Genomic DNA, 72,089 nt, shown 5'->3' with positions numbered 1-72,089 from the left:
CACTCGCACGTACTGAAAACAGAAGGAAACCATAGTTCGCTGAAAAATGAAATATGTACTAATTTTCATTGTCTGCTGAAATCGGCGCCACAAAATGCGCGTCAAAAAATGCGGGAAGTTGTTAACTTCGATGTGTGAGCAATTGGCCTACTTGGGGATGCCAGGAAACGCGGCATTTTCAAGCTCGTTTCCGCTCCTAGAAAGGACCACTACACAGGGGATTTTAACCGCTTGCAGGTTCTTTTTTTTGGGTTTATGAGAGATATATGGCCGCGGTGTGTGCCGGTGAGTCAATTGCACACGAAAGCGGACATTACGTACGTGCGTAGTGGACAGAGTGCAATGGTTCTACAATTAACTAAAATGAACTCATTACTATTTGTCTTTCACTTTAATCGACAATCATTATGTCAAGGAATCGAAAGCCATTAACATCAAAGGTGAGTACCCCCTTTATGTTTTTTTTTTATTCGGCATTGTGGCTGGATATATTGAAAATTTAAAATACACTTTTGAAAGCTCGCCGAGTTTGCTTTCACGCACTGTATGTTTATAAAATGCCATCGCTTACAATTTGTACGCTTTAAATACGCATGCTGTTTGTGTAGTTTGCATATTGGATGATATAGATGATGTTAACATGGTTTTAACATGATTACGCGACACAAAAGGGACATAGGGTCTACGCCACTCCTAGGTGCCCTGTCGGTCTTTTTTGTTTGAAATTTTACTGGAGGGTGTGAGAGGCTGGCTGCAATATATCTCTCAAGTCCAATGCGTGGGAAGAATGAAAGGAGGCGCTTGGCCGTCAGATCGTGCCTTCGAGCTGGAGGAGAAGCGCCTAGCCGTCCTGCGCGCAAAGCACACAGCAGCGCGAGCGCTTTCTCCCTTTTTTTTTCCCTATAGCAGTAAGGTATGGTACTCAATATATTTGCGGCCTCGCATACGGTCAGTACCCTTTCACGTTTTATTACAATTAGGAAAGCAAACACAAAATCCCTGCAGAGCGCTACGAAGAATCAGACCCACAACTTCAATCCCTGAGTCGCTAAAAATAGCAGCCCCCCCCCCCCCCCCCCACCACACGATCAGAAGAAAAAGAATGAAATCAAAAGATTGCTAACGCACACAATCGGCGCTCACTCTAGGTTCTTGAGCAGCGCGCCTCTCTCAAAGGGAAAAAACACTCCACGAGATACGTGTGCGTGACGCCACCCAAGTGTCATGTGACTGCGCACCGTGGACTTGCAAAATATTCTCCCAAATAAAACGCGCGACGACAACATTTTCTAGAGATGCAATGTATCAAAGCCAACTGAATGGGTTTTCAGAAGCATGCATTTGACGTTCAGTATTTCGAGCAGCGTTGCTGATTGAGGAAGTTTTAAAAGCGTGGAGATCATTTTCGATCCTGACGGCCTTCAGTTTCACAATATCGGCCCTAAAGATAAAAAAGTAAGATTTTGAATAAGTGATTTTAGTTAACTAACGGTATAATCATTATGCTGTGTAATATACTTGATGTCGACTTTTCTGTACAACCGACAGCCTTTAAAATCAGAATCTGTAAAGATTTAAAAAAATCACCCTGTGTATCTGTACCATAAGTTTGAATTTACGGGCTGTTTATTCTTGAACGTGCTAAAAAAATGCATATGGTTATCTTCAGGATCTACCATTGCAGATTTCACCTTGGTTGTACACAGGAGGCAGTTTTCTTACTGCAAAGAGCTTCACCATTTGCATCGACACCTTGTCAGTAATTCATACAACCAACCTCTGCCAGACTTTAAAGCTCATGTTTAGGGCGCACTTTGCTTTCAATATTTTGTACCACAAGGACACATGCCTCATATTGGAGTTCGCACAGCGGGGAGTACCATTTCCACTTGTTAGTTGAGTTGAGATGATCTTTTGGGATAGTTCTGCAGCTTCTTTCTTTTCATAGGACTTTTGATAAGTAAATCAATCTGATAATCAAAGCTGATAACTAAAACAATCTTAGAAACAGGAAGGATCGCTCTCCGCAAATAACTAATAACTTATAGAATGTAATGTGGCTGATGCTGCTACGTTGCTTGGTTACCGCCATGGGCATCTGCAGTGGGGTGCAAAAAAGGCACTTGCCACCCCCGTCCCCCTTTCCCACCAAATTACAATGTGCAATGGAGGGTTGCCCATATGCACATCATATATGTGGCCATATTTAAAGACACACTTGTAGAAGCTTAGGGGTGTTATTGCCTCTATAAAAATGTAGCAAAAATGAAATGACCAAAACAAGCTGGCAGGCTAAAATGCCATTAGAAATCTGCTTCGTAAAATCAGGTTATATCACATGGTTGAGAAAATGAGAGGAGCATCATAATGTTTACTGGCAGTATCCATAGATCTTGGACAGGAGCATCCAGCCTTCATAAATGTAGAGCTTTTATTGAAACTGCATTGTAAAAATATAGTTCAGTGTACATTTATGAGTATTTTTTGTTCAAACTGAAAAAGTAGAACTGCTAACTGTAGCAACATTTTCCTTTATTGTTTTCTTCGTATGAAGGAGGATGAGCATTGTATTCATTCCTGCCTTCTCTTTATTGAATAGTGTGTTGTGACGCAGGCAATGGGTCATTATGCTACATTAGAATAAAAACAGGACAATTGTTTGTAAAGTCTCTGTAAATTATGCAACGCGAGAAAAAAAAAAAAGGTATCTGGACTGAGCACAGTCAAACCTTTTTATTGCTACAAAGCGCTTAAGAAAAAAAAAACACATAGTGATCTCAACTACCTAGTTGCAAATGGGGCTAGTAAGGAAAACCATACAGGTATAAGCTATCAGGAACTTTCACTTCTCAATCAGTGATTACAGTGAAGAGCCAACTGACATACGTTCCACCTGGTTTTCAGCTATGACATGTGTATACCACTTGCACACTCATTTCTTGTCTTAAGAGTTACTGTGGTTTAATAAAAAATAGGAGAATGTTTGCAAGAGCGGCCATGATTGAAGAGGTGGGAACGTTTTACTGTCAAAATAATTTTCTTCTTGAAAAGCTTCATGCTCAAGCATCTGTCCCTTTGGCTAGCGTATATCAAGACATAGATTCCTATGTATTACTGCATGAGTATTACTTTCCCCCTGTTCTATGCACCGTGAAATATATTCTGGACTGGCAGTCTACTGAAGGTCAGCTGCTTCATTCTGAATGGTTCCATGCCTAGCCTTTATGCGGTATTTGAGGACCGCACAAGTGAACGCAAGTGTCATCAGAAGTTTTGAATGGAAAAGGTTAGCCGACTAGACAAGTGAATTCTTTTAGGCACAGTGCCCCCCTTTCTGTGCACAAAGAAAAATAGACCTCCGACGCGAGGGAAAATCATTATCGCCTTTGATGCATGTATGTCATCATATGTCTGTTGGTTGTTTCTGCCTCAAGGTGTCTGCTCAGTTGCGGATCAGCTCATTGTCAAGCTTGGGTTAGCTACATCCCGTTTGATGTTAGCCCTGTCCAGGTCATCTCCTCACACAGTAGGAGAAAGCGTTAGTGAACAAGTCAGTAAGCCTCTGGTTTCTCAATTCACATACTGTGTATTTCTGAAAATAAAAATTCCGAGAGCATTGTGAAATCTACACTGCAAAAATGCGAAAGCCCGAGCGTTGCTGGTGCACACGGTGCATCACGTTTGCTCTCATTACCATTAACAACCAAAAGCACTGTCATTATCATTGCTAATGTTATCATTGTCATTATCACTAATTGCCGCGTCATTGTTATCGCAAGTATTATCCTCACGGTAGAAGAGGAGAAGTATGATGTGTTTCTCCATCCAGGGCTTGGCGTAGTTAGTTGAATTGCTCAGCAAGGGATCCGGGGGGTAGAGGTTCGATTCCAGGTGAAGACTGAATTTTTATTTCTTTGATGACGTTTGAGAGCTGTAGTGTGACTAGACGCACGAACGGCGTCTGTCTCAGCCAGTAAAGGCTTTCGGCTTAAAATTGTTCGAGTGGGCCAAGCTCCTATATTAGGTTGAAACGTTTAACTGAGAAAAAAAAAAAAAAGCTGCCGTGATACCATACAATATCAGACTCTTAAAAACATAGCGCAATAAAGTTAGCATCCTTCTAGCTCCAAATAGTTTGGTAGCTGTCAGCAGCCTTATGGTACAAAAAGCGGAAGGAAAGCTAAATTCATGTAGCTGCTGGATAAACCACAAGGAGCACTTTATATATCTCTGGTATTTCGGAAATTAGTGCAGCTTAATTTATAGTTCGCAGATGTTTACATATCAGGCATCCTTAGCACAAATATTGTTACGTGGTGGCGTGACAAACGTTGGAACACGGCGACACAACAGAAACAGAACGACGTGATGACATGACGATGAAATATGCTTTGGGCCTAGCACGAGCGCTCCGCCCCGTGCCACTGCCTGCTTCGTCATCTTCGTAGCAATATGTTTCAACAGATTGCGAATGTATAGTGAGTGGAACAGCGCGAAGATACGAAACACACAAGAAGAGAAGCACAACAGACGAGCGCTGAATGTTCCGAGCTGTTCCCAGACGAATTGTTCCCAGCTCACAGATCATTGCCGTTATGCAGTTGTTCTGCTAGTTGCCTCATTTACCTGTTTCTGATAAGAGTGCAGTAATTCTCATACATAAACAGCAATGGTTTGCAAAATAGAAAGAACCTCCAATAGCTAAGCAGCAAAATAAAAAAAAAAGCGAGCCATCTTTCCATCACACGCGCCGATTCTAAAGTGCAATTTTTGAGAGCTAACTACTTTTTTATTACTGGGCTTAACGGTAATTACATTGTTTGAATCGTTATGTTTTTGCTAGTTGATTTAAAGCAACCACCTTTTTTGAGTGCGCTTCATTTTGTATACAGATGTTTCCTATAGCCTTGCAATGTTTTGTCGCGCATCCATAACTGTGCCTCAATGCATTCTTGTGTCGGTGTGGCCAAGGCATGCTGACTGGAGTGTATTACACAAAACAATACTTAAATCAGTAGCCTTTGGTTACATGTTAGCCCCGAAACCTATGGTCACCATAAAATGTTTTGATTGATCAATACAGTGATGAGGTCATAGATCATGTCATAGTCCACTGCAACGTGCATTCTAAGAATAGTCCCGTGGATCGAAAAATGTAGTCAAGCTGGAATAGAACTTTTTTCCTTTGGTTCCAGGGCTAGTTGTGTTTCCTTTATACTACAGGAGTATTTTTTTAAACATGGTATTTATTACACTGAAATCGTGTGTATTTACATGAAATATTTAGAAAGGCTTCATGAAATGCCACAAAAGCAACCTCAAAATACAAAACTGGGGAAAACTAACTCACGGAGGTTATTTGTGAGAATAATTCTCAAAGTACTCATGATTATCGAAGCAGAAAGGCAAACGTTTTGTAGACTTTGGAGCAAATGCTATTAGAGTTGATTGTTTAGAGGCAAGCATACCTAGGCTGTAATCAGCCATGGCAGCATGCCCCTTTATGATAGTCTGCAATTTTGAGTGTGTTTAGGAGCATTATCAGCTGACAAAGGGAAACCTAAAATATCCAAAGACGCTTGGGCTAATGCTGGCCAGACACGTGCATGCAGTCTCCAAAACAAAGGAGGCTCGTATATGCATGGTAACCGTGGAACTCTTACTTGAGCTCTTTCGTCTGGCACTTGATTCGTACTATATTGTTACGGACTTCGTTTCAAGAAGAGTACAGAGGAGGGAAGAAGGAAGAGGAAGAAGTATGCGTGCCCGTTCGACCTTTGTCTTGTGGTGCCTGTGTTGCTTCCCGCTGGCCGTGTGTACCTGGCGAACTGAATCGGCTAGAACGTCTCGGTCGCGACGCTAAGGGCATAACATTGTGATGGAGGAGCTGGGTAACGATCCTTGGCGCTACACTCAGCACAGATACAACTGGAACCTCGCCGGAGTCGTCGCCTTGCGGGCCTCGAATCGCAATTTAGCGCCATGCATTCGGCCAATGACCCGCAAGCAGCCCGTGATGACGCGGTGATCCAGGCTGAAGACCGGCCTGCGGGCGCAGCGAATGGTTCCTCGCATCACTATCGGGAACCTCGGACTTTCGTGGGAGCGGCAGGCGAGGACGTCGACGAGTTGTTGACCCACTACCAACGAGTGAGCCGCTACAACCGATGGGTCGCCGCCGCTCAGCTTGCAAACGTGGTTTTCTTCATCACATGCACCGCTCTTGTTTGGTTCGAAAGCCACTAGGACTCTCTTACCACCTGGGACCGTTTCGTTACCGAATGGCGCCAGTGCTTTGGCGACTGCCTTGCGTGAAGGAAGCGGACTGAACACGCGCTCGCGCACAGAGCTCAGCTACCGGGGGAAACATGAAGCTATGCAAAACATCAAGCACTGCTATGACCGAGGAAGATAAAGTAGGACATCTCCTGAAGGGCATCGAAGATGATGTTTATAATTTTCTAATTGCCAAAGATGACCTGAAAGCCGTCTGTGATGTAATTCGGCACGTTCGCACATTCGAGACATTGAAGACTCGTCGCATAACTCCAAAATTTGGGCGGCTCGCCAACGTTCCATCGGTGGCGAGCATTGAAGACAGCTTCATGAACTTGTCGTCGACGATCCGGCAAATAGTTCGCGAGGAACTGCAGCGGTTCGAGCCCCCTGCAGGGTGTCTACCATCCTTGCCGTCTGACGTTGTGGGCTCTCGAAGGGCTCCCCCCTTGCTCCCCTCGATGCCCGTTCTGAATTCTATCAATACGGCCCACGCCGACGCTTGCTCCAACAGCCCGACGCCAAGGTTCGATAGCCCTGGTCATCCGCCTCACGACTCACGCCAGGCTAACTTCTCGTCGCACTACGATCCGCCCTATGAGTACCGTCCACCTGCTCTCTATTTCCGGCTTCCAGCCTAAAGGCCTGAAGATGAGTTTCGCTACCCAATGCACCTTGCCTCCTCGGAACCCTCCAGGGAACAAGGTTTTCGTTGCACAACTCCCGTGTGTTACCTCACAGGCGCATATAACTCGATGCTGCCGCAGCCACCCGCTCACCCGTTATGATCGGCCTGTCCAACATGCTCCGCCACGTAACCGTTTCTACGACTCTCCTTGGCAATTGGCAATGACCTCCATCTTCGTATGAATATCCCCAGACCGATGGACCGCGCGGCCACTCTCCTGCTTCCGACCGAAGTTTCTCACCACCACCTGCTTCTTCTGCGCTCCGCTCTCCGCAACCACGGCCATGACGGCGGTCTCCATCGCCTTCCGGAAAACTAGTCAGCGCGGCCCCTGGAGGTCAGGCCGCTAGAGACTGTGCGCTGCCTGCAGAAATTCCTCCATCTGTTGTTATGTTAAAGAACACAGTCTATGTGCTTGTGGATGGTGGGGCGACAATGGCTTTAGTGGATACCTAGGCAACCATTTCAATAATGAGTTTATCGTTTAATAAGTGGTAAGGACGCGACGTTATGTTTGTTTGGGAGAGAAATGGGAATTTTCATGGCGCGGGTGGTGAGGTGTTGTGTCCCCTGGGAATGTGTGTGTAGTGCTTCGGTGTCCCTGGGTGGAACGGTATTCGCAGCGGAGGTTGCAGTGGTTCCGCGATACCCGCATGGCATAATTCTAAATATTGACTTTCTGAGAATGTGTGGCGCTACAGTCGACTGCCATTCTGGGGAACTCTGCGTTGATGGTCCCCTTCCTTCTGGACTTTTAAGGGAGCCACACGTGCGTGAGGATGTGTTGTGCGTAACAGAGGATACCAATGTGCCAGCCCTGTCTATGATGTGCGTCCCAGTTTTGTGCCCCAGCCGTGTCTCCGACACCTTCGACGCTACGGTGGCTCCGCTTCCTTCTAACTGTGCAAAGAAATATATTCTGCTTCCTCATTGCCTACTGTCGGTGGTCAAGGGCTGCTCACGGCTGTGGGCCATCAATTGTTCTTCGCAACCTGTAGTTTTGCCTGTCAATATGAAGATTGCGACGTGCAGCCAAGACGACGCTCCGTCGGTGGCTTTGGTTACTGATGCACCTGGCGAAGTTGCTTCCGCCACTCACAACTGCTGACTCACAACTGCATCGGATTATCAGCCGCTCTCTAACCAGTGAACAGCGTGACGCTTTGGAGGCCTTACTGGAAAAGTATTCCTCCATCTTTGATTTTTCGGAGCCCGGCAGCTCACGGTGCATTTCCGTAACACGTACCCGGCATCGCATTGACACAGGCTACTCACACCCAATTCGATAGAAGCCGCACAGAGTGTCGCCAACAGAACGCCAGGTTATCAGTGAGCATGTTCGGGATATGCTGGAAAAGGGTGTAATTGAAGACTCATGTAGTCCTGGGGCCGCCCCTGTAATTCTGGTCAAGAAGAAAGATGGTTTGGTTTGGTTTTGGGGTTTAACATCCCAAAGCGACTCTGGCTATGAGAGACGCCGTAGTGGAGGACTTCGGAAATTTCGACAACCTGGGGTTCTTTAACGTGCACTGACATCGCACAGCACACGGGCGCCTAGCTTTTCGCCTCCATCGAAAAGCAGCCGCCGAGGTACATGGCGCTGTGCGTCGACTATCGCCGCCTGAATGCTGCAACGAAGAAAGACGTGTATCCCCTTCCCCGGATCGATAATGCCATAGATTGTCTGTTCTCCGCATCATACTTTTCATCTGCCGATCTGCAATCGGGATATTGGCAGATCCCTATACACCCTGACGACAAGGAGAAAACGGCTTTTATCACACTCGATGGCCTGTTTGAATTTAATGTAATGCCTTTCGGGCTCTGCAATGCTCCTGCAACTTTCAAGAGATTTATGGACGCGATCCTACGTGGGGTAAAATGGCAAAAATGTATGTGCTACCTCAATGATGTCGTCATTTTTGGCCAGACATTCAATGAGCATAATGAACGCCTCGCTCTCGTGCTGGACTGCTTCAAAAACGCCTGTCTGGACCACCCCTTCATGGATCACTGCCTTGTTGTGGCGGAGGGGCTTGCGAAACTCGAAGAAGTCGTGAGCTCTGCTGTGTAGGGCCACCCAAGATATGCAGGTCACGGCAGAGAGTTCTGAAAAAATGTGATTCACTGGAGAAGGTAATGGCAACCCATTCCAGTATTTCCTGCCAAGAAAACCCTATGACCAGTCACAATAGCATTAATGATATGGCGCCAGAAGATGAGCCCCCCAGGTTGAAAGGCGCTCAACATGTTACTGAGGATGAACAAAGGGCGATTCCTAGTAGCTCCAGGACGAACGAAGCGGCTGGGCTAAAGTCAAAAGGACGCTCAGTTGTGGATGTGTCGGGAAGCGACCGGAAAGTCCGATGTTGCAAGGAGATATATCACATAGCAACATGTAAACTGGATGTCGTCAAGCGAGAAATGGACAGATTGAACATTGATATCTTGGGTATCAGCGAGCTCAAGTGGACCGGAATGGGAGAATTTAATTCCGACGACCATTATGTCTTTTATTGTGGGCACGAATCCAGGAGAAGGAATAGGGTCACTCTCATAGTAAATAGAAGAATGGGCAAAGCAGTGCTAGGGTACAATCCCAAAAATGGCCGAATGATTTCACTTCGGATCCAAGGTCACCTTTTCAACATAACAGTTATCCAAGTATATGCACCAACCACTACTGCTAAAGAAGCTGACGTAGAGAGATTTTATGCTGACCTGCAATGCCTTTTAGACTGCACTCCATCATCAGACGTCCTTTTTCTCATAGGAGACTGGAATGGTAAGGTGGGGAGTGAAGAAATATCCGGAATTACAGGCAAATTCAGTCTTGGGGAGCCAAATGAAGCTGGGCAGAGGCTAGTAGAGTTTTGTCAAGAAAAAACCTGACCATAGCGAATACTCATTTTGAACAGCACAAGAGGCGCCTGTACAGATGGACTTCACCGGACGGTATGTACAGGAATCTGATTATATTCTTTGTCGGCAGAGATGGAGAAGCGCTTTACAAGCAGTAAAAACAAGGCCTGGGGCCGATTGTGGCACCGATCATCAGCTTCTTGTTGCCAAATGTAAGCTTCGATTGAGGAAAACACAGAAAATTAGAAGGCCTTTCAGGTATGATCTGGATCAAATTCCATTAGAATATGCTGTGAAGTCAGGAATTGATTTCACGAATTAGATCTCGAAGACAGAGAGCCTGAAGAGATGTGGACTGATGTTCGTGATATAATACAAGAAGTTGCTACTAAGGTAGTCCAAAACAAAAGAAATGCAAGAAAGCAAACTGGTTACCCGAAGAGGCTTTGCAAATAGCTGAGGAAAGGAGTGTGGCAAAAGTTATGGGGGAAAGAGAAAGATACAAGGTTCTGAATGCGGATTTTCAGAAAATAGCAAGAAGAGATAAAAATGCCTTCCTGAACATACAGTGCCAAACAGTTGAGGACAACAGCCAATTGAGGAACACAAGAGCTCTGTATAAGGCAATGAAAGATATTAAAGGAAGCTTCTGTGCTAAGCTGGGTGTGATAATAGACAAACGAGGCAGAGACCTCACTGAAGCCTCAGAGGTAAACAAGAGGCGGCAGGAATACACAGAATAACTGTACAAGAGGGACCCGGATGTGCAAACCCAACATAAGACGATTGGGATTACTGATCTCGAGCCGGGCATCCTAAACAGTAAAGTTGAATGGGCCTTAGCTAGCCTTGCTAAGAACAAAGCTAGCAGAATTGATGGCATTCCAGCTGAGTTGCTTCAAACCCTTAACCATGACGACGCTGTTAACATTCTGTATACATTATGGCAGCAAATTTGGACAACCCTGGAGTGGCCACAGGATTGGAGGAGGTCAGTTTACATCCCCATTCCAAAGAAAGGAAGTGGTAAAGATTGTTCCAACTACCGCACGATTGCGCTTATTTCGCATGCTAGCAAAGTGATGTTGAAAATCCTCCAAGGTAGGCTGCAGCAGAATGTGGATCGGGAGCTTCCGGACGTGCAAGCTGGGTTTCGCAAGGGCAGAGGAACTAGAGACGAGATTGCCAACCTTCGCTGGATCATGGAAAAAGCAAGAGAGTTCCAGAAACCCCTCTACTTCTCCTTTATTGATTATGCGAAAGCATTTGACTGCGTAGATCACAGGAGATTGTGGCAAGCTGTCCAAGAGATGGGAGTTCCAATTCACCTCATCAGTCTCCTCAGGAACCTGTATAAAGGGCAAGGGGCCGCAGTCAGAACTGGGCATGGTCTTACTGATTGGTTTCCGATTGAGAAAGGAGTGAGACAAGGCTGCATACTGTCGCCCTGCCTATTTAACCTATATGCTGAGTGCATCATTAGGAAGGCCGGTCTGGACGAGTCTTCAGCTGGAGTGACGATTGCTGGGATACGTATCAACAACCTTAGATATGCGGATGATACCACTTTAATGGCAAAAAGTGAAGTGGAACTCAAGAGACTTCTGATGCGCGTACAAGAAGGGAGTGAGAATTTTGGGCTTAAACTGAACATTAAAAAGACAAAATCATGGTGTCTTGCCCTATCAAGTCCAGGAGCATCAAGGGACAAGAAGTGGAAGCTGTGACATATTTTCTCTTCTTGGGCTCCATGATTACCTCGGAAGGAGACTGCAGCCATGAAATTAGGAGACGCCTGCTTCTGGGAAAGAGAGCCATGGTTAGCCGTGACCGTCTAGTAAAGAGCAGAGACATTAGTCTGTGAACCAAGATCCATATAACTCATGCTATGGTCTTTCCAGTTGCGATGTATGGATGCGAGAGTTAGACTGTGAAGAAGGCTGACCGCCGAAGAATTGACGCTTTTGAATTGTGGTGCTGGCGGAGACTCTTGAGAGTTCCTTGGATGGCCAGAAGATCAAATCAGTCGATATTGTCGACCATAAACCCTGACTGCTCATTGGAGGGTAAAATTATTAAGGTAAAGCTCAGCTACTTTGGTCATTTGATGAGAAGAGAGGAGTCGCTGGAGAAAGATTTGATGTTGGGAAAGGTTGAGGGTCACCGGAGAAGGGGCAGGCAGCGAACGCGATGGTTAGAGGGCATCCTCGATGCACTGCAGATGAAGTTATGTGATATTAGGAGGATAGTGAGAGACCGGAAAGCGTGGCGTGATATGGTCCATAGGGTCACGAAGAGTCGGACACGATTGAACGACTGAACTGAACTGAGTACTTAATTCGAAGAAGTGTCGCTTCGGTGAGCGTCCGATTTTGGTACTAGGACACCTCGTCGATCGTGAAGGCGTCAGACCTGACCCTCATACTACCGCGGCCGTTACATCGTTTCCAACACCTGAGAATGTGAAGGAACTTCGAAGTTTCCTAGGACTGTGCTCATGTTTTCGCCGCTTCATTCCCCGATTTGCTGACATCGCTAACCTGCTCACGTGCCTTCTGCACAAAGACGCTCCCTCCGAATGGAAATCAGAGTGTGACTCTTCTTTTCGTCAGCTCAAGTTTTTACTAACATCACATCTGATTCTCCGGCATTTCAACCCTTCTGCTCCAACGGAACTGTACACGAACGTCAGTGGTGGTGGCATTGGTGCTGTGCTGATTCATCGTTACGGCGACAAGGAACATGTTAATGCTTACGCCAGTCGTTCGTTAAGCAAACCTGAATGCAATTACACAATCGCTGAGCAGAAATGCCTCGCTGTAGATTTCGCCGTTCAGCGATTTCGCTGTTATCTATACGGGCGAGCCTTCACAGTGGTTACTGATCATCATTCCTTGTGCTGGCTAATAAACCTCTGTGACACATCTGGCCGTCTTGCACGGTGCGCAATCCGTTTACAAGATTTTGATTACAGTTTCGTACAGGAGTGGACACCGGTACACTGTCGAGGACTGTCTCTCACGTTTACCTCTTGCTACGATGGAATTGGGCGCCGACAATTTTGATCATTACATCGCTGCGGCTTTACCTCCTATCCCCGATACTCATACGCTCCGCACTGAGAAGAGGACGGACGAGAACCTCCAGCCATTCTTTACCGCTGTAGGAGACCGCTTTACCGCTTCCAGTCCTTATTGTATACGAGGTGGTCTTTTGTACAAAAAGGACTATTCTGCCACCGGTCTCCGCTACCTTCTGGTGGTGCCCGTCAGCCTACACTCCTCTGTTTTGTGCGTTATGCACGACGACCACACTTCGGGACACCTGGGATCTGCGCGGACGTTCCATCGCATCCAAGACCGTTTCTACTGACCACGGATGCGTGAAACCACTGAGAAGTATGTGGCTGGCTGTGCTCAGTGTGCGAGTCACAAACGCCCCACCGGCACTCTTCCTGGCCTCCTTCATCCTGGAACGCCTCCAAGATCCCCTTTTGAGAAGGTCGGGGTAGACCCCTTGGGACCCTTTCCCAAGTCTAATTTTTGCAACTGCTGGATTGTCATCTGCACTGATTACCACACTCGTTACTGTGAGACGGCAGCTCTTCTATCAGCTACTGCACACCAAGTCTCCCTCTTCCTGCTACACTCTGTTATACTGCACCATGGGTCTTCCCGAGTGTTGATCAGCGACAGAGGTCGTTAATTTACCACTCATATTGTCGAAGAACTCCTTTGTGCCAAACGAATTTCCGACACTCTACCCCTTATCATCCTTAAACAAATGGGTTGACCGAGCGAACCAACCGGACACTCACTAACATGCTTTCAATGTACGTCGCCGCCGACCACAAGGACTGGGAATCTGTGCTACCATTTATAGCATACGCATACAATACCGCCAAACAGGAAACAAGTTACAGTCCATTCTTTCGCCTCCATGCCCGGTCTCCTCGACAACCCCTCGACACTATCCGTCCGTTCTCCACAGACGACGATCCTGGGGTTGCTGAGGTCCTCTGCCGGGCTGAATAAGCCTGCCGGATAGCCCGCCTGAGAACTCTCGCCTCACAAAAGCGCTTGAAATCCCGCTACGAAGACCACCATCGCCACGTCACCTACCTCCCTGGAGAGATGATCTGGCTTTGGCGTTCATTAAGAAAGCGTGGCTTAAGTCAGAAACCGCTCGCGCACTATATCGGTCCCTATGTTATCCTCGAGAAAATTAGTAACCTCACCTATCGAATTGCTAGCGGCATTAAAAGGGGCTGAGGTTCTTCACGTACTGAGCTTGCTCACGTCACGCGTCTGAAACCCTGTCATCCTCGTGCTGACGGTTGACTCGCCCGGAGGGCTTCGCCTGCGACGGGGGAAGTGTTACGGACTTGGTCTCAAGCTGAGCACGGAGGAGGGAAGAAGGAAGAGGAAGAAGTGTGCGCGCCTGTTCGAACTTTGTCTTGTGGCACCTGTGTTGCTTCCCGCTGGCCGTGTGTACCTGGCGTACAGATCCGGCTAGAACGACTCGGTCGCGACTCTAAGGGCGTAACAATATATACGAGTTTGTAGAGTGTTCATATTCAGCGAACTCATTCTGCAGCTCTCCTAGCTGGTCTCTTATTGCTACTTCCACAAATGATGGAGGGTATCATCTGGAAAGAAATCCTTTCGGTTGGAACATAAACCTTGGAACACCTTCGTCTGGAACACAAACAAGCAAGTACGCTTAGCGTGGCCCACATTGCATGCAGACCCATGACTTACTAGTCACGTTGGGGCCGCAGCGATGGCTTTGACAGAGGAACCGGCCACAAACGCGAGAATGGTGTAACATCTGACATCAATCCTTAACTATCACGCATACGGCAGCACCTGCCGCTTGAAAAATCACTCTGAGTGGCGGTTATCACCCACGTGGAGTTACCACTGCCTCTCTTAAATGTTGCGCTCACTGTGCGACCCACGTATGCGAAGACAACATAAGAAGCGCTGACTTTGGACGCCACTGTGCCTGCTGCATACGTGTCTCTCTGATGGGCTTATGAGCAAGGTTGTGCAGAAAGCGTGGCTCGCTTTTCAAAAAATTACCTCCGAGCAAACTTTCCGTCTTCCTTAATGGTTCTCCGGTTATCGTGGGATGTGTCGATTGCCCATTCGCTGGAATAAAGGCTCCTTTAGAATCACAGCTGCGGTTAAAGAAACAATAAGATTACGTTATGTCAACCTGCAAAAATACAAAAACATTACCAGGTACGCTAAATCTAATAATTATTTGAAATGTGCGCAAACAACGAACTAAAACAGATCATTCATTGCCGTAATTAAGCTCTTGGTAATTGAGAACGTACACGATTTACCACTTACTACAGTTTCAGACAGTTCATTTTAGCATGTTAAATATTTGAATTGTTAAGGTTGGGACTGCCATAAAGGAAACATTTATTTCGTTGACGCAGCTTACCTTGCTTGCTTTAAGTGGGGATGTTGTTCATTTAGTGATTAAAGTGCATGAAAATACTTCACCATAGTTATTCTGTGAAATTAATGATCAGTCTAAAAAAAAAAAAGGTTACATCAAGACATGAATCTTAATAACAGCTAAGACCCGACTTTCAGATGATTTGATGAGTTACTGAACCATCCTGTCATTCTGCGTGTCGTTTTGCGCAAATACATGTAAAGTGTTTGAAAGAGATATATCCTTCAGCCATAACTGCTGTCAATCCTGCAATACAATCCGGTATCTATTAAGGCCGCAATTATTCAGTAACCGCGTTTCATATGCAGCGCCTAGGCGCATCCGATTTTATGCCAGGAACTGTACGGACCTTGCACTTGAAGTGGCAAAGAAAGGGCGGAAGATAGTATATGATTATATGCTAATATATGATTATATGATTATAGTTAGCATATCGAAGAGAAGTGATGAAGATAATAAGTGCATGCCCCCTTTTCGGCGCTCGGTCGCAGATTTTTCGCTATATCTATTTTGAAGCGATGCAAGGTGTAAAAGTGGCGGTTGTTGTTAAACTACCAAGTTAGAGTTTAGCTACACTGTAAGAAATGTTTGTCGAAAAAGCTGCCAGAAATTTTCTGTTATGCTATGTTTTATGTTCTTAAATTTTTATCATTTGAGAGATTTTTTTTTTCTGTTTGCAATTGGCAGAACTTTTTTGTGAAATTGACAAAAAGTTTTTTCTGCCATGTTTTTATTTTTAATTTTCCTGTAATTTTACAGTTCTTGTGCCTGGTATTAACAGAAAATGTCTGTGATGTTTAGTTCTCTGTTTTCACTCTGTTATTTAACACGTTTTTCTTCCTGTAGGAAACAAAAATTACAGAATGTTCCATTTCCTGTCAGCATGTTTTCTGTAATTTAGCAGCATTTTTTATGTTCCCGACTACCATGAATTTTCTGTGAAGCTCCAATGTCGGTCATTTCACACATATTATTCCTTCGGGACCATCTTTAATGACTGCAGTAAAAACATAAAAAGAACATCAGCAATGCTGCCAGCAACATTTGAACATAATGAAACATAGAAATACATCTTTTCGATGATTATCAATAGATGATCCCCTGTTATAATTCAAAATAAGATATGCATTACTAAATGATGGTATTATGACTGATGTTCTACATACGTTACTGTCTTTTAGCATCCAATAAGTAAGGCTCACGTTAGGTGGGTGACTGCCACACTGGCTATGGCACAACAGGTTCAATAGATAAAAATAAATGGGTGCACTGTGTACACAATGGCTTTTCTGCTGTACATGACTGCATGCGGCTCAATCAGCTTAGCACTTCAGTGTTGCAACAATAATTGTAAAATTGGTAAACAGTAAAATGAATACTAATGCAGAGACAACGAGCCACTAAAATGCAATGGCAAGCAGATACATAAGTACAGTGTACAGGGCAATTAGGTTCCTCGCAAGATCAGCTAGCGCTGATTGTGCAAGCTGAAGAGGCAGAAAGAACCAATGGGATCCTGTCTCTAGGAACACCACCTGCAGCTCAAGACCCCAACCCCTGAACCCATTCCCATTTTGCGGAATAAACTTTTATACTACTACTACTACTACTAGCACAGCAGTAGCACTGCGGCAAAAAGTGAGATACAAACAGTATTTCGTTTGTACTGTAACAGTATAAAATTAGAATATCAATTAAGATAAAACCAACATGATACATGACACATGCCAAAGCTGTTTGCAATATCACAATGTAACTATGAACACTGACTTAACCGTTTCACATCCAAAGTCTGTCTACATACAACATGTACCATTTTTGCCAAACGTACCAGGCTGCATGTTTTGCTTTTCGCTTGTGTATTATTAAGCCAACAAGGATTCCCAGATGACCTCAATTAGTTAAGTGAGGATAGGACCTCGCCTTAACTTTGCACATATTTGCAGCTTCAGAAATGCTAGGAAGTATATATCACCCTACTGAGAATCGAAACACGCAGCTTGGTTACGTTTGGCAAAGACGGTACGTAATTTACATTTCGAAAGCTGTCGCCGCCCTACGAAAGGTGAGTGTGACCTGAACAAACCAGGTTGACACACACAATATGATTTGCCATATTCTTGCAGCACAGTCAAATGGTGTGTTGGGAGAGAATGATGTAGTGCACACCATACTGACCGGCCCTAAAGACCCTTATCTTTCATTGTGCTACAAAACCTTTATGAAATGAAATACAAATGCACCATTACCTGTTTAGTCCCCTTTGAGGCTAATGGGAGAAATAAAAAAAGAGCTCAGATTGCAAAAATTATAAAGGCTAAAAGTCAGTCTCGAAGTGAACAGATCTGGGAAGAAACTCTTAGAGAAAGGCAGTGCTGTTTTTTAGCGCTCCACCTTTGTTCCTTGGCAAAGGTTCACACCTTCAATCGCCCTGAAGCAAGGACAAAATATTCTCACACATGATACAGTGAAAATATGAAGACTGTGTTTAAGGAAATAATAAAACACTGCTTCCCTCCGCCAACATCACTTCTTAAATTCTTTTTTTTTTATTTGCAACCTAATTTTCGGACTCACCGTATATATAGTATACAGCAGCGAACATAATGAATATTCTATTCAGTACAAACCAATATTAACATCATCATCAGCTTGACTATACACCCTGCAGGGCGATGGCCTCTCCCATATTTCTCCAATTAACCCGGTTCTGTGCTAGCTGCATCTACTTGACCCCTGCGAACTTCTTAACCTCATCCGCCCACCTAACTTTCTGCCGCCCCCTGCTACGCTTTCCTTCTATTGGAATCCAGTTTGTTACAGTAAGCGATCATCGGTTATCCTCTCTTCGCACTACATGTCCTGCCCATGTCCATTTCTTCTTCTTGATTTCCACTAGAATGTCAGTAACTTGAGTTATTTCTCTGACCCACTCTGCACGCTTCCTATCCCTTAATGTTACCCCTACCATTTTTCGTTTCATAGCCCTCTGTTTTGTCCTCTACTTAAGAAGAACCCTCTTGGATAGCCTCCACGTTTCAGCCCCATAGGTGAGTACAGGTAAGATGCAACTGTTGTATACCTTCCTCTTGAGTGATACCGGTAAGCTGCTAGTCATAATCTGTGAGTGCTTGCTAAATGCGCTCCATCCCAATCTTATTCTTCTTGTTATTTCTTTTTCATGGTTCGGATCTCCTGTTACCACTTGTCCTAAGTAGACATTTTCGCCTACTACCTCCAGTGCTTCGCTTCGCTACCTAACGCAAACTACCGTTCCTTCCCTAGGCTGTCGAACATTACCTTAGTCTTCTGCATATTAAGCCTACCTTTTTACTTTTCCTGTCTAGGTCATCAATCATTACTTGCAGTTCATCCCCCGAGGCAATGTCATCAGCAAATCAGCAAGGCAATGTCATCAGCAAATCGCAGATTACTGAGGTATTCTCCATCTACCCTTACCCATAACTGCTCCCATTCCAAGCCTCTGAATACTTCCTCTAAGCAAGCTGTGAATAGTACTGGGGAGATCGTGTCTCCTTGCCTAACACCTTTCTTTATGGGAATTTTTTTACTTTCTTTATGCAGAACTATGGTTGCTGTGCAGGCACTATATATATCTTCCAGCACTTTCACGTACGGCTCGTCTACCCCTGATTTCGCAATGCCTGCATCACCCCCGAGGTTTCTACGTAGTCAAATACTTTCGTAATCAATTAATGCTATATATAAGGGCTGAATATATTCCGAACATTTTTCTATCACCTGGTTGATGGTATGGATATGATCGATAGTAGAGTACCGTTTCCGAAAACCTGCTTGATCCTTTGCTTGATTGCGGTCTAAGGTTGTCCTGATTCCATTAGCGATTACCTTAGTAGATACCTTATACAAACCAATAACATCAAGCCAAATCGAACTTTCCTAAATTATGATTTTAAAAGATGTTAACTAGCCTAACTTTGTTAATGACGTAAGAATATTTCCTGGATACCTTCACTAGGTGCTAAGGGATCCCTGGGAGGACGTCTCTGCGTTGTTTGTTCTCAGAAAACTTCATTTTGTGGCCCTTTTTTAATATGCTTACCCTAGTGTGGCAGTAAAAGATGTCTTTACTGTTTAGCAAACTGAATTTAAAAGTTTCCTGTTGCTTGAAATCAAGCTCAGATGGACAAAAAGAGAGGCAAGGACTTCTTACAAACACTGATGATTACAGCCAGGCTATGGCAGTAACTGTTGCGGTCTTTTCTAACTAGGCCTATTTTGCTGTAGCCACAGATATTGTGAACCAACTATCTCAACAAGTGTTTTCTTGTTTTACAAAAACAATTATAAGTAGGACAATTGGTTAAACAAAAAGGCAGCAGAAATACTAAATTTATTTTTGCATGGTAAATATCTTCAGGGAGAAAAACAGATCAAAAAAGACCATTTTAGAGTAGAGAAGAGATAATTTTCGTAGTAAAGCTAAACTAACCAGATCTATCCCAGCTTTTCATGTTTGTAGGGTTATACGCTTAACCCCTCTTCTTCCCTTTCACACCCTTTATCTCTTTTTCGCAGTGCAGGGAAGCCACAAGAACACCCTACTGGTTAACATCACTTCCTTCCTTCTTCTTCTTTATCTCCTAGCCAAATGTGCACAAAGAACAGCGGAATGCTGTGCTGATTTCCTTCACACCAGTTTGCAATTGAGGCATGGTTATTTGGCACAGAATGAATTTGTAATTCAATATACAGTACTGCTGCCTTCAATATGCAGAGCCCACATTTCTCGGTCTGCTTGCTCAACTCAGTGGAAGAAAGTAAGCTTGACAAATAAAATGTTGTGCTCACTTTAAATTTCATTTAACATTCAGGGTTCCACCACGAAGCTTCTCTCACTTGCGTATAACAAAAGTTTCCTAATGCAAACACAGGTCAATGGGTAAAAGTTAATGCATAAATTGGAGATAATTGCGAACTTAGGCCAAAATACCAGGATATGTTATGATTATGCACTGCCTCAGTAACACCGGATATTATGTTGCTCAATAAAAGGAAGATTAAATTTCTCCCTGAACTAATATCCTCTTCCTTCCTAACAAATGACAAATATTTTCTGAAATGACCACCGAAAATGCTTTCCTAAAATTTTAGAAAATAAAATCACAGTACTATAACTGTATTGCAGCTCTAAAAAAGCATGTGGGGCAAAAATGAACATATTTTGCAATAACATTTTATAAAACTGTTGTCTGACAAATTTTGGTGCTAGGAGCATATTTCATTACTATTGTAGGTACTACTTGTGCCCTATACTTTGATCTTTGTTTTGCTCACACACTAAACTGAGTTAGTAACAAATGCTTTCAGATGTGTTGCATAGGGTTGCATGTATGAGTGCACTTTAGAAAATACATATTACTTTCAGCTCTTACAACTCTGATGTCATCTGCGTAAAATTTGATATTAAAAATAATTTCTTCTCTTCTTTCATCCTTCCCAAGAGCAATGTATCCAATATAACAAAAACCTAGCTAACCTCATTCCCTTTCCTCGCCTTCCTTGTCTCTCCCACTCAGTATAAAAGTAAACTATACAAAAATTTATATTGCTCTGCTTTATGACTAAATTATGGATATGTCTTAGGCTTTCTAGTTTAAACCGGAAAGGTATGCCATCAATACCGTTTCTTGGGCTAGTTGGTTCATATTTGTACTGTGAAAAACTGCGCCGAACTTCACACACCACAAGAAAGAAGACGGGACAAAGGCGCTTTTTTACAACTGAATTTATTGAAACCCACAAGTGATCTTATATAGGCGAAGATTTCCAAAGGGAAAGAAGGATGGGGAGAAAGATAGGGGAAATCATCAAACCCCAAGGTTTGCGTTCCAACCGAAAGGATTTGTTCCCAGATGATGCTCTCCATTAGTGCAGCGGTGGCGTAGCGGTAGAACATCCGCCTCGCATGCAAGAGGACCGGGGCTCAAATCCCGGTGCCGCGCAATTCTCCACCGGATTAAAAAAAAACACAAAGAAATCCGCGTGTCGATAGAATTTCGTAAACAGGTTTGGGGTGTGACCTAATGCCGGTGAACACCTCCGGCAACGCACTCCCTCACCAGAACAGGAGTTGGCCACCCTGGTGCAGTAACTGGCCGCAACCTTTCAAGATAAGCTCCATAAAAACCCGTCCCTCATTCACCAGCGGCTGCGAAACAACTCACCACGGCGGCGGTCAGACCTGTGACGCAACAGGGGGTGCTAAGAATTCCTGGCTCCGCTGGACAGGCCGCCATTGGAAACTGACCCTGGCAACATTTAACGCTATAACCCTAGCTAGTGAAGCTAGTTTAGCAGTGCTGTTAGAGGAACTAGAGGGTATGAAATGGGATGTCATAGGGCTCAGTAAGGTTGGGAGGCCGAATGGGGCATATACTGCACTGAAGGATGGGCGTGCACTGTGTTATCGAGGTTTACCAGAGAGGCGACAACTAGGAGTAGGTTTCCTTGTCAATACGTATATAGCGAGTAATATAGATTAATTCTATAGTATTAGTGAGAGGGTGGGATTCATCGCAATTAGGCCTAATAAGTGGTATAAAGTTATAAACTGAAGGTTGTACAGGCCTATGCACCTACATGTAGCTATGATGACCAGGCAGTTGAAAACTTCTACGAAGATGTAGAATCGGCAATGCGAAAAGTGGGCGACATCAATGCCAAGGTAGGAAAAAAGCAGGCAGGAGACCAGGCAGTAGGTGACTATGGAATTGGTTCTAGGAATAGCCGGGGGGAGTTACTAGTTGAGTTTGCAGAGTGCAATAACTTAAAAATCATGAATACCTTCTTCAGCAAACGGAAGAACCGGAAATGGACATGGAAAAGTCCCAACGGGGAGACTAAAAATGAATTTGACTTCATAATGTGTTCAACCCCCGCCATTATGCAAGATGTAGAGGCAATCGGGAAAGTGCGATGCAGGGACCGCAGGATGGTGAGGTCCCGAATTAGCCCAAATCTGAAGAAGGAACGCAACATATTAGTAAGAAAGAAACCCATCAACGAATTAGCGGTGAGGGGGAGGACAGAAGAGTGCAGGATCTCGCTACAGAATAGATATTCAGCTCTAACCGAGGATGCCGACATTACCCTAGAAGCAACGAACAATAATTTCAGAGATATCCTTACTGAGTGAGCGGTAGAAGTAGGAGGTAGGATAGTTAGAGAGGATACCGGTAAGCTGTCTAAGGAGACGAAAGATTTGATTAAGAAATGCCAGAGTATGAAAGCTTCCAATCCGACAGACCAGATCGAATTGGCCGAGATATCAAAGCTAATCAATAAGTGCAAGGTGGCCGATATAAGGAAGTATAACATGGAGAAAATTGAGCGTGCTGTAAAGAACGTAAAGTAAAGAACGGGGGAAGCCTTAAAGCGGTAAAGAAGAAATTGGGCATAGGCAAAAACCAGACGTATGCGATAAGGGACAAGGCGGGCAACGTCATCACGAATGTGAACAAGATAGTCAAAGTAGCCGAGGAGTTCTATACAGATCTCTATAGTAGCCAAAGCACTCAGGACCGTAATGAGATTGGCGGTAGGTAAAAACAGTCAGACGTTCCACCAGTGACGAAGGACGAGGTCAAGAAAGCATTAGAAACTATGAAAAGGGGGACATCAGCTGGAGAGGATAACTACAAATTTGTTGAAGGACAGGGGGGGGGGATATCGTGGTAGAAAAACTGGGCACCCTGTATACGCAGTGCCTGGTGTCATCGACAGTACCGGAACCACGGAAGAATGCAAACATTATTCTCATTCATAAAAAAGGGGACTCTAAGGACCTTAAAAATTACAGACCAATCAGCTTACTGTCTATTACTTATAAGGTATTCAGATATGTGGCGCAACAAACACAAACACAAGAGAAGATACACAACACACGCGCACACTACCAACTGTAATAAGATGTTGGCAAGTTAAAGTTTCTCAATACATAGGGACTACACAAGTTATGTGGTGTGGATGGACATGTCCTACTGTATAAGTGTGGCGGTGGTTTTTAGTGTATGACTATGTGACTATGTGGTGATATTTGCTTGTCCAGCGTGGTATGAGTTACTGGGCAAAGCAGAGGTCTCGAGTAACAAGACAGGTTAGAATTTGTGACTGTCATGTTTGGACGATGTTTATGGTCTGAGAGGAAGAAAGTGCCACTATCCCCTTGGTAAAGAAGAGGAAGAAGAGAAGAAGAGGAAGATGAGATTGGTCACTGCCATGTTTGGACGATGTTATGGTCTGCGAGGAAGAGAGTGCCATTATCCCCTTGGCAAAGAAGAGGAAGATGAGAAGAAGAGGAAGATGAGACGTGCCTGAGTGTAGAAGAGGAGGAGTGGTGAAGAGGAAGTGTTTTCAGATTCTTATTACAGTTGGTAGTGTGCGCGTGTGTTGTGTATCTTCTCTTGTGTTTGTGTTTGTTGCGCCACATATCTGAATACGATGCAGCACCAACTAGCCCCTCAAGCCGTTATTTTGAGATTCCTTACTTATAAGGTATTTGCCAAGGTAATCGCTAATAGAATCAGGACAACCTTAGACTGCAATCAAGCAAAGGATCAAGCAGGTTTCCGGGAAACGGTACTCTACTATCGATCATATCCATACTATCAATCAGGTGATAGAAAAATGCTCGGAATATAACCAGCTCTTATACATAGCATTCACTGATTACGAAAAAGCATTTGACTCAGTTGAAACCTCGGCGGTGATTCAGGCATTGCGAAATCAGGGGGTAGACGAGCCGTACGTGAAAGTGCTGGAAGATATATATAAATAGTGGCTGCACAGCAACCATAGTTCTGCATAAAGAAAGTAATAAAATTCCCATAAAGAAAGGTGTTAGGCAAGGAGACACAATCTCCCCAGTACTATTCTCAGATTGCTTAGAGGAAGCATTCAGAGACTTGGAATGTGAGCAGTTAGGGATAAGGGTAGATGGAAAATACCTTAGTAATCTGCGATTTGCTGATGACATTTCCTTGCTAAGCAACTCGGGGGATGAACTGCAAATAATTATTGATGAGCTAGACAGGAAAAGTAGAAAGGTAGGCTTGAAAATCAATATGCAGAAGACTAAGGTACTGTTCAATAGCCTCGGGAAGGAACAGCAGTTTACATCAGGTAGCGAAGTACTGGAAGTAGTAGGCGAATATGTCTACTTAGGACAGGTACTAACCGCAGATACGGACCATGAAAAGGAAATTAGAAGAAGAATGAGATTGGGATGGAGTGCATTTGGCAAGCACTCGCAGATTATGACTAGCAGCTTACCGGTATCGCCCAAGAGGAAAGTATACAACAGTTGCATCTTACCTGTAATCACCTATGGGGCTGAAACGGGGAGGCTAACCAAGAGAGTTCTACGGGAGTTGAGGACAACCCGGAGGGCTATGGAACGAAAAATGGTAGGGTAACATTAAGAGATAGGAAGCGTGCAGAGTGGGTCAGAGAAATAACTCAAGTTACCGACATTCTAGTAGAAATTAAGAAGAAATGGGCATGGGCAGGACATGTAGTGCGAAGAGAGGATAACCGATGGTCGCTTTGGGTAATAAACTAGATTCCAAGGGAAGGAAAGCGTAGCAGAGGGCGGCAGAAAGTTAGGTGGGCGGATGAGGTTAAGAAGTTCGCAGGGGTCAAGTGGACGCAGCTAGCACAGAACCGGGTTAAGTGGAGAAATATGGGAGAGGCCTTCACCCTGCAGTGGGTATAGTCAGGCCTTTGACGATGATGATGATGATGCACTCCATTATTTGTGGAAATAGCAATAAGAGACCAGCTAGTAGGGCTGCCGAATGAGCTCGCTCAATATGAATAGTCTACAGACTCGTATATATAGTACGAATTAAGTGAAAGATGAGGGAGCTCGAGCCAGATGTTCTACAGTTATTATGCATACACGAACCTCGCTTGTTTTGGAAACTGCACGCACGTGACCGGCCAGTATTAGGTCAAGTATCTTTGGACATTTTAGGCTTCCCTTTGTCAGGTGATAATACTCCTAAACACTCTCAAAATTGCAGACTATTACAAAGGGGCATGCTGCCATGGCTGATGGCAGGCTAGGTATGCTTACATCTAATACAATCAACTCTAATAGCATTTTCTCTAAGGTCTATACAATTTTTGGCTTTGTGCTTCGATAATCTGGCGTACTTTGATAAGTTTTCTCGAAAATAACCTCCGTGTGTTAGTTTACCCCAATTTTCTATTTTGAGGTTGCTTTTGAGTCATTTTATAAAGTCATTCTAAATATTTCATGTAAATACGCACGATTTCAGTGTAATAATTACCATGTTTAAAAAAGACGCTCCTCTAGTATAAAGGTACTACAACTAGCTCCGGAACCAAAGGGCAAAATTTCTATTCCAGCTTGACAACATTTTTCTTTCCACGGGACTTTTCTTAGAATGCACTTCGCAGTGGGCTATGACATGACCTATGATATCATCACTGTGTTGATCAATCAAACATTTTTATGGTGACCTTAAGTTTTGGGACAAACGTGTGACCTAAGGCTTCTGCTTTAAATATTGTTTTGTGTAATAAACTCCAGTCAGCATGCCTTGTGTATACCGACATAAGAATGCATTGAGACACAGGTATGCATGCGTGAAAAAATAATGCAAGACTATAGGGAACATCTGTATACAAAATGAAGCACAGTCACAAAAGGTGGTTACTTTAAATCAACTAGCATAAACATAACAATCCAAACAATGCAATTGCAGTTAGGCCCAGTAATACAAATTTAGTTAGCTCTCAAAAACTTCACTTTAGAATTGGCAAGTGTGATGGAAAGAGGGTTCGCTTTTTTATTTTGCTGTTTGGCTACAGGATGGTTTCCTCTTTTGCAAACCATTGTTGTTTATGTATAAGCATTACTGCGCTTTTTTCATAAACATATAAATGAGGCAATTAGCAGAACAGCTGCATGAATAGCAATGATCTGAGTGCTGAGAACATTCGCAATCTGTTGAAACATACTGCTACGAAGATGACGAAGCAGGCAGTGGTACAGGGCGGAGCGCTCGCGCTAGGCCCAAAGCATATTTCATCGTCATGTCATCACGTCGTTTTGTTTCTGTTGTGTGTCACGCCACCACGTAACAATATTTGTACTAAGGATGCCTGATATGTAAACATTTGCCAACTATAAATTAAGCCGCACTAATTTAGGAAATACAAGAGAACTGCAAAAGTATATAAAGGGCTCATTGTAGTTTATCCAGCAGCTACATGAATTTAGCTTTCCTTCTGCTTTTTTTTTACCATAAGGGTGCTGACAGCTACCAAACTATTTGGGGCTAGAAAGATGCTAACTTTATTGCGCTATGATTTTAAGAGTCTGATATTGTATAGTATCACGGCAGCTTTTTTTTTTCTCTCAGTTAAACGTTTCAACCTCACATAGGAGCTTTGCCCACTCGAACAATTTTAAGGTAAAAGCCTTTAATGGCTGAGACAGACGCTGTTCGTGCGTCTAGTCGCGCTGTAGCTGTCAATCAAATGACACCTTCACCTGACACCGAAACAAACGTCATCAAAGAAATAAAAATTCAGTCTTCACCTGGAATCGAACCTCTACCCCCCGGATCCCCAGCTGAGCAATTTCACTAACTATGCCAAGCCCTGGATCGAGAAACAAATCATGATCCTCCTCTTCTACCGTGAGGATGATAGTAGCGGTGACAATGACGCGGCAATCGGTGATAATGACAATGATAAGATTAGTAAAAATAATGAGGGTGCTTTTGGTTAATAATGAAAATGAGAGCAAACGTGATGCAACGTATGCATCAGCAACGCTCGGGCTTTCGCATTTCTGCGGGGTAGATTTCACAGTGTTCTCTGAATTTTTTTTTTCAGAAATAGACAGTATGTGAATTGAGAAACCAGCGGCATTCAGCTTACTGAGTTGTTGATTAATGCTTTCTGCTACTGTGTGAGGAGATGACCTGGACAGGGCTAACGTCAAACGGGATGTAGCTAACCTAAGCTTGACAATGAGCTGATCCGCAACTGAGTAGAAACAGTGAGGCAGAAAGAACCAACAGACGTGTGATGGCATGCACGCATCACAGGCGCTAATGATTTTCCCTCGCGTGGGAGGTCTCTTTTTCTTTGTGCACAGATATCGGGGCACTGTGTCTAAAATAATTCCCTTGTCTAGTCGGCTAACCTTTTCCATTCAGACCTTCTGATGACACTTGCGTTCACTTGTGCGGACCTCAAATACCGCATAAAAGTTAGGCGTGGAACCATTCAGAATGAAGCAGCTGACCTTCAGTAGACTGCCAGTCCAGAATATATTTCACGGTGCATAGAACAGGTGGAAAGTAATACTCATGCAGTAATACATAGGAATCTGTGTGTCTTGATATACGTTAGCCAAAGGGACACATACTTGAGTACGAAGCTTTTCAAGAACAAAATTATTTTCACAGTCAAACATTCTCACCGGTTCTTCAATCACTGCCGTTCTTGCAAACATTCTCCTGTTTTTGATGAAACCACTGTAACTCTTAAGACAAAAAATGAGTGTGAAAGTGGTATAAACATGTTATATAGCTGAAAGGCAGGAGGAACGTAAGTGAGTTGGCCCTTCACTGTAATCAATGATTGAGAAATGAAAGTCCCTGATAGCTTGTACCTTTACGGTTTTCCTTACTAGCCCCATTTGCAACTGGGTAGTTGAGATCACGATGCTTTTTTTTTTTTTTTTTAAGCGCTTTTGTAGCAATAAAAAGGTCTGACTGAGCTCGGTCCATGACACCTTTTTTTATTGCGTCGCATAATTTACAGAGACTTTACAAACAATTGTCCTGTTTTAATAGTAATGTAGCATAGTGACCCATTGCCTACGTCACAACACACGATTCAATAAAGAGAAGACAGGAATGGATATAATTCTCATCCTTCTTCATACGAAGAAAACAATAAAGGAAAATGTTTACTGATGCCGCAGTTGGTAATTATACTTTTTTCTGTTTGAACAAGAAATACTGATAAATGAACAATAAACTATATTTTTACAATGCAGTTTCATTTAAAGCACCACATTTATGAAGGCAGGATGCTCCAGTCCAAGGTCTATGGATACTGCCAGTAAACATCATGATGCTCCTCTCATTTTCTCAACCATGTGATACAACCTGATTTTACGAAGCAGATTTCTAATCGCATTTTAGCCTGCCAGCTTGTTTTTGTCATTTCATTTCTGCTAAATTTTTATGGAGCCAATAGCACCCCTAAACTTCTACAAGTGCACCTTTAAATATGGGCACATAAATTATGTGCATATGGGCAACACTTTATTGCACATTGTAATTTGTTGAGAAGGGGGGAGGGAGGGTGGCAAGTGCCTTTTTTGCACTCCACTGCAGATGCCCATGGCAGCAACCAAGCAGCATAGCAGCATCAGCCAGATTACAATTTATAAGTTATTCCTTATTTGGTGGGAGCGAATGTTTCCTGTTTCTAAGATTGCTTTATTTATCAGCCTTGATTATCAGATTGATTAACTTATCAGCCTTGATTATCAGATTACTTTACTTATCAAAAATCCTACCCAGTCGAAAAAAACTACAGAACTGTGTCACAAATACGACAAAATATCCTGTAGTTTTGTCGTAACCATCAGATTTTTCTGTAGTTCTGTAGTAGTTTTCTGTAGTATATTTCTGTTGTATGTAGTCCTGTAGCACTTTTCTGTTGTAACTACAGAAATTTATGATGTTACTACAGAATGTTCTGTTGTAACAACAGGTTCCCTGTCAAAAACCGCACAGAAATTCTGTCGTAACATCAGAAAATTTTCTGTACTTCTTTTCCGACTGGGTATGAAAAGAAAGTAACTACGAAATTATCCCAAAAGATTATCCCAACTCAACTAACAAATGGAAATGGTACTCAACGCTGTGTGAACTCCAACCAGAGGCCTGTGTCCTTGTGGTACACAACATTGAAAGCAAAGTGCGCCAAAAACATTAGCTTGAAAGCCTGGCAGAGGTTGGCGGCATGAATTACTGGTAGGTTGTCGATGCAAACGGGGAAGTTCTTCGTAGTAAGAAAACTGCCTCCTGCGCTCAACAAAGGTAAAATCTGCAATGGTAGATCCTGCAGATAACCACATACCTTTCTTTAGGACGTTCAAAAATAAACAAATAGTAAATTCAAAACCACGTTACATATTGTCACGTGGTGGTGACAAGCTCGATCACACAAATGAAGAGTCTGTGAGTGCACTGAAGGAACTCATTATTGGGCTGACTTGCGCCCGCAAAAGAACTAAGGGATTCGGCGGCGGCGATAGCAACAATCGTGCTCAGCAGTCGTCGAACAAAGAATGCCTGTCGCACACGTCAACGCTCAATTTAAAGGCGGTTCAGAACCATGTAGATAACGTCGCAAATTGTTACTTGGAAAATCTGGAACATTGTAGAAACATACACGAGTGGCCGGTATCTTCGAGACAGACCTTGCGCATCTTGCGCGACAAAGAAACTTATAAAGATGCGTCTCGCGACCATCGAGCATTAGGAAACAAAAAATATAGAATTGATATGCTTTCCAGAATGAGTGATAAGGCCGGATGCCGACGGGAGCAGAAAAACAAAAACACAACTATTACAGTTTTGATGGTTTCGCGGCAATTATATACACTGGGCGATTTATTTTTTTAAACCATTAGAGATTTTCATTTTAAAGACTATGAGATAACTCAGCGCCGTCTTCTCATGTTGGTTGTACAGCAAAGCAGACATTAAGTATTATAAAGAGCTTAATTATTATACCATTATTAATTAAAATCACTTATTCAACGTTTTATTTTTTGTCTTAAGGGCTAATATCGTGAAAGTGAAGGCCTTCAACATCGAAAATGATCTGCTCTCTTTTAAAACCTTCTCAATGAGCAACGTTGGTCGAAATACTGAGCGTCAAAAGTATACATCTGAAAACCCATAGAGTTGGCTTTGACGCATTGCATATTTAGAAGATGTCGTCGCCGCTTTTATATTTGGGAGAATTATTTTTCCAGATCCTCGGTGCGCAGTCACATGACACTTGGGTGCCGTCCGCACACGTATCTCGTGGAGTGTTTTTTTTTCCCTTGAGAAAGGCGCGCTCTGCTCAAGAACCTAGAGTGAGCGCCGATTGTGTGCGTTAGCAATCTTTTGATTTCATTCTTTTTCTTCTGATCGTGTGGTGGGGGGGGGGGGGGGTGGCTGGTATTTGAAGCGACTCAGGGATTTGAGTAGTGGGTCTGATTCTTCGCAGCGCTCTGCTGGGATTGTGCGTTTGCTTTCCTGATTGTAATGAAAACGTGAAAGAGTACTGACCGTATACGAGGCCGCAGATATATTGAGTACCTGCTTACGAGTTATGGGCACCCACGCGCGACCACACACATACAGTTTTGTAGCAGCGGAAAAGAAATAACTGTGATGACGGAGAGCATCTTCTAAGGGCGCGTAAACGTTGATGCTTAGAATTAGGCTGTCAAGTTATACAAGATGTTGCTTAGCTTATGGACAGATAGTTTTTCGTTATTGTAGTTGTTTCGCATAAGAGGCGTAATTTAAGATGCAAAAGCGGCTGATTGAGCCAGGTGCGCCCACAGAAGCAGTCCAATTTATAGCGGTACTTCTGCTGCCGCTTCGGCCAAAGCAGCTCATACTTCACTTCTAGGAAAAAATAAAATAAAACGAGAAAGCGCTCGCGCTGCTGTGTGCTTTTCCTGCAGGACGGCTAGGCGCTTCCCCTCCTCCAGCTCGAAGCTACTCTCCGACGGCCAAGCGCCTCCTTTCATTTTTCCTGCGCATTGGACTTGAGAGATATATTGCAGCCAGCATCTCACGCTCTTCAGTAAAATAAAAAAATAAAAACACCGTCAGGGCACTCAGGTGTGACGTAGACTCTATGTCCCCTTTGTGTCGCGTAATCATTTTAAAATTATGTTAACATCATCTATATCATCCAATATGCAAACTACACAAACAGCACATGTATTTATAGCGTACACATGTAAGCGATGGCATTTTATATTCATGCAAGGCGTGAAAGCGAACTCGGCGAGCTTTCAAAAGTGTATTTTTAATTTCAAATATTTCGATCCACAATGCCGAGTTAAAAAAGAAAGGGGGTACTCATCTTGATGTTAACGGCTTTCAATTCCTTGACATAAAATTGTCGATTAAAGTGGAAGAGAAATAGTTAATGAGTTCATTTTAGTTAATTGTACAACCATAACAATTGGCCCACTACACACGTACATAATGTCCGCTTTTGTGTACAATTTACTCACTGTCACCCATTGCGCCCATGTATCTCTCACAAACCCCAAAAAAAGAACCTGCAAGCGGTTAATCCCCTGTATAGTGATTCTTTCTAGGAGCGGAAACGAACTTGAAAACGCCGCGCTTCCTGGCACCTCCAAGTAGGCCAATAGACCGGCCGTGATGCCACCGGCCAGTTGCACGATGCCACCGCTGTCGCGGTGCATGCTGGTACATGTAGTCAACCGGCTGCTCTAGACACCCGGAGAGCCTGCGCGCCGTGTTTGAGAACAATTTTCAGCTCGTGTGTATGCCGGAGTACATTGGGAAAATTCACCTGTCTCGTTCTTGGGCGCTGTAACAGCACATGACACATATATTATTCTAGTTGTATGTATTTAGGCAATAGCTTATAAAGCTCGTTCAGCCGAAAAGCTGTCGGAATTGTTGTAGTAGTAGAAGTAATAGCTGGCACCGCATGTCGGAAATAAGGAGGGCTGCATAGAAAACCGTATCACGGTAATTTGTTCTTCTATTGATTGGTAATTGATTGGTGTCTGATAGGCGACGACGAGCTAATAAAATCGGGACGATAAATCGATTAAATAAGGAAATAAAAAAAAAACGGAAAAATGGAAGGGCACAGCGCAAAAAGACACGGGACAAGGAATGCTGTGCCCTTCCATTATGAATCGATACCAACTCGCCCAATTGTCTATCCTTCTGAAATATGGATGGTTCAATAGTCTCAAAACGCTCAGAATAAAAAGTCAATTTTATGACGCAAACTTAGAAAATTTATTGTAATTTGCCACCTAATTGCTTGAAGTAAATGAAAAATTAAAACTCGTGTGTCCTTTTATCTGAATGAAAAGTCAATGCTAGATGATGCTGTCTATGAAAACTTAGACTGTGTAATTAAATTTAAAAAATATCGAAAATTAAAAAAAATGGGGCCTCAAAGGTGTCAAAATTAATTGTCACAATAATAAGCCAATGCTTGATCATGCGAATTAAAGCATTTAGAATCTAATTAATGAAATAATTTTTAACAATTGAAGATGTAAAAAGTTGAAAAAAAAACTGAGGTTCAAAGGTGCTAAAATCCTGAGATCAAAAAGCCAATGCTTGATGATTGTAAGGAAGAAAATTTAATGTGTAATTGATTAAATAATTGATTGAAATGATTGAAATTTTGTGTTATTAAACACAAAATTTCAATCAACTTTGAACCGCCTTTTCATTAGAAAAGGCGGTTCAAAGTTGTCAACATTAGTTTGACATCGTTAAATGCACTTTTGTATTTCATGCAACCATTCAAGTTTTTTGTTGCTCACTTATACATATTAATTTCTTCATTATCATCATCAAACATTTACCTTTCGATATGTGTATTCACTTCTCTTCATAATTTTTAGGTTTTTCCTTTATTTCGAATAAATAATTGGTCAGTATCACCCTCTATATTTTCTTGATTAGTATATCAAGCATTGACTTTTCGTTCTAACAATTTAGCACATTTGAATGATTGATGATTGGTTCACATGAAGGCAGATGCGCAGTATCTGTCACACTTGTTTCTGTGGACACCTGAACCACGCGGTAAGGCAAGGGAGGAAGGGATAGCGAGAAAGAGGGACCGTAGTGGAGGGCTGCGCAGTAATTTCAACCACCTGGGGATCTTTAACATCCAGAAGAGGGCAAATACAGGCTGGTTGGTACATGCTTAGGAATCGAGTAAAACAGCGCTTGTTCTCGTGTTCCGTCTCCCCTAGCACGTGTTTTACTCGATTCTTAATCTTTAACGTGCGCTGACATCGCACAGCCCACGGACGCCTCTTCGTTTCTCCTCCATCGAGGCGCAGCCGCCGCGGTCAGGATCGAGCCCGGGTACTCCGGCACAGTAGTCGGGCGTCTTACCACTGCACCACCCCGGCCCATTTTCCTTTTTTTTTTCCTTTATGTTATTTCAATCATTTGATCTCTTACACACTTTAAATTTTCCTTATTACATTATGCAGCATTAGCTTTTAATTGCGAGCATTTTGACATCTTTGAAACCCCTTTTTCCAATTTCTCATTTTTTTTCAATCAGCACACAAATAATTGATAAATTACATAATCTAAATTTTCTATTAGAATCATCATGCATCGGTTTTTCATTTGAGCATTTTGGCACCCGTGAACCCCCCTCTATCCAATTTTTTCTTTTCTTTAATTCTCTAATTCATTAATTAATAACAATGATTTCTTTACCTCGCCATCGCCTATCACACACTAATCAACCATCAATCACCGGAACCACAAATTACCATGATACGATTTTTTATACGCAGCCTTCGATTATTTCCGACAGGCTCTTCCCAACTGAACGAGGCTACTGGTTTAAAAAAAAAAAAATGTAATGCCATTAGAACGCTTGATTTGCATCTAACAGTCACTGTAAACTTGTGAAATAATGACAATGAAGTTTTGTCGGCAATGAGATATGGGAAACGTGCGTTGAGTTCCTGTGGAGCTGAGATTGCAATAGTACAGTCGCATGTGCGCGCGCTGGCCAGCCGAAAGCCGACTACAGCAAACATGGCGCTAGTGCAACTTCCGGGAAACCGCACACCTCGAAGTTGAAAACTTCCCGCTTTTTTATTGCATCAGCAATACTGCGCCAGGTTTCCAGCCATCGCGTGGTCCCGGCGGAAGCCGCGCTTGACCTTGAACCGCCGAGGAGGAGGAGGAGCAGAAGAAAAGAAGAAAAAGAAGAAGGAGAAACAGAAGTAGAAGAAGAAGAAGGAAAAGAAGACTGGTAACTTACGTTCTCGCGTCATACTATTAAAGGAGGAGCGTAAGTGTCCCCAATAATGTAGCGCGTGATAGGGGAATAATGTAGCAGGCAAAAGAAGCTTTCGCAATTCAACTGGGGTTAACCACAGTTAAACTACAACCAATGTTTTTGACACGGATTTTGTGGCGCGGATATCAGCAGACAATGAAAATAAGGAAATATGTAATTTTTCAGTGAACTCTTTCCGTGTTAACTACGTACGAGTGTTCTCTCCCGCGTGCTATTTACGCATAATGCAGCAGCCCAGTCGGTCGTGCTGCGTCTTTTGTGCACGCGTCATTACGAAACAGCGCTCTCTTCGAAGGCCAACGCAGGCGTGCCTTTTGTTCTTTCCAAGCGCATTACAACGTACACCTCAAATAACTCAGGACCCTTCCACTCCTTGAGGTCTTCATTGGAGATTAAAGTGTACCGTCCACAAAGCACCAGATTCATTTTGTCCTTTTCAGTAACAAACGGACAGTTGCTAAAGAAACACACTGTATCTATAATGCTAGTATGAATATGCACCACACACCTTGTGTGATAAAAAGCCTCAGCGCTGCGTATTAATGAAGAAGCGTGCTAGAGTTGCCGTTGTCTATTATACCGCTGCTCACATCCGTGATCCGTGGTCGCGGCCATGCCGTGCCTGCCGAGACGGCCATGACAGCGCATGACCGCAGCCGTTTGGTGCTTCCCATTTTTCAGCAGTATAATAAGTATTCTAGTTTACTATAACTATAATGCATGAAAAAAAATTGTTTGACTCTTAAAATACGGAGGTTATTTATATACGGTTGCAAGTGTTTTTAAAAACATTTTTCTTTAATTTAGAAGTCAAGGTGACCAATCTTTCGCGGGTTTGTGAGGTTGCGGCTCCAAAAACAGAAAATTGCTGTTTTTTCTATGAACATTTTCTGTTGATGGCGTTTAACAAATATTTCTGTCTAAGAGCAGAATTTTTACTGAAAAATGCTCGTAATTTGACACACATTTCTTACAAGTGTATAGCGAAAAGGAAAGAAACTGCAGTTAGCTGCGCAGAAGCAGACAGGTGATCCTCGCTCCCCTAGCTGTTGCTGCCGTTGACGCTGAATCTCCAAAAAGCTAGCCTTGAGAGCTACCGCCCCATCCAAATCACGCGCGTCGTCTGCCAGACCACGTGGCAAGAGGAGACTCGGCTCCAGTATAATTTTTCCGTGCAGTCATAACTATATCAGCTGATCACGCAGCCGTATTGTTTCCTCGCGGTATAAAACATAACGTAAATCATAATTATTCTAAAGCGTGTTCAGTGCACATCTTTGCACGCTATAAAATGCTTATTAAACATCATAAAGTTTGCCTCAAAATGCACTAAAAACATTTCCGTGCGCCTTACTTACGCATGTATGCGCTTGGTGAAAGATATAATTGATGCGCAAATAAATTCGAAGTGACTGCCATACCAAGCGTTGAATTGTGTCATTCATACCTTTGATTCATTCATCTGAGGATGTCAATGAGCTAAGATAAATTACGAGTTTCGCCGAACACGAGACAATCCCTCATAGCGCTCATGGTCAATGAGTCTGTTTCAATTCCTGGCATCTGCTCGTCGGGGCGGGGAGGTAGGTTTGTGTGTGGCAGGCTGGGGCACAGACGGGTAAAGACCCTGGGACTTTACAGACGGGTGAAGCAAACGGTGACCTTCCGGCGACGGACCAAGACACAAGCGTCGAAGCACGATATCTGCACCGGATGCGAAAGCTGCAGCAGGTGTTGCTTGACGGTAGGCCGGTGAATACTGATGGACTGAAAACTTTTATTTAACAGAAGGATGATTCCAGGAGTCTGCGTTCGCCACTCTCAATTCAGAACGTCAGCGGCTGCCGCTGCAGCTATTTCTTTGTCGAGAGAACTACATGATAGACGGCGATGGCTTGAATTGTTGTTGCGGGCCTAGCGCGATTACTCCGTCCCACGCTATTGCCCGCTTCGTATTGTCTAGGCATTGGCAGTATTAATATGCACACATGCAGTGCATGATGTCGCGGCTGCGAAACAGGAAGTTGATGTCCGAATGTTATGGAGGAACAACACTCACCATATGGGCATAGCGAGATACAACTCCTCCTTAGTCTGTTTCGAGGTGGCCGATTTCATACAGGTGTGTAATCTTCAAGTACAATTGGTGAAGACTATTTTAGAAACGACACTTTAGGGTTGGTGGCGTTGGGAAACTTTTAGTCGCATTATGGTGACGTTCTCGTAGTCAGCACTGGCAGTGACTTCTTTGTCGTATAGGCGCCGCATGCTAGATGAGCTTTGTGGCCATTACAATGCGCTGTAGGGGCTCGGTTATGGTCATATCGTTGAATAGGCTCCTGTATGCGTTGCGCAAGACAACGCCGTAACATCGGAAAGCGGGGCGGCGATATTGCAAAAGTACCGAGCGATGAGCCCCGCCGGGGTGGCGCAGTGGTAAGACGCCCGGCTACTGTGCCGGAGTTCCCGGGTTCGAATCCGACCTCGGCGGCTGCGTTTCGATGGAGGCGAAACGAAGTGGCGTCCGTGTGCTGTGCGATGTCAGCGCACGTTAAAGATCCCCAGGTGGTCGAAATTACTCCGTAGCCCTCCACTACGGCTCCCTTTTCTCTCTTTCCACTTTCACTCCCACCTTCCTCCCTTCCCTTACGGCGCGGTTCAGGTGTCCACAGAGCAAGTGTGACAGATACTGCGCCTTTCCCTTCCTGTGAACCAACCAACCAACCGAGCGATGAATGAGCTGTAAAAGCGGTGCATTGCTCTGCTCTTATCTTTACTGTGTGATTTCAACACATGTGATCCTTCCTTTGTTGCTTGTTAAGAGTCGCGCATATCAGATCATGGCTCATCGTAGTACAAACAAAAAAGGAGTCCTTTATTAAAATTTCTCTCTATTCCACGTTGGCAGCAAGGTTTATGATCCTCCAAAACAAAATAGGAGCCAATATCTAAGTTAAATGGTATCTGCATATTTATTTTCCTTCTTGTTAAGTTTGATAGAGCTGTAGCAGCAGTTACCTAGCACCAATGTATCTGAACGTGTCTGTATGACGATATGAGCGCCACCTAATTTGGCTGATTACTTTCACATTTCAAGAAGAATGCAACCAGGCAGAAATTAGTAGAATTACGAGTTATGAACCACACAGGCTTGCTGTGTCACAGACCACGTGGCAAACACTACTACCAGCTCGTTCTTCCCAGATATACAGTGCACCTTGAGTATGCTCCAAGCAAACCTAGCGCTGTTCGAGCACAGTGTTGAAAACTAAGCTTCGTGTACTACGCCGCTTGTACGAACACCGATGCTAAACCGATGGAGCTATATATTTGTCTTAAAAAGAGAGACTAACCATGCGGTCTCGTGTCAGTGAAGGAAGTTATTACTAAGCATGAAATGCGGTGATTTGTAATTCCCCCCCAAAAACAAAGACTCCAAATAGGCCTCTATGCCTTTTATTTTTTCAACTGGTTTGAGCACGTAAAGAAGTCCTGCAGGAGGGTATGGTGATTACGCTCTAGTTTTACGCTGTGAAAGAGTGTGACCGTGTAAAGAGGCATGCTTTGCCATATTTGTGGTGGTATAATCTGTATGAAAAACAAAAACAAAATGTAAGTAAAACTCAGAAAATTAGCACTTAGAACGCATTGAATCATCCTTTTATTCCACTCCTGTTCGTTTATGGACGCGCAAGACAATGTCATGCTCTGGTAGGATGCTTATTAGAGGAACTCCCAGCTTCAGGGGCAACGGAGTGTCTTTGCAGACGGTGAATTGGAACCTCCTCACGAGCTTAGATAAAGCGACCTTGAGCTCAAGCTGCGCCAGACGCTTTCCTATGCACTCGCGAGGACCAATGCCAAAGGCGAAACCTGATGCCGCCGGCAGGTTGTTCTCGAAGCGTTCACTGAACCGGTCAGGGTTGAAAATGTGCGGATCAGCCCACAAGTTTGTGTCATGGAGAATATTCCACGTTGGCAGGAGAACGTGAGAGCCACGTGGTATGATGTGGCCCGTCGAAACGTGTGTGTCCGCGGGACACACGCGTGCGGTGGTGAGAATCAGGGGCGGATACAAGCGCAGGCACTCGGCGATCACCGCGTCGAAGCGCTTCAGTTTCTGCAACTCTTCGTAAGTGAGACTTTCTCTATCAGCAAATGTGGACATTAGATGGTCGTGAAGTTTACCCTGCTCTTCAGGATGAGTGGCCAGCACGTAAAGAATTAAAGACAGCGTGGTCGCCGTCGTGTCGAATCCAGCAGCCATGAAGACGAAACAGTTCGACACGATATGTTTGTCGGACAAGAGAAATGTCTTCGGCTTTGTATCACGTGACAATGTTGAAGCAGGGACTATTTGGACGTTTCTTACATCTGAGGCCGTTTTTTGAGCTTCAAGCAGTAGCTGAACAATGTCAGCCGCGGCGGTCTTGGCCACTTTGCGAGTCTCGATGAGCCGCTGTAGTCTTTTCTCGATGTGCTTAAATAGCTTCCCATAACTGAGGAATGGGAAGATATACGGTACAATGGCTCCTACACACGGGGCCACCATGCAGACGTCGTGAATCCAATTGCCGGAGTCGGTTAATATCTTGGCGATTGTCTGGATCAGAGGGTCCTCCTTTTTCCTCTGGCAAATTGACTGTTCGGGAAAAAAAATCAGATAACAATATTAAAAAAGAAATATATAAGGTCTCAAAAACACATGCGCTTCAGTTTTCTTTACAGTTCTGAAATCGCTAGCAGCACTAGAACGAAAGCGACACCTTTCCGCGTACCTTTGGTTCATCATCATCATCATCATCAGCCTGAATGTACCCACTGCAGGGCGAAGGACTCTCCCATATTTCTCCACTTAACCAGGTTCTGTGCTAGCTGCATCCACTTGACCCCTGCCAACTTCTTAATCTCATCCGCCCACCAAACTTTGGTTCTATAGCCACAATTGCTCCCTGAAATGAAGGAGCTGACCCATACACCAAGTGGAAATGACCACTTAAGACTTTTTCTTTAAAAATGAGTTAAATGTGGGAACCGAAAAGAGGTGCAATTTTAATGGTTGGTTTTGGGGTTTAACGTCCCAAAGCGACTCAGCCTATGAGAGACGCCGTAGTAAAGGGCTCCGAATATTTCGACCACCTGGGGTTCTTTAACGTGCACTGACATCGCACAGCACAGGAGCGTCTGGCTTCTCGCTTCCACCGAAAACCGATCGCTGAGGCCGAGATTCGATCCCGCATCTTTAATATATTGACAAGCTCATTCGTATATCTTTTCTCTGAAAAAAAAAGAACAGTAAATGTTGCACTGTAAGGCCTAGGAAATCTGTGCAAATTTTTTGTCAAATAAACAAAGACCATATTATGCGAAGCATGAACCCAAATTGACAAAATCCCAAAAGCCTCTTATGAAAGCCTTTTTGCCACCTGGAGAATCGTAGCTAACCCGGTTCGGAGCTTCGTTTCATAAACGTTTTCTGCAGTTTTTCTTTACGATCGACTTCGTAGGATGTGAGGGTCTCGGCGGAAGGCCTAAACTCAGCAGATAATCATAACGTAGGAATCATTAACCCTATCTATGAAACAAGTACATACCTCTGCGGCGTGGTTTATGAAGTGTTTAATTGAGCTAGATGGTACTGACTTTTTGAATTATTTATTACTAGCCAAATGGCAGACGCAAACAGAAAACGAAAAAAAAACAAAAACAAATGGTTGTCCAGTCGCTGTTTTGTGTATGGTATACGTCTACCACTTCGATACGAATCATTAATTTAGGATGCTATAAAGAAATGCAAAATATCTGCAGACATACATTCTATCTGGTTTACTTTTTTTGTCTAAATGGGATCATAAGGAAACAAAGCTGTTAGGTCTGCGCTTGTGACAAAACCCTACCGTTCACACTTGCCTGCCTGTGTTGGTAAAGACTGCGTGTTCCTGGCTGTGCATCTTGAGGGTTATAACTTATTTTCTTCTTAGTTCAGGCATAATCTTTATTTAGAAATTGTTTTATAAATAAGGCTTGGAATAGTATTGCTGACATACAGCTCTTAAAAAGAAATTGAAGCAAGTGTAGAGCTTCACATAAAAACATTCAAATGAGTCCAGTCTTGTACACATTAAAGATGATAAGTAACCAACTGCAATTACAATTGCTCATTTCAAATGTAACTGATTATAGCGGTCAATTACAGCCCAACGAAAGTAACTATAATTACAGAACAGTAATAGATGACAACTCTGGCACTTTTGTTCGAACTTAGCGCTCGAACTGCCGTAAACAAGTGCGCGGCTTTGCTTTAGCTTTTTTTTTTTGACAGTTAATTTTTAACAAGGGTTGTTTTCCAAAATTATTGTTGCTGATTTAGCAAGGTTTCCGCGAAAAGACGTCAGCCGCTATACTGAGCACTATCTACATGCAAGCGCTAGAGGGTGAGGCGATGCTATACGTACGAGCACCTTGCTCGCCCGCTCGCAGTTCTGCAGTGCTTCGATGTCAGTTTCTACATCTGTGACCCGCCGCGGTGGCTTAGCGGTTAGGGAGCTTGAATGCTGAACGCAAGGATGCGGGATGGAATCCCGGTCGCGCCGGCCGCTTTCCAATGGAAGCGAAAGGCAAGACGCTCGTGTACTGTACAATGTCAAAAACTCCAGGGGGTCGAAATTTCCGGAGCCATCCTGAGTGGTGCCTTTCGTAGCCTGAGCTGCATTGGGACGTTAAGCACTAAAACACCAATCCAAAAATTCTGTATGAAGAACCGCGCTTCATTGCTCGTGCTTTGAAAAGCCACTGCAGGTAAGGTCGCCAAAAGGCGGAAAAAAAAAATCCTGTCGGTATGGTGTTTTCTTTGGAACATCAGAGGCGTCCTCGTGTGGAGGGTTATAGCAAGACAGGTTGAACCCTTCGACGGAAAACTGGTGGGTGCTGATCCTGACGTCGTCCTTCACTACACCCCTATTTACAACATCGAGCAATTGCAACAGATGCCAGCAGAAGCTACACCAAGAACGAAGGCCTCTGAGAGCGCAACATGCTAGGAATCCATTGCACACCGTCGAGGGGCCAAACAATCTGACGCAATAGTCAATCACACTTCGCCCATATCGCCTTTTTCTTTCTCGAACGAGTACATGATTACCGGCAATCAAGCAAATAAAAATATTTCATTTTAGGTTCGAAAAGTTACTGTTTGAAAACGTAATCAGTTGCTTACAAAATTACACAAAATGTAACTAATTACAAGCAATCGAATAAAAGTTTAGAGTTACGTACAACTTTGCAAGAGGCAGAGCTAAAATCTAGGCAGAACTCCGGCTGGCTACCCGCAAGGTGGAAGGGGGAATAAAGGGCGAAGAGCAAGAAGGGAACATGCAATGAGTTTCGCAAGTGCACGCAGGCCACCGATTTAAGGCATGATAGCACATTACAAGCTCGGCTCGTTAGTAGCTCACACCTGCTTCCGAGGTGGCACTTATATACTAACTGCATGCGATTCTTATTGTGATTTACGTCATTACAATCTCTCTTAATTGAGTACCGAGAATCCTCACCCTGTCAACGCTGGGAAGAGCCACTTGATCACGCGAATGATAACAAAACAAAATCAGACAAATGGAACTGACATCTCACAGAGGTCCAGTGCTCTCTCAGTGCATCAACATTATAAATCGGAAGCGACGCAACTCTGTGGATCTGTAGCGCCATCTTAGGCGCAATAAAAAAGGTATTTCATTCACTCGACGTAGGCGCCGTGCGATAAGTTTTGAGGCATTTGGAAGCAAATCATACAGCTGCCGATCGAAGAACACTTGCATGCTCTCAGAGGCGGCCGGCTTAAACAAACCCTCTGGAGTTGAGCGACAGGTTCCGCAACGCATTTCGATGTGGAAGACACGCGGAATGCCTCTAGGCGGGATACATTGCAGAAGAGGGGATTGGAATTCTCTGGAGTCTCTGACCCCGGCCGCCCTGATGAGTAAAATATATGTAAATTGGTTTATAGGACAGGAAGGGCTTCAGTATCTGCCGCACTTCTTGAGAAAGAGAGAAATAAGCGCCGTAGTTTTGTACGGAATAATTTCGACCACCTGGGGGCATTTAACGTGTACTGACATCGCATATAGCACATCGAGGTTCTTGCGTTTCGCCTCCATCGAAATGCGGCCGCCGCGGTTTGGTTTTGAACCCGGGTACTCGGGTACAGTAACCGAGTCTCTTAAACATGCGTAAATATTGACTCATTCTTATAAATAACGCATATTTGACAGCCGTAGTAAGTCTTAGACTGTCATTTCCTCCTTACAAATTTGCTTTCCCTCAATCTTTCCCTCTCTATGTTTCTCGTATTCTGAGAGAATACAACTGTGCTTCGTCCTCTCCTAAGTTAGCCATAGGTGTCCTGCTGCAAGTTGTGAGAAAAAAAAAAATGAAGAAAGAAAGCGCTTTCTATGTCATGACCTATCTCACCAACCCTCCCTCCTGCTGGATGAACCTGTGTGGCAGAAACGCAGGCAGTTAGCACACTATGCATTGAATACGAGGAACCTCCTGCCATTGGAATCATTGCATGATACCGATGACGCATTATTATCGCAAACGACTTCATAGCCCTGTGCAGCTATGGGTGCCAGGAGACTCCTTCCAAGTCTTCGTGGATTGCCAGTGATCACTTGAAAACAGCGCATTCCTGGATCCTATCGCTTATTTTTTTGGCCGTATATTTCGTTGAGATTCTGGAATGTGACCCTGGAGTGTAGCCGTTAGGTAAAGGTTTTTATGTAGCGCCCCAAGGCTACAAAAGAAAGGAAATGGAAAGGGTAGAAACCATTTAATATCAAGAGGTTTTATTGACAACTCGTAGACACATGCACGCGCCCTTGGGAAGTTTTTTTCACGTGTGCAAATAACTACCAGCACTCGGAAAAATGACGGAGCAAGCAATAGCAAAAGAAATGAGGTATACCTATCTAAAATTCGTGTATGCTATGTGCCACCGAAAGATTACTGACAAAATCCGATCTTTTATACAGATGAGTAACGTCTCTAATAATTCACGCAGTAAAGCGCCGTTGCCTCATCCGATCACGTATTTTCTTAAGTAACGGGGAAATTGTTCTAAGGTATTTCGAGATTTGAAATTAACTGCTAACTTCTGCGCATTCTTTTCATATGCTTACGACGGCGCTGGTTTTCACAAGATAATCCCATTCCACAGGAAATTCGTACTTTGCACTGAACATATCTGTCTTTGTATTTCATTTCACAGCCATGGTTTCAGTTATCTTTATTTATCTATGAGGAAAATGGTTTACTGCTTGCAAGGCTCCGATAACGCAACAGGTACTTCGCATAATGGCCGTAATTTTTTCCCATGCTGCATGTCACATGGCTCGAGTGTGGTACTACCTGCGCCTTTTAATTATTTTCCTTTAATTAATTTCCTTAATTAATTTCCTTTAATTAATTTCCGCTTAATTTGGGTAAATCCTGCTGTTATATATTGATACAAACTATAGTCGACGACGAAGCAGAGACAATCAGTGGCTAGTTGGCGTAGACAATGAAGTGGTTGCTGGTTGGCGTAGACGACGAGGTTGGTTGCCTGGAACCGCGCTAAGACCACTGCTCGGACCGCTCTCGGACTTCGGCAGTCTTCTAGGCTCAGGGCGTTGCCTGGACGTTGGCGCAATACCCGTTATAGTCTGGTGGAGGTGCTGGCCACGCTTTCCCACGTTTACACGCTTCACGACGGATCTGACTCCGGTCCACCAGCGACTCAGTCGCCGCCTCCGCGGACAGTCGCCTAAAGTTGGGCCCTTTTTCACCCCTACGAGGATCATGCAGCCGCAACTCTCGAGCCACCTCGACATGGCCACTGATCCCAGGCTCTCAGATCCGATCCTTTGCCACCCGCCGCGAACACCACCACCTTTTCACGGCGACGTCTTTGAAGACGCTGCGGATTGGCTGGCGACCTTCGAGCGAGTGGCTCGGTACAACGGCTGGAGTGACGAGCGAAAGCTCAATAATGTTTACTTCGCCCTAGAAGAGTCTACGCGTACGTGGTTCGAAAACCACGAGGGCGCCCTTACCACTTGGCAAGCATTTTGCCATGAACTTCTGACCAACCTCGTCGTCTACGCCAACCAGCAACCACTTCATCGTCTATGCCAACTAGCCACTGATTGTCTCTGCTTCGTCGTCGACTATAATTTGTATATATATATATATATATATATATATATATATATATATATATATATATTACCAAATTTCTCGACTGAGCAGACACAATCTGAAGCACAATTTTAAACAACGCGATTGGGCAGGGACTCAGTGTACGTCATTGGCGGGTATTTTGAGTACAATTCCATTCAGTTCCTACAGAATGGCAAAAGGTACCTGAGCAGTTTGCGACGAAAAAGCCATTCAAGGCACCAACATGAACTTCGCTAGCTGGAGAATGAAACCTTGCGAGATAAAATTGGCAGCTGTTTCCCGAGTGTGAGTTGAATGTGCTTGCTAAAAACATTGCTGATTGGAAAAGAGTCAATGTGCACCTTTTTTTTTTGTTTTTTACTGCTAAAACCTACAAAATAGAAGTCCCTTCCCCCAAAGCATCTCAAGTGGTGGAGACACTTGGGAAACAACAGCTGCTCTGCCGGTGTCTCTAACATACCCAGTAGATGAAAATACAAAACGAAGCGTACAAGGGTTGAACGGAAGACTTAGTCGGTTAGCCACCTCTTCGACAAGCGCACGTGTCTTGTCAACAGAAGCTTCTTAAAACCAGGTATTTTGATGACGTGGCGGCATTTCTTGAAAGGAAGAGTTGCATTGCCAGCATGTTTTCATTTTGCGCAGAAGGTTTCTTCCATTTTAACCCTACCAAGGGACATTTCTTTGTAATATTTCACTGCATTCAAGAGATCGTGGTGATACCTTTTTAAAATGGAGCTCACATAAATATTTAAAGCTTGCTTTCCTGCTTTGAATTCAGTCTTAAAGCGACGGGGGTTACTTCTGAAGGCGGAATATTTAGGCATTTGTACTGTATCATGTACGACGACGGCGTTGTGTAAGTCTTTTCTGTCACGCATCCATTGACTTTTATGGGAATTCTGAATTCATAGATAAGAAAAACGTAACTAGCCCTCACATAAGTAATATATATATATATTTTGCACCAGTACAGAACAGCAGTCACTGACAAAAATATAAGCATAGGGGTTTCTCTTTGGAATCGGTGATTGCGAAATAATAATAATCGTGGAGATAATGTATTATAAAGCAGAAGGAAAAACAGCATCATGTCCCCGGTTGGATCCCAGCCCACGACCTCTGAATTTCACGTCCGATGCTCTACCGCTGAGCAACGACGACGGCAGTTCAATCTTGTACTTTCATAGGTATTTATATCGCTTGTAACCTGTCCTTGAGGGCGTTCGTCAGCGTCATCCTCATAAATAACCACAACATTATTATCTGCACAAGTGTGTGTGCATGGGCGTTTGCGTGCGCGGTTCGTGTGTGTGTGTGTGTATGTGTGTGATAGAGAAAGCAGTCAGTCATGTTAAAGATAGAAGGTGGCCCATCCATTTGGTCCCGTTTCTCATCTCTGCCTGGCCTCATGCATTTTCCGATAGCGTGTAGAGAACCTGCACTGAACTTTGCCGTGTCGATTGCAGAACTGTAACACACAGCTTAGAAAAATAATGACGCCGTTTCTGGTGTGACTACGCAGTGCTTTTCAAAGCCGCCTGTCTGAGTCTAGCAGAACGTTTGGTCGAAGCCGGCGTTCGTAAACTAGGAATCGGGCTACGTTGAAAGAACACATAGGCAAGGAACGTTGTTAGCCGAACGCGTACCTTTAATTGCTTAGAATGTGGCCTCGATTTTACAATGACCCACGAGGCTGATGGAAAGTTTGCAGACGCCAAGTGAAACAATTTTCTCGCCGCCTGGCTACTGCATGGTTCATGTAGTGAGCAGATATTTTTGCTTTTCGCCTTTCTGGAATAAACCGGGTAAGTTATTTAACTCTTTCTGTCGTATTTTCTCCACTTTCGCTGATTTTTACTTTTAGTTATGCGCGCATCACGCAAGTGGTGATGAACACAGCAGGCTACATAAATACCGAGTTGTTGGAGATGTTGGGTCAGTGTGTGGAAATGTGCAGTGGACCACTTGCTGCAATAAATAATGCTCGCAGTGCCGTCTATGCCTCCAGGCTACATCGGCTCAAGAAAAGTTTTCTTTTCAGCACGATCAAAGGTTGCTTCGGTTTAGCTCGTAGGCATTTCCATGGGAGGCAGATACCTAGCGCAATCTGATCTAAAATCTTGTTCAAGTTTCTGAGCGCCAGCTGTAAATCAACAACAGCTTTTCTGTGCTTCATGGGTCAAGAACAAATCTACAATATCTGATTGGTTCAGATAAAAAGCCAAAAAAAAGAACGATGCAACAAATGGGATAAAAGAAAGGGGAGGGCAGATGCTGAAATTTTAGTACTGAAAGAAGCCTATCGAAAGCTTTAGCGCAAATGCGCAACGAAGCTTTATCATGACTTCCTGATGAACACGTCATCATACCTGCCAGCCAAGAGCACACTTGGTGATGACGTCCAGTGAAAGCCCCTGGCACAGGTTGGAAACATTCACGGTGGCACCTCTTTCTGTCGACAGATGTTCATTCAGGACGTTGACCATGGTGTCAGAGCACTGATGTATGGTGTCAAGCATACGCTTTATCTTAGCAGTCGTGAAGCAAGGATTGAGCATTCCTCGAAGAGCCTTCCATTCATCTCCTGTGGGCGAAATGCAAGCATATCGGTTTTTCTTATTTATTTATTGGCACAAAATTTTTATCCACCCGTTAGCATCCAAAGCACAACATACAGGCTTTCCGCGAGCACGATCGAAGTGCTAAAAACGAATAAAGAGCATCATTTGCCGCACCATACAACAAAATGGCCCAAGTTTTCATTCGTATCTTGAAATTAGCTAGTATTAAAATCACTTCTACAGCAGCATCAGTAAAATGTTCTGGACCGTGTATCAAAAACCTCAGATTACACAATTTGAGAAATGTTTGTTCTAGTTTATGCTTTAAGGAGGGAGCAGGCAAGCAATCAGGAGGTCTTGGCCGTTCGCTTATGACAGCTTTCACTGCTGGCGCAAATAGGGACTGAAAGAGAACGGCCATGCCAGGTCATATCTGCGGTCTGTACTGGAGCAAGGCCACGTGAAGTATGCTCAGAGTAGACGCTGCTTTAGCAAATATCCGAATTTACACCGCTTGTTGGGGTGAAGGCGAAGCGTTTGAAAAAAAAAAGTGACCTGAACAAAATTGCACTGTAAGCGAACACTTTATTTTTTGTCATTTGGTATACTAAGCGGCTAGACACCTACAATACAAAACACTTTATTTGCACCCCTTTACATGATGCAGGAAGCCTGCACAAGAAGCTGTCAAAAGCCAGTCTGACAAGGCCGCAGGCTCCATTATTGGCTTAAACAATGACAAACAGCATCTCAGACACAGTGCACGGAATATACGAGGACGCATAAATAACAAATAAAACTAAACAAATGTTTTTCATTACACTTTAAGATTATAAGTGTTAATATCCGTTCAATGTCAGCAAATGAAAATTAACTGCTGTCTACTTTTGTTCCTGAAAATTTCGCTGGCATTGATACCTGTGGATTTCAGCTGAGTCGACACACAAACATTGCTAGATTTATGCATGACACGAATACAGTAATGGATATATTGCACATGTTGGCCGTTATGCAAACCATGTTCAAGACGGTAATAAATAAAAATAAGCTATATGGGACAGAATGATCACCACAGGAAAAAATGCCAGCAAGACTTTGGTTTCAGAAGAAGTGCGAACAGTCACAAAAATGAGAACGAAACAACATAAGGGACAAGCGCCAAAAACTTTCACAAAATATTTTGTAAAATAAGCATGCAGAACAAATAATAGAGCTCTAAATACTCCTGCCTCCGTCAGTAATTATGGCGGGTATTCAGTAGCTGTGTTGCACTGATCAAAGTTTTGCGATGTTTTATTTCATGTAAGACGAACGGCTCAAGTGACTTCAATGCCTTCTCGGTGTACCCGAAGCCATGCCTTTCATTGTTAAGGGTACGAAAAATATGTTCATTTAACGCTCAGAGCCTGTGTATTAAATCAAAACACTGCTAAAATGTCGTGTCAAGCCATATTTAGGCAGACCAAGAGCGGCCAATACTATATATATTGTAGTGTGCAAATCTTCGTCGTTATAGCCACTGGCATGCATCGCGTGCTGGCGTGACCGAGTACGAAGAACTTGGTTGCTGTCTTCGTGGTTCACCACGCCTGACGCTCTGCGGCAAGTTCATCCTGAGCAGTTGGATTCCTTTGGGCCGCCTGATTAAACACGCCTCTACAATTGGTGCAGGTGCTGCTGGGTACGTTCGCACCCACCCTGGAACTAAGAAGCCGCACATTGCCCTCGGCGTCCACCATGCCGGATGAGACCACCTTGACATCGCTGCCCGTCCCAACCATGGTCCTGTGTTCTGGCTTGCTATGACAGCATGACCCATGCTTCTTCAGTGGCACGGCCGACCAGGACGTGGACGATTGGTTGCTGGCGTATGAGCGTGTCAGTAGCTACAACAAACGGGACAACGCTGTCAAGCTAAGTAACATCATCTTCCATCTAACTGACGTGGCGGAACTCTGGTTTTGAAACCATGAGGCAGACCTCCCATCTTGGCCTGCATTTAAGAAGAATTTTGCGGAAATGTTCGGCCGTCCTGCAGTTCGCAAACTCCGGGCAGAACAACGTTTGCGTGAGCACGCTCAGCATGCTGAAGACACCTTCATCAATTATATTGAAGACATCGTTGTCCTGTGCAAACGTGTCAACTCACTGATGCCCGAAGCGGATAAAATCAAAAACATCCTGCAAGGCATTTCTGAGGACGCGTGTCAGATGCTGTGGGCGAAAAATCCTGCCACCTTCAGTGACATGATCAAACTTTGCCAGAGCTACTACGAGCTCCGTAAGGAGCGCGCTTCTACCCGGCGGTCCGGTGTTTACGATGACACCATCATTACAGTAGCCCTGGACGGTTCTACTCCATCAGAGGACAGCCTTTGGTTCAAGAAATCAAAGCCTTCGTTCGCGAAGAGGTCACACGCCAGCTCTCCCTTATTCCTAAATTACATTATACTGGCCACCTTGTTCCTGACACGGCTTCTTCTTTGGCCCCTGCCAAACGGTGTGTCGTACAAGACCATATCGCTGATGTCCTGCCGCCAAGCCCCGTGCTGCCGCCTAGCTCCGCGCTGCCGCAAGTAGCGGCACCTTTGACTTACGCCCAAGGTGCGGCCAGGCCTCTAATGTCATCCGCATCTGGTTCCTACCAGCCGGCCCTTTCTTACCATCCTCCGCCTTTGGATGAGCATGCATTCCATGTCCCTGTTTCAAGGCTACGTCAACACCCTACGAACCCTTGGCGTACCGCCGACAACCGGCCAATCTGCTACTTTTGCGGGCTGCCGGGCCATTTCATACGCCTTTGCCGCCAACGCCTAGCACCTTCTCGCCCTGACCTCCGGAATACACCCTGCGATACCGAGCCGCCCTCGCCGAGAAATCCGCCCGGTTCCGACTTTGTATCTCGCGACCATCACACGTATACCACTTGCCAATCATCTTCCCTTCGTCGCCGTTGACCATCTCCGCTTCTAACAGTCACAGTTCCCGGGGTAAGAACTGCGCTTGGTTCGAACTCAAGTCCTCCGTGTCCTCTCGCTGACGTAATACAAGTTGTTATGGACGGTGTCGCAGTAGTCGTTTTTGTCGACACGGGCGCTGCCTTATCTGTCATCAGTGAAGCTCTTTGCCGTCGACTTCGCAAGGTGACCACTGCACTTTCTGACTTTTCGCCTCGCATCGTCTTATCACAATGCATTAATTCCTCAGCGGCGTGCACGGCCCGTGTTCGCATCGAAAATATTTTATACTACATTGAGTTTAATGTACTGTCTCATTGCTCACACGACGACATCCTGGGCTACAATTTCCTTTCCATTCGTCGTGCCGTTATTAGCTGCGCCCGTGCGGAAATTGCGTTTTTCCCTCTTTGTGATGCCACCTTGTGTGACGTCCCTGCCTGGTCTGCAAAACTCCTTGTCGTGATAGCTAGAGAGACATTCCTTCATTTTTTTGCTGCCCTCATTCCACTCTCCTGTGAAAGCGTTACTACTTCGACTGTTTTCTTTACAACTTCCGACGACGCTCCGCGCCATCCCTGCCTCCTGCTTCCATTTGTTGATCTCAGTTCGAAGGTTGCCTTAATGCAATGTACGTTTCGAATCCATTTTCTTGCCCGTCCGTCCTGCTTCGTGGTGAGTGTCTCGGCCGTATGGAAGAACTTGATCTCGCTCTTGTAAATATTCTTCTTGACATACCTACTTTAGTCAAGGTTAATGTTATCAGCTCTTGCGTTATAGCGGCCGCTTCCACACTGCACAATGTTTTTCAACAGGACATTGATGCAGATCTTTCGCCCCCGCAACGCGATCAACTCATTGCCCTCCTACAGAGCTTCACCTCTTCCTTCGACTTTCCTTACACTGCTCTCGGTTGCACGTCTGTCGTTACGTACACAATCAACACCGGTACAAACGCACCTTTACACCAGCGTCCTTATCGCGTGTCGGCCTGTGATCGCGAATTCATTGTTGATAATGTGGACGATATGCTTTGCCGGGTTGTCATACAGCCATCTAACAGTCCATGGGCTTCTCTGGTTATTTTGTTAACTAAGAAAGGGGGGGGGGGTTCCATTCGGTTTTGCTTCGATTACCATAGGCTAAACAAGATAACGTGCAGAGACGTCCATCCTCCGCCACGAATCGACAACGCCCTGGACTGTCTGCAGGAAGCCCAATATTTCCCCTCTTTAGATTTGCGCTTTAGCTACTGGCAGGTGCCGATGGCTGACGCTCACCGCTCGAAAACTGCCTTTATAATACCGGGCGGCTTATACGAGAGTTCAATGTTATGCCTTTGGCCTTTGCTATGCTCCGGCTACTTTCGAACGCCTGATGGACATTGTTCTCCATGGACTCAAGTGGCACGTGTTTGTTATCTGGATGATTTCGTAGTTTTTTCTACCGACTTTTCTTCTCCCCTTCTCCGCCTGAAGCATGCCCTCACATTTCTCGCCGATGCAGGGATTCAGTTAATTTGAAAAAGTGCCGCTTTGCAGCCCGAAAACTCAGTTTTAGGCCACGTAGTTTCTAAGCACGGCATTCTCCTCGACCCCACCACTATTCGTGCAGTTGCTGATTTTCCGAAGCCAACCTCCCTGAAGCCGCTCCGCAGTTTTATTGGCCTCTGTTCCTACTTTCGACGTTTCATCTTGAATTTCGCCTCTATCATCACCCCTCTGACCCAGCGCTGCTTGCCCGCAGCTCCGAACTTTCCGCCTGGATGCCAGCCTGCGATAAAGCGTTCGACACTTTACGCCGCGTTTTGGTTTCACCTCCTCTTCTCTGCCACTTTGGTCCTACTGCGCCTACGGAGGTTCACACTGACGTCAGCGGTATTGGGCTCGGTGTCGCACTCATGCAGCGAAAACCTGGTTTCAGCGAGTATGTGATGGCATACGCCAGTCGAACCTTCACAAAAGCGGAGCCTGATTATTCTGTAATGTTTGACCATTATTTGGGCCATCGGAAAATTTCGTCCCTATTTGTATGGCTGACCATTTTATGTGGTGACCGATCGCTACACTTTGTGCTGGCTGGCTTCTCTGAAAGACCTATCCGGCCACCTTGCTCGCTGGGCTCTCCGTCTTCACTAGTATGACATTCATGTCATTTATCGACCAGGCCTGAAACATACGGACGCCAACGCTTTCTCCCCCTCGCCATTGCCTAGCGCCTCCTCGTCAGAGCAAATCTGCCCTTACGATTAGTCGTCGCTTGCGACTGTCGACATGGCCCCGGAACAGCGGAATGACCCGTGGATCAGTGCACTTTTGGAATTTCTTTCCATTCCTACTCCTGGTCATTCATCCAGAGGACTCGTCCGCCTAGCCCACCACTTCTCCATTCGTGATGGCCTGCTCTATCACCGCAGGTATTTGCTCGATAGACGGAAATGGCTCCTAGTCATCTCACGTCATCTCCGCGCCGACATTTACGCTGCTTTCCATGCTGACCAACAGTGTGCTTACAGTGGCGTTTTGAAAACCTACACTCGCCTCCGTCTACAATTTTACTGGCGCGGAATGTACCGCTTTGAACGGCACTTCGCGCTTGCTTGCCAATCTTGTAAACGCCGAAAAACTCATCAGAAGTCCCCTGCTTCGTTGCAGCTGTTACCTTGTCCTGCCCGTCCGCTTGATCGCATTGGCCCTCTTCCTCCTACTTGCGCTGGCAACCGCTGAATTATCGTGGCAGCAAATCATCTTACTCGCTACACTGAAACATCACCGCTACCCTTTGCCTCCGCACGAGATGTCCCTTTTTTTCTTCTCAAGATCCCGATTCTTCGCAACGGCTCCCCGAAAGAACTACTGAGCGACCGCGGAAGTGTTTTCTTGTCCAACGCTCTTCAGGCCCTGATGAAAGAATTCCGCATTATTCACCACACCGCTACTTCTTACCGCCCTCAGACGAATGGCCTGGCAGAACACTTCAACCGTACTCTGAGTGACATGCTGGCCATGTGCGTGAACGACGCTCATTCCAATTGGGACCAGGTTTTTCCCTTCGTAACCTACGCGTACAACACAGCGACACAGACCGTCACTGGATTCTCTCCCTTCTTTCTTCTTTACGGGCGCGAGCCAACTTGCGCAATGGATTGGCTTTTTCTCTACCGCCCTGATGTTTCTCAATCCACGCCACTCTCGGACGCCGCCCAGTACGCAGAACAATGCCGTCAACTCCCCCGTTCGCTTATAACGGAAACCCAGTGGCAACAAAAACACCACCGTGACGCCGGCGAGGCTTCTTCATATTCACTTAACTCCCTGGTGTGGATCTGGGTCCCTGCCACAACCACCGGCCTTCCAAAGAAGCTACTTGCTTGGTACCATCTCCTTCAAAAACATCTCCTGCTAACTACGTAGTTGAGCCCCTTACGCCCTCTGCAGACTTGCGCCGCCGTGAACGCTAAACATGTCCATGTGAACCGACTCAAGCCCTACTACGATCCGTCTGACAGGGGTGAGTGCGCTATGTGTGACCACGTTGTGATCAAGGCCTGAAAGTGCGTGCCCTCGTGTAGGCAAAGGCTTGTGTGGTTTACATACGTCAACGCTTCTTCATCCCAAAGAGTGGAACGTTTTCAAGCTTATATATATTAAGGGGAAATGAGGGTGCTCGTTATAATACATGAAGGAAAGAAGCCAACAGTCGGCGAGGCCAAAGTAAGCGTTGGGGATGGTACTTTATTTCTTTTTTTTTAATGTTTACTTGGATAATCACAGAAATTAGTAGTGTAATCTGTTTAGGGGAAAGATAATTAAACACAAAGTAGAAGAAAAAACAACGTGCTGATGGTGGGAGCCGAACCCACGACCTCCGAATATCGACCCATGACCTATCTGCAAAATTCAGTACATTGGCCAAACCGAAACACCCTTCAGATACCGATTTAATAACCATAAAGCTCATTGTAATACACTGCCTAACCTTCCTATCTCTAAGCATGTAAACATTACCAAGCACCCCTTTGAAAAAATGCAAGTAACTTTATTGGAATCAGGTTTCAAAACCCACCATGAACGCGAAGTTCGCGAATCATTTTTAATACACAAGTTTAACACGGTTTCTTGTGGTCTGAATGAAAACATTGGCAAGCTAACTTGTCTCTCGTCGTAGCATTTTAACTAAATGGTAGCACCTTTGGCAGCGTCTCAAAAGATATTATGTTTAATCGACATTGCCTCCATTTTGCACTGTTTGCCTCTCCGCTTGCGCTGTTACGGTCACAGCCCAAAGCCCCTCACAGGATGTAATGCTTTACTTGCACTGATCTTTTTCATGTTTGCCAGTTTCTCACGATCATATTGCTTCCTGCCGTAACATGCACTAATCATTACAACTTATCCAATAACCTTGCACATGATTCCTTGCGTAATCAACACTGTTACGAACAATTAACTTCTTTAACTTCTTCTCTTTGTCCCCATAGCATTGAGCACAAAATCGAGTTTTGTCACCATGCCGCGATTTCAGTGACTGTTTGCTTTTTTGTGTGTGTGTACCGTGCTAAATCACAGTTATATTTCACTGTTAAATTCTACTGACGTGTTATCTGCTACTGTCGCCTACCAATGAGAATGATATTTCAGTAGATGAATCCCCCCCCCCCCCTCCTGAATATTGCAGAATTAAGTGTGGCATGTATTCCACCCATCCTAACCTCGTGATATTTTGTTTTGTGCGCTGATAGTGACAACAATCTTTTAAGCGATACATCTTCCTTTCTTTGTGCAACATATTAAGATGCATGACCTAAGCGCAACACGTGTCATTCTGTCTATATACCTTGCACCGCCATTAAATCACGCGTGTGAAATCTTGTTTTTGATATTTTGATGTTTATTTGTTGATATTAGCTGGTCACGTGTTCTTCGATTGTGCATGTATATAAGAAATGGGAACCGACAGCTTCTTTCTACATTCCTTGACAAAGGCCGGACCCCGGCCGAAACGTCGGAATAAAGTGTTGTTTTTTTCTACCGTGTGTCACCTACTTTAAGTCTATGCCCTACCGGACCCATTCGAGCTTCAACACCCTCCCTATATATATATATATATATATATATATATATATATATATATATATGCGGCGATTTGCTGATGACATTGCCTTGCTAAGTAACTCATGAGATGAACTACAAATAATGATTGGTGACCTAGACAGGAAAAGTAGAAAGGTAGGCTTGAAAATCAATATGCAGAAGACTAAGGTTATGTTCAACAGCCTCGGGAAGGAACAGCAGTTTACGTTAGGTAGCGAAGCACTGGAAGTAGTAGGCGAATATGTCTACTTAGGACAGGTAGTAACCGCAGATCCAGACCACGAAAAGGAAAAAATAAGAAGAATAAGATTGGGATGGAGCGCATTTGGCAAGCACTCGCACATTATGACTAGCAGCTTACCGGTATTGCTCAAGAGGAAAGTATACAACAGTTGCATCTTACCTGTACTCACCTATGGGGCTGAAACGTGGAGGCTAACCAAGAGGGTACTACTTAAGTTGAGGACAACCCAGAGGGCTATGAAACGAAAAATGGTAGAGTAACATTAAGAGATAGGAAGCGTGCAGAGTGGGTCAGAGAAATAACTCAAGTTACTGACATTCTAGTAGAAATCAAGAAGAAATGGGCATGGGCAGGACGTGTAGTGCGAAGAGAGGATAACTGATGGTCGCTTAGGGTAGCAAACTGGATTCCAAGGGAAGGAAAGCGTAGCAGGGGGCGGCAGAAAGTTAGGTGGGCGGATGAGGTTAAGAAGTTCGCAGGGGTCAAGTGGATGCAGCTAGCACAGTTCAGTTCAGTCGTTCAGTCGTGTCCGACTCTTCGTGACCCTATGGACCATTTCACGCCACGCTTTCCGGTCTCTCACTATCTTCCTAACATCACATAACTTCATCTGCAGTGCCTCGAGGATGCCATCTAACCATCGCATTCGCTGCCTACCCCTTCTCCGGCGACCGTCAACCTTTCCCAACATCAAATCTTTCTCCAGCGACTCCTCTCTTCTCATCAGATGACCAAAGTAGCTGAGTTTTAACTTTAGAATTTGACCCTCCAATGAGCAGTCAGGGTTTATGGTCGACAATATCGACTGATTTGATCTTCTGGCAGTCCAAGGAACTCTCAAGAGTCTTCGCCAGCACCACAATTCAAACGCGTCAATTCTTCGGCGGTCAGCCTTTTTCACAGTCCAACTCTCGCATCCATACATCACAACTGGAAAGACCATAGCACGAGTTATACGGATCTTGGTTGGCAGACTAATGTCTCTGCTCTTTACTAGGCGGTCAAGGCTAACCATTGCTCTCTTTCCCAGAAGCAGGCGTCTCCTAATTTCATGGCTGCAGTCTCCTTCCGAAGTAATCTTGGAGCTCAAGAAGAGAAAATCTGTCACAGCTTCCACTTCTTGTCCATTGATGCTCCAGGACTTGATAGGGCAAGACGCCATGATCTTTGTCTTTTTGATGTTCAGTTTAAGCCCAAACTTCTCACTCTCTTCTTGTACGTGCATCAGAAGTCTCTTGAGTTCCACTTCACTTTCTGCCATTAAAGTGGTATCATCCGCATATCTAAGGTTGTTGATACGTTTTCCAGCAATCTTCACTCCATATGAAGACTCGTCCAGACCGGCCTTCCTCATGATGCACTCTGCATATAGGTTAAATAGGCAGGGTGACAGTATGCAGCCTTGCCTCACTCCTTTCTCAATCGGAAACCAATCGGTAAGACCATGCTCAGTTCTGACTGTGGCCTCTTGTCCTTCATACAGGTTCCTGAGGAGACAGATGAGGTGAATTGGAACTCCCATCTCTTGGAGAGCTTGCCACAATCTGCTGTGATCTACGCAATCAAACGCTTTCGCATAATCAATAAAGCAGAAGTAGATGGGTTTCTGGAACTCTCTTGCTTTTTCCATGATCCAGCGGAGGTTGGCAATTTGGTCTCTAGTTCCTCTGCCCTTGCGAAACCCAGCTTGCACGTCCGGAAGCTCCCGATCCACATACTGCTGCAGCCTACCTTGGAGGATTTTCAACATCACCTTGCTAGCATGCGAAATAAGTGCGATCGTGCGGTAGTTGGAACAATCTTTGGCACTGCCTTTCTTTGGAATGGGGATGTAAACTGACCTCTTCCAATCCTGTGGCCACTGCAGAGTTGTCCAAATCTTCTGACATAATGTATGCAGAATGCTAACAGCGTCATGGTTGAGGTTTTGAAGCAACTCAGCTGGAATGCCATCACTTCCGCTGGCTTTCTTCTTAGCAAGACTGGCTAAGGCCCATTCAACTTCACTCTTCAGGATGCCCGGCTCGAGATCAGTAATCACAACCGTCTTATGTTGGGTTTGCACATTCGGGTCCTTCTTGTACAGTTCTTCTGTGTATTCCTGCCACCTCTTCTTTATCTCTGAGGCGTCAGTGAGGTCCTTGCCTCGTTTGTCCTTTATCACGCCCATCTTAGCACAGAGGCTTCCTTTGATATCTTTGATTGTCTTGTACAGAGCTCTTGTGTTCCTTAATTGGCTGTTGTCCTCAACTGCTTGGCACTGTATGTTCAGGAAGGCATTCTTATCTCTCCTTGCTATTTTCTGAAAATCCGCATTGAGAACCTTGTATCTTTCTCTTTCCCCCATAACTTTTGCCATCCTCCTTTCCTCAGCTATTTGCAAAGCCTCTTCAGATAACCAGTTTGCTTTCTTGCATTTCTTTTGCTTTGGAACTACCTTAGTAGCAACTTCTTGTATTATATCACGAACATCAGTCCACATCTCTTCGGGCTCTCTGTCTTCTAGATCTAATTCTTGAAATCGATTGCTCACTTCCACAGCATATTCTAATGGAATTTGATCCAGATCTTACCTGAAAGGCCTTCTAGTTTTCTGAGTTTTCCTCAATCGAAGCTTAATTTTGGCAACAAGAAGCTGATGATCGGTGCCACAATCGGCCCCAGGCCTTGTTTTTACTTCTTGTATTGCGCTTCTCCATCTCTGCCGGCAAAGAATATAATCGATCTGATTCCTGTACAGACCGTCCGGTGAAGTCCATGTGTACAGGCGCCTCTTGTGCTGTTGAAAACGAGTATTCGCTATGGTCAGGCTGTTTTCTTGACAAAACTCTACTAGCCTCTGTCCAGCTTCATTTGACTCGCCAAGACCGAACTTGCCTACAATTCCGGATATTTCTTCACTCCCGACCTTAGCATTCCAGTCTCCTACGAGAAAAACGACGTCTGATGATGGGGTGCGGTCTAAAAGGCATTGTAGGTCCGCATAAAATCTGTCAACGTCAGCTTCTTCAGCAGTAGTGGTCGGTGCATAGACTTGGATAACTGTTATGTTGAGAGGGTGACCTTGGATCCGAAGTGAAATCATTCGGTCGTTTTTGGGGTTGTACCCTAGCACTGCTTTACCCATTCTTCTGTTTACTATGAGAGCGACCCCATTCCTTCTCTTGGATTCGTGCCCACAATAAAGGACATAATGGTCGCCGGAGTTAAATTCTCCCATTCCGGTCCACTTGAGCTCGCTGATACCCAAGATATCAAGCTAGCACAGAACCGAGTTAATTGGAGCAATATAGGAGAGTCCTTCGCCCTGTAGGGGGTATAGTCAGGTTGATGATGATGATATATATTGAATTCTCAGAGAATTGTGAATTGTCACTGTGACTGGGACAATTTTATGTGCCACGAATCGACGCTGGTAACCTTAGAACCTTAATTGAGGCAACTAAATGCAAGCAGCCAGGACTCGTTTAAAAAACAGCTCATATATCTAAAAATAGGCAATGCAAGAACTTGACACACGTAGTTACGGCACACTCTAGCACGCTCTACCATGAAGAACGTACAGCAATCTATAATTACACACAACGTCAAGCGTAGCACGTCCCAGAACGCTCCTCCCAGTAGCACAAACAGCGACAAACAAGAAGCTTTATCTTGTCAGTGTACAAAAAAATGAAGAAATAAAGGAAATGGTACCCTCTTGAGAAGACGGGCACTACACAATATCGTGATCAGCTTAGACCGAAAATCCAATAGAATAAAGGACATAAGAAACATTGTCTGGTCGCCGCATCTCGGCAACGATGAGCACATTTTGAAACAACCAATATGTTCATTATCTATCGACTGATCTGGAATCAGTTATTTTCCGTTACATTCGCATTGATTTAAAGTTCTCTTGATGAGACCCGACTTGTTAATATCTGCACGTGTGCATACAATATTTTAGGGTAGTGCACATGAGTGCTTTGTGAGGAAGCGTGAATTATACTTGATGAGAAAATGAAAGAAAAAAATCGTCAAGAATTTTTTTTGTCCATTTAGCACCCCTGAAAATGTACTTTGATGCAGGAGGCTTGGACGTATTGTGTTCAGACACAAACTATGCACCATAACAGGTGCAGGAAATTTTAGTTTAGTGTCTTTGGGTTTTTTAAGTTAATTTCTATTCTGGGATTCTCTTCCTCTTACAGAGTATACGAACACTTTTAGAGAATTTAGCTAGGGTATGAACTGCACTGGATAGCTCTCAGGGGGGATTCGTAGTGATGAATTTCAGCGGAAAGCAGCATAGGATAGCATTTGCCATCACTGAAAATAATATTTGAACGACAGCAAAATACGTTTCCACCTAGACCTTGCACAATCAGTCGTATTCAAACAAAAATAATAGATTGCACTCTTAATCAGTCTCGCACCTTTAGTGAGAAGCCAAAATAGATTATCAGAGTACCTTTGAGACCTATGAGGCTGCTCCGTATCGGCTCGATATTCGCGACCAGTGGCGGCCGGTCAGTGAACGATCCCGATAGCTTGACAAAACACTCCTTGATGGCGTCCATGTCACTGATTACCACCTTTGGGGTTTCGCCCTCGTAGAAGCCGTACACCTTGCCGTACAGACGAGCCCATTCCTCCATAACCTGCGCCATGAAAGATGTTCAGGGAGTCGCTCCATGCATTAAAAGAACACACCAAAAACAAACTCAGGCATTCCACTCAACTACTGGCAGAAGTGACAACGATAGCTGCCCCGCACCAGTCACTGCCCTCATCTAATCATATCTCGCACTACAAGGGCTATTGTCACGTTGTCCCACGTGGCACATTCTCAAAAACAAGCCCTCTCAGTGACAACATGATAACGTTTTCACAAGCCAGAAGTGCAATGAGGCATAACAGTGGCAGCGCTGACGATGTTTGCCCAGATGGAGTACCTCTGCAGGTTTAGCTGCGAAAAAAAAGCTCCAGTTAAAGTTCGGCGTTAGCGATTCAATAACACAGTCATGCTCTGGTAATGCAATACAGAAATAATTGTGCGAGGAATCCTTGCGGAAAACAGCATAATCATCGTAGTATGACATAGGTGAATGCTCAATCACAACCTGTAGACAATGTTGTCATATGTGCAACCGCACCATGAATGCGGGGCACCTGGACCTAGGGTGAGTGCGCTATGTGTGACCACGTTGTGATCAAGGCCTGAAAGTGCGTGCCCTCGTGTAGGCAAAGGCTTGTGTGGTATACATACGTCAACGCTTCTTCATTCCGAAGTGTGAAATGTTTTCAAGCTTTCTTGTTCCTTTTCTAAGGCGATGAAAGCTGCGTGCTTTCTCATGTGTCAATTGTCAAGGCTTTTTGGTTGCAAATGACGCTCTCTACAATAAAGACCCTTGTATTTAATTCGATGTATGGTGCAAAAATAATGAGCACTTGCAAGCAGTTTCCAAGCGAAGTAAAAAATGTAGTCGACTTATTACGTTTTCAAAATGCGATGCATGTGAGCTGCCATGACTCGTTTAGCCCCGCTATCGTTTCAATGCAAGAGTTTCATGGTTAGTCTTCAGGCAAGATCGTCGTAATCACTAAATGTTGGCATTAGTGGGAGCACAGTATAAAATTTTGGGCCCGCTTTTGAAACTAGAGTCTTGCACTTTCGTTTTCTCTTCTTGAAACTTGTGTTGTATTGTATTGTATTGTATTAGTCAATTGATAACCCCTTCAAACATTAGCCTTTGCGCGGCTGGTAATTTAATAGGTAAAGTCTAGGGACTGCACAGCATCACTTAACTAATACTTGTCCGGAAAATATATATTTTTTTCAGTGAATGTGGTGCGTATGCAGGATAGCCCGTACAGCGTGTTAAAAAAAAATGCAGCGATATTTTTTCTTCATTTTCTTAATGTCACAAAATAGTGTTAAACGTCAGAAAAACAAATCTATACTAAAGGGATGTCACTAAGAATGTATGGTATTAGAATAAACATCAAACATATACAACGACGAGAAACATCTCTGTGTCAGGGTACACGTTATTTCGAAGCTTGGAGTCGATACAGGAAAACAATTCCGCACTGGTCTCCGAAATACAGTTAAAACTCAGTTTAAGGAAGTTGAGGGGAGCCGTGAATTATTTAGCTAAATCGGGAATTTCGTTAAATCAAGTGAGGTATTTCTCGGTCTTATAATTTGGTGCATTCGATTGCAAGGTGCGGCGGTATCGAAAAAGCTACCGCGGCATCATACTTGCGAAGCCTTAATGCTACCAAAATTAAATGTGGCCAGCAAAATGACTGACGCTGCTAGCACACAAGAAACAAAAACTGTAACTGATCAAGAAGAGCCCGAGAGGACTACAAATTTATTTTCTAGCAAAGAAGTCGGTGATCTTTACCTGCGTGAGCTTTGTGAGCAATGACCGCACCGATTTCTCGTAAGTCTGAAGTGCTACGCAACACCGTAGGCCTAGCAAGCTGAGCTTGAGAGAAGCATGCACTCAAAGGTACGGGGAAATATCCGCAGAAGCACAATGGCGAATGAACCACACGAAGCGCCCCACAAAAAAAAAAAAAAAAAGAAAAGCACCAAAGTGCAACGCTGCTCCTCTGAATACGACGTGACACTTTTTTTTTTACCGCTGACACCATCTGGTGAATTCAACTGAACACTACAACTGTCGTTTTGCGCCATGCAATTTAAAAAAAAACAAACAAAAAAGCGGAACGAAGGTGCCCCGCGCTGTTACTGTGGTCTCGCAATCAATAAATTTTGGGTGCTCTCCACAAAATGAACCAAAAATAACCCCTTTCCGCCTTCATTTTTGAAAAAAAAAAGGTTCTTTAAATCGGGACATATCATGAAATTGATTGCGTTATTTCGAATTAGTCAAAGCATTGAATCCTATAGGCGTCTGAGCGGGAGTTACGATATCTTCTTTAACTCGGGACTTTCGTTAAATCGGGTTTCGTTAAATCGAGTTTCGACTGTACAATATTCCATAATTATTTTGTGAACCGTTTGCTCGCAGCCAGTCCTAAAAATTAAAAGCGTGCAAAGATTGAAACAATATACCAGAAATGTTTTACTCATCACCATTTTCCCCGAACACAGAGAGGGTTTAAACCCGAGCGTTTTCGGGTTCACTCCAGAAGTTCTGACAAGAAAGCACGCCATAATAATTTGTATGGCTCATCAAACCAAACCAAAGGCACTACTGTAGCGCGCGAGCCAAGACACACATAAGGCGCCATGACATGAAGTAAAAGGCTCACGAGCAGTGGTTCGGCTCCTGATGTACATCGACCCACAGACGCACACCTTGTGCCTCAGATTGCCGAAAAACATGCGCTGCCTGACAGTCAGGACTTGCTTACAAATTGTATAAAAAACATGGTAAGTGTACATAGTTAGCAAGTATGTAAGTAACATAGTATAGAGCGCGCCGGTGTGCTCTTCCGCCTCTGCCGGAGATCGTCCGTGTGTATCGTAATGGTAGCTCTGCATTCGATGACCAAGCATTGCATACATTGTATGAGCGCCATGACCTTGAGCAGAGTATAGGCATAATGAAGTAGATATACAGTAACAAATTTTTCTTTAAAAAATAATACAGAAATTTTCTGGCGGCTTTAATTTCTTGATGATTACGGTTTTTTTGTTTACAACTAACAGAAAATTTCTATAAATTTACAGAAATTATCCGTTATATGCTAAATGTTTTGTATTGTACTTTCTTGTCAGTTTACAGGTCGTTTTGTTGCAGCTAAAAGAAAATGTCTAGGATGTAAATGCCTGTTTTTCTGCCTGCAAACCAGGAAATTTATCTTATGCGGCCCTTTTTGTCATTAAAGAGCACTTTGAAGGCGCAAGCCTTACTAGTCCCACTAAGCGAAAATCAGTCTGCCGGCGTTGGCAACTCTCTATGGCACCAATAACGTTGACCTTGCAACAGCCGTTGTCTTGCCACCGAAATGGAGAGTGGAACTAGGGCATCGACTACAGATATAACTGTAGCACAGAGCCACTCCAACTTTCTGTTTTGGCCCACTACATGCTCATAGGCACCAAAACGGGCCGCAATGTGGCATCTTAACTTATCAGTTTTGGTGCCAGAATTTGTACGGAGCCGCTCTTCGGACAGCGCTTTGATAGGTGTCATGCCACATCGGTTCCCATTTAGTAAGCATCCATACTGTTCAAGTAAGAATCAGTTTGTGATAGAAAATTGAAGAGAGACATATATGTATACCACAGTTGTTAGCATTCCAACCAAGACTTAGGTTGGAAAAAGAGAGTATTACTGTTTTCTTTCGTCAACGTGTTTTGGTAAACGGTTTATAACAGATAGTTTTGTATGGCAACTTGAAATTTTCATTAAAAATGCCTGTAATTTCGCACACAGTTTTTACAATGTAGTTTTACAGCTTCCTTGTGCAAACTTTGAGCTAGCTAGTAAGCGGTGGAGGGGAAGGGGGCAAAGATAAATCATGAATATATGACCTCGTGGTGCATTATAACATGCTGTAAACTGCTTATCTTATACCTGTCTTCCATTGTGTCGGACCCGTGCTACGGGCACCGTCGCTTTGACGTACTGCCATGCTAATCGAGGACTGTTAGCCGCTCGGCGCACTGAAATGTTAGCCGTATGGCTTAGTTGTCGAGAGCAATCATCAATTTCAAGAGCGTAAAAGCATCTGAAGATAGTGCTGTAAGTTTAAGGAAAAACTGAGTTGTCAATGGGAGCGCACCTAAAAAACGAAACCGCTTGATCACAACACAATTATGCGACACAGAGTTGCTGATTACAAGTTAAGCCGACGATGGCCGAAAAGGAATAAGTGGTCTGGAGTGAACAGTTTGAACCAACGACCATTGTCGCTATTCCTTTTTTTTTTTAGTGCTGTTCGATAAAGTAATGGGGAAGCGACAAAATCACGGTCGAGAACCTTTTCGCACGAAGGCACGCTAAACTGATCGCAAAAAGTGTCTATCGATGGCACATTTTATTTATTAAAATAATGATCACACTGAATACCAGGTACCTGTTTTGCGAGTGCCCTAAGTCTGCACCCTCGCGGTGCTGCCACCGGCACCCAGGCACCCATTGAGAGGAGTGTTTTCTTCTTTAGGAGTAAGCTTACCGCGCCCACAGAACGTTGTCTTGCCTTTCCGCGTAATCATTCTCCGTAGGGTGTATTCTAGGAGGGTTGTGCTCATAGTACAGCTGTACGGATGACACAAGTGTACATCTCTATTTCCCTGCTGAAAACGTCTTTATAGTTTCGAATGAAGAATATCTAATACAGCGTAATCATGCCAGCCGCCTTATAGCTCAGAGAGAGCGCTCGACCGCTGAGCCCAAGGACGCGGGTTCGACCTTGACTTCGACGGTCGCGCTTCAGTGGAGGGAAGTGCAATGACTCTGAGTACTGTGCGACGTAAGTACACGTTAAAGAACCCCATGGGGATGAAGTTAATCTAGAGCTGTCTATTCCGGCGTCCCTAACTGCAGACTAAAAAAACTCAATTTGCCAAAACGTTGTTTGCATCAGTAATAAAACTGCCGTGGAGGAAGCTGCGTAAGCATAGCCATAATTAGAGCAGTCATTAGTAACTCCCGCACACATGCTCATCTCTCGTGCAATGTCTCCCAGAGTGTTCTTCGAGGTATCGACAACTAAAATAATCGTTTTATATTCGATAGAGCCAGTAAATGAAAGGCCCGTGCACTGAAGTGGACTTTGTGCAATGTACACTTGATCGCGCGGCGCATCAGAGCACTCTACGTACTTTGATGCGATCCTTCTTGTATTCCAGCCAGTTTCCGAAGAACAAACCTGGCTCAGGTCCGGGGATGCCGTATCTCTTGAGAAGGCCTTGCTTGTGGCGTCTCCGAGTGGCCCACATGGCAAAAGCTGCCACGACGAGTGCTACTACGAGCAGGGCAACATTCAGTACGGTATCCATGGCTGCCGGATTGCCAGTGACTGCAGTAGGCCACCTGAGCATGGAAAAATGTGATTAATGCTGTGTCTGCGAAAAAAAAAAATCATTCATTGAACTTTCCTTTTACACATTGAAGTCGCATGTACGTTGCAGAATACTGTCGGGATCGCTCTGAACAGAAATGACAAGACCTGACTTTAAAACCGGTCGCATGCACTCGAGCCGGCAGCCTTAGGGTTTAAATGGCCAGTATATTCGAAACAAATTAAAAGTCACCATGATAACGGCAACAGAAAATCCAGCCAATGCTAGCGCACAACTCGAATCTCGTTCCGTCGGCAGTGAGAAACGCCGCTCGCAACGTATACAGTGGCCAGCTGATTGTGATGCGGGGAGGTCGCTGCGGAACGAAATACGATCACAAACAAAGCAACTGTCTCAGAACGGGTTGTCCAGTAAAGTGCTTGTGATACGCCTTCGGGCATGGTTGCCTTGGCTCCCTCTCGCCACCGATGCCTTATTGTTTCGGCTTGTGGAGCCCCGACGCCGGTTGGCTTCGTATTGTGACCAACACGAAGCACGGAATCTTGATGGCCTCACTGCATTCTTTCCAGTTTCGAGCATGTCACAACGCAAACTTCAAGGCTTGTTGTCCCCGGTTGCTGGCGGGTACTTAGCGAGGCGCCTTACCCAGAGCAGTTGCATAAAAGAAGCCGAGAGGCTCGAGCTGGCAGAAGCTTGACACCGATTATTGGACAAAGCTATACGGTCGTCCACGAATGATGCGGCTGTCATGCGACCTCTTTCTGAAGCAACGAGCTGGTAATCCGCCTCCGAGGCGTGCGCGAGCTTAGGGTTCGAAGGGTGATGTGTGGGAAGGTATTCGATCATCTCCGTTTTTTCATAATACAAGAATAATTGAACTCTCGAAAAAGAGTATAACTGTCCCAACAAAACAAAACCGATTTAGCTATTGTGACGAGAATATAGCGCCGCCAGGAAGGCGCTCGCTTCTCAACAAAGTATTTTCTTGAAGATTCGAGGCAGGCCGTCAATGTTTTCCCGTAGAGAAGTTTATTCATTTGATCGGTTTCCGCTAACCCCAAAGATCAGAACTAAATTTTGCCGACCGCCGCAGCACGAAAGCACTGTACTGCTTAAATAAAAATATGCTAATATGACAATATATTATTGACATCTTGTGACCAACACGTCCAGTAAAAAAGAGAAGGTTCTATTCTACTGTTTAACGTGCGTTTCACTTCGACCCCGGGGGCCCAGTTGTTTCGTAAGGCTACCGCCTGGTTTCAGTCGACATGGAATCCTGCAATGGAAGACCAGTTTATTCGGCTCCACAGCACGACAGCAAAAAGTTGATCTCAAAACTGGGAATCATATATAGGTGTGCGTTTATCCATTAATTCTTGCATCAAATGCGCCAAGTTGTTGAATAATTGCTAATGCTTCTTGAGAACTGCTATCAGTTAGCTCAATCATGAAACCTCTCATGTCTATCGTGCACAACGAATGCATTATGACCTCTTATTTTTGCTGAGCAGTGGAGCTCAAACGATTATTTAACAGCCGCTTCAAACACTAAGATACATTTCCTCTATCATTACCGCACATGTTAGCAATACATTTTGGAGTAAAATCTATGAAAGTTTTAATTAAGAACATTTTGGCCACACGGGAATACACTGAAGAAACTTTTAAGATCAAAAGCATAGTTCGCATATGCTTTCAACAATTAACTGTACTGAGGCTAATGCACATGTCAACCTCGGGAAAGTATTTGCACCCCTGGCGTGCTAAAAATTTGATGGGCATCCCAAAAAAAATTATTTCGAGCTTAGAGTGCTGCGAAACTCAATCGCAAGTAATTTAACACTTCTGTCAGTGATTTTGGTCCTGCTTTTGCAGCCGTCAAGTATATACGAAGGCCACCAGAGCAACCAGAATAGCACTTCTCCCTGTAAGGACGCTTCAGCAGCGATGCCATCACCTCCTCGTCACCCTCTCTTACAACCGGCAAGGCAGCTTCACGAGATGGAATGACAGAAAAGTTTCAATACTGACATCAAGATTCAGAATATTAGTACTGCAGAAAAGCCTGCATGGATTTTCAGTATATCGATTTTTGCACGAAACGTCTACCTCGTACCACCAAATGTGAATCGATACAGAAAAAAATAAGAATTGAGAACATAGAACAGTATTTGTGGTGTTAGAAATAAGTAAGATGTACATTTGGTGTGCCGATGTAATAAGAGCGAAGAACCCTGACTGGGAGGTTTGTCTATTGTTGTCGGCATGTGAGTGGGTTGCATTAGTTTATTTTTATTTTGTAAAGCGAAACCTTTGCGTTTTAGTTGCAGCTTGTGAAGTTATCTTTTCCAAGGTTTTCAAACAGAGCTTGTATACCATTCAGAAAACAAGCTTGTGCTACAAGAAAATAATCAATTCGGAATTACACAGAAACATTAATTTTTCTAAATGCTATAGTGGGCATCAAGAATGTCACTTGAAAGAAACGGGTTGCAGTAAAAAAAGCCGGATGTATAACCTAATTGAAATTTGAAAAGACGCTAATTTCGACACCTAGAAGAACTCTGTTAAAGGCGTCTTAGTGGGCAGGAGTTAGACGCTATTCTTTGCAGAGGTTAGTTTCCTCCTTCTTGAAATGGAAGGTTCAATGCCGCAAAGAAGAGTAAAGAGCGAATGAAGCTCGCACAAGGTCTGCGTCACATATTAAATATATTTTCGCTAAGTAAGTAGTTACATATACATAAAGAAATTCTGTTGTGCAATGTAATCAAGCGGCATTTCAAGCGCAACGCCGAAACGTGGTTTCCTCGTATGAACCCGCAAGCTCAAGGCCACTCCGATGCCAATTTAGAGCTTTATTTTGTTTCGAATTTGCTACGAACGTACAGCTATCTCGAAAGACAAAAAATAAATTGAAATGGCACAGCAAAGTTGAACCTCGTCCAAGAAATTGTAGCACATCAAGGAGCTGTTAGAGAAATTAATGATTGTACTAATTGATAGCTTTGGAAAATAATAGTCGGTACGCCTTTGCGAAACGCAAGCAGCTTTTCTTCGCTTAGCTGAAGTTAGGAACAATTCCGCCCAGCCTACCTTGAGATAACATTCAACGTGGTCTATCAAAAAAATACCGAAGTATGCTGTGGCCATTCGGTGTGATGAGTTGAGAAAATATTCACAGAACGCGAAAATACTGGGGACAAGACACCGCTCGCTTGTTTTTTTTTTTTGGCTTTTCATTGCAGCGCGTCCATACGCAACAATTAGTTTGGTTTGGCTTGATGTGGTTCCTAGGGTTTAACATCTCAATGCGACTGAATCTATGACAGAATGCATAGAGGAGGCCTCCGGAAACTTCGACCACCCGGTGTCCTTTTACTTGCACTGACATCGTACAGCACACGGGCGCCTTGCTTTTCGCCTCCATCGAAAAGCGGCCGCAGCGGGTACTAGTGGGTAAATGAAGTCTGTGCCAAACTGAAACGGAAACTATTAAGAACGAATGGTCTAGCGCACCTAAGGGCTAGATCGAAGGCATTGGTACAGTTTTGATTCCCAGCCACACAAGGGATTTCGTGCTGCATAGCGGATGCAGCATTTGACCAGCTGAACATTAATACGTGTTTTAAATTTTGGCCCGATTGCCGAGTTTCAAGGGTGGCGAAATGCGAAGAGGGCGGTGTAATGGGAGTTCGATTGGCTGTGAAAACCCCAGGAGGCTGAAATCAATCTGCAGGGATCCTCCATTTCGGCGGGATTCACAACTTGTCGCACCACCTTGATGCATAAAAATACCAATATAATCCTGCAAAATAATTCTATTGCATCTTCCACACGCGGACCTGCATATGTATAAAGTTGACATCGATAGGAAGCTCATGCTGTTCACTGTGTGTCTGCATGAAGTATGCTCTCGCCTTGTTGGTATAGCAGCAGTGCTTCAAATGCATTAGCTGGCTCAATGGGCTGGCAGCTTGCTGCCAATACCTATCCATCATTCTCCGAAAGTTCAACTAAAGCACCACTTTTCACGGAAGCAAAGTATCATTCTCGCAGTCACTCTCTCATCATGTTGGTTTCCGCGTTCTACAGCAACACTATAGTAACACAGAAACATACAAAAAAAAGCAAAACAAAACAAATAATATACGAACAGATCGCGCTCTGCACGTACTTTGTGTTTGTTCGTAGGTTTCTCTGTTAGTAGTGCTGTTTAGTGCGCCGAAACGCAGATCCACAACCAACTGGACCGTTTCCTGGCCATGTATGTCTCGTCATGGTTGCCCCAAGTCCGCTTGACCAAGAAACGCAATTCTGAATAGCCGACATAAATCAACATGCGTGATATATGAAGTTCGTCTTTGATATATTGGGCTCTCGATTGCAGCATGTACTTAAAAACCTCACCTTCCTATTTTCGAGACTTAACAGTAATTATACCACCTTTTTAAGCATAATATGCTCTTCCCATCTGCAAAAACTTCGGGGAAACATCGGCCAGATCCTGCATGCGGTGAACCTCAGTACGAATATGAGCCCGAATACAATAGGACTTGCGCAGTGGCACACGAAAGAGAAAGAAAGAAGAAGCGACCGAATCTGTAGGGACGTTAAACAACAAAAGCGGTGAAGTAAGCCGAGCGCTTTGTCCACAGGAGAGCCGGCTGATCGCGGCGCCCGGCCGTGGCTTAGCCAAAGACAGCATGCTTCCTCTCTTTGACGAAGGGTAAACTCAGGGGAAGGCGATGGTACGCCTTCCTACGTTCACTTACTTACAACTACCCTCGTCGACTGTGCAGAGTGAAAATATTTCACTATTTTGCGACAAAGCGGCTTCGGCTTAGCAAGGTTGTTAACCTTACACTGATTTGCATTCAAAGCGCGCGCTGTTGCCTACAAAAAGCTATTAGTAGTATGTAACGCAACCCTAGTTCATTTTGTAATCAATTTTGCTGTGCTCTCTGCTTTGTCAGCATGACATTTTACTGTAAAATTTGGAAAATGAGAACGACGAGAGCTGGGGCATTTCGCTTCCCCCGTTGTAGTACCGGCTTGCGGCTGCTTAGAGCGAGCTGTTGTGCGTGCATACAAACGCCGCGCTTTACAAGGACGGCAATGAGGAAGAAAGTGGACAAAAACCAGCGACAAATATTTCCCTTAGGTTGCATGAGTGAAGAAAAGCTGCAATCAAGTAGAAATAAACTGTCATAAAGAGTTGCGTAAACATCGGTGAAAATGCCTGGGACCGGCGGTGAGCAGCCGTTTCCGTGAGTCGCGCGCGAAGATATATGATGTCTTCCAGCTGTGCGTGTCCCCCTGCCGAAGCGCATACCATGCTGATATTCTCTGAATACAGAAGGCCGCGTTCCCGCTGTATCTTCATCGGTATAATTTGCATCAAAGAGCTAAAAATTCGTCGTTGTTTCTGAACATATACGTTCTAAAAGAAACATTTTCATGTCACAGAGACATTAAATACGTTCCATGAAACGTTCGAAAGGAAGACTAAAGCGGGAGGTTCGCGATCATCTTGCGATATTTATCTTCCACGAGCCTGTTCAGATGCGACCAAGTGTGAACGTAGGCGGCGATACGCAGCACGTTTTTTTTTCTTCGTTTGACTTGCGGAGGACGGGAAATGGAAAGTGGAAATGACATCGACTTTTTCTGCATATCAACTGCTTTAAGAAATATGTACCGTCTTTGCCAAAAGTAACCAGGCTGCATATTTTGCTTCTCGCGTGAATTCTAAAACCAATATGGATTCCAAGAGCATCACAACTTGTTAAGACGTGAGGACAGGAGTTCGCCTTTGCTGTGCACAGATTTACAACTTCAGAAGCGGTACGAATTCTCTACTATCCGACTGAGGAGCGGAACACGTAGCCTGGTTACTTTTGGCAAAGACGGTACGTTTTCATTCAAGAGTTGCTCTCTCTTCTGTTCGCTTACAAAAAATAAAAATAAAAATTGACCTATCTTATTTTTAGGTGCTCTCATTTGTGAACAAGTATAAATCTGCTAAACTACAAGTTGCACGTAGAATGCGTGATTTGAAAGAACTCGGGCGAGTGTGTCTTCATTACAAAGAGCGGAAAATTTTACTTATCGCCAAAGATGTAAGAAAGTAGGACTTCGAATATTACAGGACCACGTATTACAGGCGACGTGCTGCGTGGCACCCGCCAGTTCATCGCGAGAACATGGGACAAATTATATTCCTACCCTGCCGTTGCGAAGTCGCTTCCAAAGTTGCGCTGGCCGTGATTACGCAACTTAGTATGAGTCACTACGTGCCCACTGTAAATATTTACGTCCTGATACGTCAGTGCGTTCTTCGCAACATCTACTGTCTGCGGCGTTTGGGTGCGCATGAGTTGTCTCATTACGCACTTTTGCATTTTCCTTTTATTTCTGATGTAGAATTGGTCACAAAAAGTATCGGTTTCCTGAACTCACAGCCTCTAGAAAGGGTGCCTTGAGTTACTGATGCAGTCTTTAATCGCGTGCAGCAAGCAGCACTGCACCCATTAAGAGGA

The 72,089-nt window shown here is 44.3% G+C and overlaps 1 protein-coding gene across 1 annotated transcript; it reads right to left on the bottom strand.

Annotated features, from left to right (window-relative positions):
* Nucleotides 1–38,135: 38,135 nt before the first annotated feature.
* LOC146183744 (cytochrome P450 3A12-like) lies at nt 38,136–60,196 on the bottom strand. Its single transcript, XM_084608417.1, has 3 exons — nt 60,007–60,196; nt 47,068–47,282; nt 38,136–39,116 (listed from the first exon to the last, which is right to left on the bottom strand). The coding sequence occupies exons 1-3, from the start codon at nt 60,191–60,193 to the stop codon at nt 38,136–38,138; spliced, it is 1,383 nt and encodes a 460-aa protein (XP_084464543.1). The 5' UTR covers nt 60,194–60,196.
* Nucleotides 60,197–72,089: the final 11,893 nt, after the last annotated feature.

Source organism: Amblyomma maculatum, chromosome 7 (assembly GCF_055883805.1).
Source record: "Amblyomma maculatum isolate TAMU_Amacu chromosome 7, ASM5588380v1, whole genome shotgun sequence".
NCBI lineage: Eukaryota > Metazoa > Arthropoda > Arachnida > Ixodida > Ixodidae > Amblyomma > Amblyomma maculatum.
This window is presented reverse-complemented; position numbering and strand designations above follow the sequence as displayed.

Coding starts and splice junctions, on each gene's coding strand:
- LOC146183744 (XM_084608417.1), bottom strand. CDS start 60,193: ATGGAGGAATGGGCTCGTCTGTACGGCAAGGTGTACGGCTTCTACGAG. Junction 47,283..60,006: donor CAGCCTCATAGGTCTCAAAG/GTACTCTGATAA, acceptor TTTCGCCCACAG/GAGATGAATGGAAGGCTCTT. Junction 39,117..47,067: donor AGTGTGCTCTTGGCTGGCAG/GTATGATGACGT, acceptor TTTCCCGAACAG/TCAATTTGCCAGAGGAAAAA.